The sequence below is a fragment of the Prunus mume genome, linkage group LG6 (genome assembly GCF_029339155.1).
Source record: "Prunus mume cultivar Tortuosa linkage group LG6, ASM2933915v1, whole genome shotgun sequence".
Lineage (NCBI taxonomy): Eukaryota > Viridiplantae > Streptophyta > Magnoliopsida > Rosales > Rosaceae > Prunus > Prunus mume.
In genome coordinates, this window is record NC_142703.1 from 547,737 (window position 1) to 619,825 (window position 72,089).

At 38.6% G+C, this 72,089-nt stretch overlaps 4 protein-coding genes and 2 pseudogenes across 4 annotated transcripts; 1 reads left to right on the plus strand and 5 right to left on the minus strand.

The window, feature by feature from the left end:
• Positions 1-416: 416 nt before the first annotated feature.
• On the minus strand, positions 417-13,949 carry LOC103336089 (alpha/beta-Hydrolases superfamily protein). The gene is made up of 14 exons (XM_008239124.2): positions 13,585-13,949; positions 13,386-13,475; positions 12,798-12,859; positions 10,468-10,568; positions 8,346-8,435; positions 6,322-6,444; positions 5,819-5,896; positions 2,895-2,980; positions 2,631-2,679; positions 2,130-2,186; positions 1,912-2,042; positions 1,740-1,823; positions 1,246-1,312; positions 417-1,038 (listed from the first exon to the last, which is right to left on the minus strand). The coding sequence occupies exons 1-14, from the start codon at positions 13,839-13,841 to the stop codon at positions 592-594; spliced, it is 1,722 nt and encodes a 573-aa protein (XP_008237346.2). The 5' UTR covers positions 13,842-13,949; the 3' UTR covers positions 417-591.
• A 21,430-nt stretch (positions 13,950-35,379) lies between these two features.
• Positions 35,380-42,586, minus strand: LOC103336107 (TMV resistance protein N). The gene is given in 7 exon segments (XM_089054512.1): positions 35,380-37,339; positions 37,446-38,480; positions 38,609-38,884; positions 40,162-40,646; positions 40,649-41,222; positions 41,224-41,254; positions 41,348-42,586. Coding segments are annotated over 7 exon segments (3,477 nt in total). The 5' UTR covers positions 41,857-42,586; the 3' UTR covers positions 35,380-36,772.
• A 13,580-nt stretch (positions 42,587-56,166) lies between these two features.
• LOC103343860 (egg cell-secreted protein 1.3 pseudogene) lies at positions 56,167-56,627 on the minus strand (annotated as a pseudogene).
• A 956-nt stretch (positions 56,628-57,583) lies between these two features.
• Positions 57,584-58,500, minus strand: LOC148915745 (putative fasciclin-like arabinogalactan protein 20; annotated as a pseudogene).
• Positions 58,501-65,867: 7,367 nt separating this feature from the next.
• LOC148915746 (uncharacterized) lies at positions 65,868-67,860 on the plus strand. Its single transcript, XM_089054177.1, has 2 exons — positions 65,868-66,597; positions 66,851-67,860. Exons 1-2 carry the CDS (start codon positions 65,868-65,870, stop codon positions 67,858-67,860), a joined length of 1,740 nt encoding a protein of 579 aa, XP_088910303.1.
• A 2,722-nt stretch (positions 67,861-70,582) lies between these two features.
• LOC148915747 (uncharacterized) lies at positions 70,583-72,031 on the minus strand. Its single transcript, XM_089054178.1, has 4 exons — positions 71,372-72,031; positions 71,154-71,285; positions 70,966-71,079; positions 70,583-70,765 (listed from the first exon to the last, which is right to left on the minus strand). Exons 1-4 carry the CDS (start codon positions 72,029-72,031, stop codon positions 70,583-70,585), a joined length of 1,089 nt encoding a protein of 362 aa, XP_088910304.1.
• Between the last annotated feature and the right edge of the window lie 58 nt (positions 72,032-72,089).

Sequence of the window (72,089 nt, forward strand, 5' to 3'; positions counted from 1 at the left end):
CTAAAAAGGCGTCTTGGTCCTATTCAATAAGTCCAACGCCACCGACGAGGGGTGGGTTTAGGGAGGAGGGCTGTGGGCAATGGACCAGATTTTGGCATCGGGTCAGGTGTAGACAAATTTTGGGGGGAAGGAGTTGGTGGGGTGGTGGTCATGTGGTAATGGGGGGAGAAGAAAATCGTGGTGGTGGGAGGGAACTGCTTTTGGGATGATTTTTATTTTTTTCCTTTGTTTAATTTTATTGCAAAAAATAATATTTTTATCAACTAAAAAAAAAGAGTAAAAAGTAAATGTTTTGCATAAGCAACTACGAAGAGATCTAACAGAAACTTTAACAACAGAATCACATTGTAACAAATTTAAAAGACCGGGATATCTAATTGTAAAAATTAAAAAGACAGGAACTAACATGTCTCAATGATGAAACTAAACAGTAATTAACCCTCATTAAATTACTGTATACTTTTGGTGAAACTGGTTTCATATTCAGCTGCTTACTTTTATCCCCATACCTCCAAAAAAAAAAAAAACTACTGGGAATGAAAACCAAGATTTAGCATACAACTGCTAATTTCAACAGCACGGGATCATCTTCTAAGCAGCAGGGAAGACATTTCTGAGCTTCTTTCGGAAGACAATTTGAAGGGCAGAACCAACCAATGGCCAACTTGTGACAATGGAAACATAAACAAGCAACCAGAATGACCATCTACTCTGTTGGGATAGCAGATCTAAGCATCTTCTAACAGGAGTAATTACATCAAGGGGCTTAGAATCCTGCCTTCTAGTAGCTTGTTCAGAGGATTGTACGATTTCCGCCAAGCATGGTTCTGGCTTTATCATATGGTCATCTTGTTCTCCTGAGACCATTTCAATAGTTTTTCTCTGATGAGTCTTTTGTTGTTCAAGTACATCTTCTCTCCTATTTTCTTTCGCCTGTTCATTGCCCACTGCTGCTACCATTCCATCTTCTGCAATGTTTACGTAGGGACCTTGATCTATTGAAGAGTCCAATGACGACTGTGCGCCAGAACTCACCATCTGAAAGATACATGAAAATCAACAATATTAACTCACATAAATGGCCTGTATTCTGCAGCATGTTAACAAATACAAAACAACGTTATAATGCATTTTAAACAACAATTTGCATGGACTCCTGGACAGCATCAGAGATTAAACTTCATCCAACCCAATAACTAAATTACTTCATTAAGCACTCGAAGAATAATGTAAACAAAATTATACCTTCTGTACATGCATATATTGGCTAGAGTGTAAAATCTTAAGAAATTCATCGGTAGCCCTAACCCACCTGCAAGGGAAACAAAATTAATCACCCACGTCAGAAAGAAATTGTTGATATGGCTGCTCAAAATGCACACAAAAATTGCCAAAGCTATGATATGTCTTAAAGCATCATATTAAGACAAGGTTAAAAAGCCAAATCTATATGAAACAAATAAGCGAAATAGGCTAAAATAGCCCCTTTGTAAAACAATTATTCTAAGCAAATAGGAGATGGTGCATGTTCATTTTGGGATGACATATTGGGAAGTGGCTATTACATGTGTGTGTTACAAAAGGGCTATTTTAGCACAAAACCCAATAAATCATGTAATATTATACAGGTTGCTACTAGGCGTAGCTACATAGAATCACATAAAGTTAGTGGAAAAAAAATACATGACCAATGCAAAGATATGAGAAGCGTATCCTAATAACATGGAAGCATTAAGTACCAGATACCAGCAGCAGTTAATCCTTCAAAGAAAGCCAAGTGTCCTCCATGCTTTGTTGTAGCCAGAACAATATTTACATTTGCCCTATTGAAGACAAATACCAAGCATGTGCTTAAATGATGCGAAAGGAGAAAGTGATGAATGAAACAAAACACTCCAAGAGGAGGTCCACCTGCATTCCTCCCAAGGAATGGCTTCCCTAGTGCAGACTGGATCATCTAAAGCACTGATACAGAGTAGCGGCACCGATACATTTCCCACATAATTAGCACTGGTACAGCGCCTGTAATATGTGTCAACAGTCTGAAAAAAAAAAAAATAAGGCGATTAATAAATAAAATAAAATAGAGGTCAAGTGAGAGAAATCATTCAGATCTCGAACATTAATACCTCAAATTTCCCAACAATGCAGGTAGCATGCTGATCAAAATCACGAATAGAACGTGACTTTTGAAGCACAAGATAAGAACAAAACAAACATTAGTAGAAGGCGGGTGACCATTCAATGATAGCATATGTATATGAGAGAGAGAGAGAGAGAGAGAGAGAGAGAGAGAGAGAGAGAGAGAGCTAATGCCGACAGTTTCACTTGGATGTTTTCCTGGAATATGAAATTTGGCATGAGTGATATAAAACCACAACTAATTTATTATGGTCCATCTTGGCTTCAAAACATGAACCTACGAGAAGAAAATTACTTGTAGGTCCAAAAATGTGACAAACTATAAATTTAGTATTTCATTTCCAAAGCAGAAAGGAATGAGAACAATATTGTTTATTCTAATCAATTGCTTCTAGCAGGGTGCAAAGATTTAGTATCAACTTTATTTGCTGCTCTTACAATGATGCTGAAGCTCATCAGAAAAATCTTAAACGTGAGAAAACACCAACCTTTTTTATGCCTTCCCAATTAGCGAGGCGAAAAAAGCGAGGCTGGTGTCTGCATTGAACATTTATGAATTTCCATAAATATTCAAACAAAAAGAGGACAGAAACTATTGTTTAAACAAAAAAAATCATACCTTCTAGATATTTCACAAAATGAAATGAATGTGGTCCGCACACATGCAGCAAAATATATGCATACAAAGTAGGACATCACATGATGTTTTATGAGCTATTTACTACCCTATTGAAAGGGAGGCACAGACATACAATTGTGCATAGCCTAGAAGGCCAGTTGTTAGTGCTTTGTCATAAAACTTTTGCAACAGCCTACGGCCTATAAATCTGTCACCAATCTGCATAACAAACAAACAAAAAATGATAAGTAACTTCACTCGGTCAGTAAGAAACTACTGCTGATGCCAAGTGAATAATTACAATTCCATGATACACATGAAACAAGCAAACAACCTTTTTTTTTCCCCACAATAGCATCACGTGCAGAAAATTCTTTTATCTAGGTATGGCGTATTTGGTAACTTACAGACAGGTCTCAGAGAGGGGAACGCAACAGAGAAATGGTTTGTTTGCCTAAATATGTATGGTATGACCAAAGATGAAAATATTGGCATGTCAGTCAGATATTTCGAAAGATATGTTGGGGTGAAAAGATTTTAGAGTCGCTGATACAGCTAATGGGCTAATAGAATGTGTTTCCAAAATGTGAGAAGGCCTACGTGACCAGAACTAGCTAGGCCCAAAATAATAATGATGCCCATGCAAGCCCAATCAACAAAAAATATTAAGTAAAATTAAGAGCTTCCAAAGACACCTAAAGGCTCATTGACACACTTATGACCCCTGTTATAATCCGTGCTTGGCCAACCCATGCGATGTCAAGCCACGCCATGCAACCAAACATGTGCCATGCTATTCTGCCGTGGCAGCACTTAGTTATGTCCCACTTTATAATCTGGGTCATAAGGATCATCCACGCTTAAAATATACACCAAGTCCATGCCTCATTCCATGCCCAAGCCCAGAGAAATCAACAGGTGTGGTGTGTAGATTTTCTTCTCATGGAATTTAATTTAACTAGCTAAATAATGAATGCTGAAGTCCAACATGTTAAGACCCAATTTAATGGGCCAAAATAATAACGATGCCCATGCAAGTGCGAAAGAATAAAAAATATTAAGTCATGTCCTGCCCCAAACAAAATCAAGAGTTTCCAAAAGACGACCCAAAGGTCCATAGAGTCTCTCTTGGGTCATAAATATCATGCACACTTGGAATGTGGAGACGCCCAACCCGGCATAAATCACGAGGTGGATAAGCCAACTCCAAGCTCACTTGTACGATGTGATTTGGAAGGTACAAATAAAAAGAAGGCCTGAATTACTTATAATAGTTGGAGCAGGCCCAAGCCTAGTTGGAGGAATGTGGGGCCCATAGTCGAGCATAACAATACTACGGGCCAGAGAACATCTATTCTATCCAATCCCATGCCAATTATCTGTACAATGCCCAACGGCCTGTTAAATTTCTCTCAAAGCCAAGCACCCAAGAGCCCTCCAAGAAGGAAAAAGGCTCCTCCAATGGGAAGGGTAGGCATTTAATACCACAATCGGAATTATGCATATAAATGGGGCCTCCCTTCTCCTATAAAGGGGGTTAGAAACCTGAAGGACAGAAGGAAACCCACGCCAATATCCAAACTTCAGCTTTGGATTTGCTAAAGACTTCAGACCAAAATACTTGACTCCATACAACACATGCAATGTTTCTCACTACTTAACTACAATTCTTGCTCCTACATCACATGCTCACTAGTGATTCCATTTTGCGGAGATTAATGCTTGATTTCCTTGTCTTTCTCATGATTAGCACCACTGCAGGACCACAATGGGGCCTCACCTGAGCCATCTATCATCAAAACATCTCAGGCCAAACTCCCTAATCTTCGAACCCAAGGGTGGTATTCTGCTCTATTTCTCTGCGTCACTAAAGAGCAGACAGAATAACCCAGCAATGGGGTTCAAAAAGACAGACATACCCCTGTAAACATAGAATCTAGTAAGAATGTCAAGGGCATTTAGGTCATTTTCAGAATAAGTTGTCATGTAAAAAGATAAAATCAATTTACACACTAGAATGCTAATGCTTAAGCATACTCTTAAGGGTTAGGGATCTAAGTTTCTATGTTCTAAGGTTCAAACCACATTAGATAATTACTTAGTTTCCTGAACAAGAGAATCAAAATTAAGACATTTTCACACATTATCATTCAAGTTGGACAAGAGGTTGTACAATAACAAAGATGGACAAGAGCTCAAACAATAACAAAGCAAAAACGAGGAAATACAGACGAGCTACCCAACACCAAAAGGAGATCAAATGCCAAACAGCAGATTTCAACTTTTATATGTGTCAGGCTGTCAGCTACAAGCCTACAACATATACTGTTTTCACACTATATGTGATATGTTACCATGGACAAACTATCTAAGAATTTTATATGTTAAACTGATGCTAAAGTTTCACTGAAAATACAAAAACATATCCCCAAACATTTATAAAGGATTTTTTGTTACAAAAGAGCACCCCAAGTGAAACACGTATGGGATGCAAGTCAACTTGCTAGACCCAAAGTGCAATTTTGTAAGGTTTCTTGGATTTGGCAAATATGTTTGAACACCTTATGAAAATGCACCATGATGGCATGATGGCATAGGCTATAGCAGTAACTACATCAAATGCATGGTGCCTTATTATGCACAAAAACGATGTACTACTATGTGCAATAAGGTATTACAAATTGCAGTTCTTTACATATAGTTCCAATAAAAATATGGGTAGAGCTGCAATTTGTGATATACAATGGCTTTTGTGAAATGTACTCTACTTGGGTTTAAAACTAACATATTTAGCAATAACGTTCAGACAAAACAAAACAATGTCCAAAAGTTAGAACACTGAATGCGGAACCCTTCACAACATTATCCTCAACTGGCCCTTTCATTCATGATCACAGACACAGGTGAGGGCAACTAGTATAGCCTAAGCACAGGCAAGAGTAGAAAAGAAAAAATTGAGAGAGCCATAAATAGAGAATTGTGCACACATGCTGCCAATGCATTTAATCACAAACCAGAAACATTGCCTTCACATAACCATTAAGTTGAAGCACTAACCAAAAGGTCCCAAGGAGAACAGATAGCTACAGCCCCAGCAACAGGAACCTTGTCGCCATCCTCCCCAAGATATTTTACCTGCAATCAATAAAGTAAACATGAATGTTAACATCACAAGTTATTAAAAGAAAGTAAGAAATAGAGGATGTTAAAAATTAATACTATTTTCGAATTATTTTAAAAGCTAATTAAGTCTTAAGGGCAATAAATATAGCTTGGTGATTTGCAGATTCAAAAATTCATAATTACTAGAAAATAAGAATAAAGAGAGATAATGAATTTGACTTCTATGTCATATCAAACATACTACAAGATTCTGTTTCATCTCAAAGATTAGAATACGACTAGAAATTGCAAGGTTGAGTGCCTCTATAACGAAAACAAAGTGTTGGCACCTACACTCATTCCAACAAGAATAGTCAAATGCAACAATAAAAGATAAAATCTAGCTTTATAATTACAACAGGCTTAAAATAATAATCTGACATGGTCAAATAACATACCAAAATGTTGGCACCTATACTCAATCCAACAAGAAATAAAGGAGCGTTGGGGTATTCATCATGGAGGTTACTAACAACTGTCCGTAAATCCTCTGTCCATCCAGCATTATAAAAAAAATCGGACTGAAATATTAACAAGAAAACAAACAGGAATTACCAATATATTTCATTGACTTGATGAGAAAACTGATTATTGAAAGACAAATTGACTATAGCTTGAAAATTACACAAGGGAGAAGCATCATACAACCTACCAAATGTCAGCCTTAGAAGTTAAAACACAATACTAATGACGAACATAGTCGGTAAATTTTTTCAAACACTTCCATTACAAGGGAAATTGATACTGATTTTATTGATTTTAGATCCCAAGAGGAATAAATAAATAAACAATATAGGCCGACAAAACAGTAAGGTACAGAATCAGCAGTCAATTCACTAGAATTTGATAATACTCTTCCATCACTCACTCAATATTCCTATACAAAGTCTCTTTAGAGACAAATGTATCCACAAGAACAGAATTTAGCTATAAAAGTCCAATTTCAAAAATGGCCAAAGCCAAGAATATGTATGAATATTTTCTAACCCATTTCTTTCATTTTCTTTTTTGCTTTCTAGAAAATAGCTTATTCCTCTTCTTGTTGAAGAATTCTTTCGCAAAATAGCTTGTTCCCTAGAAGATAATTTTTTATTTTTTTTCTTATTTTCTTGGTGCTCTTCTCCATCGAATTAGTTCATTGCCACTCTCCATGCTTCAAAAGAATTGTATACTCCGATCCACCAAAATACAAATAGCTTCCATATACCAAAGGATTCATTTATTTTTTAATTTTGCTTCTTTTCATTTATACAGCTTTTTAATTTTGCTTCAGAATTTTCATATTATCCCCGAATTACTAACGACCATGCTAAATTTAAATAGGCCTGATAAGAGTTTGGAGAATTCATAATTTCAGAATTCTGTTGTAAATCATTTTTCCACCCTTGGGTGGAAAGTCCTCATGATTCAATTTTCAAACCGTGAAAGATGATTTGAAAGGCTAGTGTACCAACTATTCAATTTTCAAACCGTGAAAGATGATTTGAAAGGCTAGTGTACCAACTATGGTGCACATTTTTGTTTGGTTGATGGTCCATGATAAAATTAATATTTGTGACCCCCAAAATTACCTCTGAGTCTGCCTGTTTGTCTCAAGGTTTGGTGTTTTCATTAAGGTTACAGTATGATGTTCTTTCACTACACAAATTTGGATTTGGTTTTTTTTTCCTTATTGTAGAAGAAACAAAGATTTTATTACACAAATTTAAACTAAGTTATTCCCTTACAAATTTATATTCTGTGTTAGTTGAGGATTTTCTGGAAGTAGCTTATAAAAGAGAATTACTATATGGTGTCGATTCTTTGGATTGTTTTGGTTGGAAAGGAAAAACACAATCTTCGAAGAAAAATAGGTGAATTTAGTTAGGGAACAAAGATCTTTAAGGCATCATCACATATTCCTAGTACTTTACAAAATCTATGTATAAAAGTAAAGAATTTTTAGCCTATACATGGCGTGGATTGTAGTGCCATCCCAATCTAGCCACTATACCTTCAAAACTTTTTTTTTTTTGGATGCCCCAGTCTGCTTTGCAGACACAACTTTGAAACTAGGGCACCCCGCCGAGGGAAGCAGGAAACGCTAACAAATAGCTAGAGTAGGTAACCTTTGGAGGTTTCAAACCTTGGACCACATGGGAGCAAACCATGGGCCTGACCATTCCAACTAACCCAACGTTGGTACACCTTCAATACTTACTCATGAAACATGATATAACAATTTTCTCTAATTTCCATGGTGGCTACCAATTTTTTCCAGTGGGTCAAATCACTTGACAGAATCATCAGCAAAGAAAGTTAACCACACCAAAGTCAATCATTATAAGGACTCAAAAAAAGGTACGAAAAGGTTATAAGAAAAGATTCTGTTATAAGGACTAAAAAGCAAGTACAAAATGGTTATATTGAATGAGCTTCTTACAGTGACTGAAATGCCACCCAATCCTCTATGATTGCTAACCACAACATTCCATCCCTTTTTGGCTGTATTGAAAGCAAGATGCTTTATATACTGCAGCAACAACATCAAGTAACATCAGCTAATCAGCATGTATGCAGACAAAACATCCTACACATGGCAAAAGCTTATTAAGGAATGAGTTTAAAGAAGATTATCAAAAGTTGAAGCCCTTGTATAAAATAGGCTGTGATTTATATCGTAGACTATTTATTGAAGAGTTAAATTGATGAACATGATTCATTCATGAGAGTCCTACATAAGGGAGATATAAACCATTAAAGCTCTTTGTTATAAACTTATCACAATCCCTTTGGTATTAAATCTTTGTAGCTTTAATTTGATAAGATTGTGGTTCAATTGATCTATATAAAGAGTGGTGAACCTCAACCATTAGAATAGAGTCATGAATTGCATTGATAGATCATAAGAGGCATATTAATGAAAACATTGTAAACATCGAACTGGCACAAGGACATAAACGGTGAATATGGGCAATCAGAAATAACTGTCTACATCAATGTGCATCTCATATTCACTAAGGTCAAGAGGCTCTTGATCCAAAGAGGAGTGTAGAAGCGTGTTTTATCTCTAGTCACTTTGACTTACCAACGGATGAGATATTAATAAATCAGTATTTATCTTGGTAAAGAGGCAGCATTGCTGAATCTTACTCATAATCATTAAGTTTCCTATAGAAAAAGAAAAAATTTAAGGGTTGCGAAGTGTTTCCTAGTGTCACTGCAATGAAAAAATACATGTGAAGCATAAAACAACGAAGATAAAATGGCTTTGAACCTAGGAGCTAGGTCCTCTCCTTATTACTGTCCTCCTTTTTATGTAGGACAATAATAAGAGCAGGGAATAAAAGAGAGATCTGAACTCACTCCAACCTTTGCAATCACACCAAATGTATAAAACTTTTACTAAACACAACATAGGTTCATCATTATTGAACACGGAATCCGCTTCTAAAACAACACTAATCATGGAACCTAAAAGCCAACTCCACAATAACAGAGATACAGTAGCACAGTAAACAAGAAAATTTGACAAAAAATTCTACCATACAGCTGCTTCCCAATCTGCAGCAATAGATGCCCAAGGACGAACCCTTTTCCATAAGTGCTCCACCTCACCAATTATATTCTCAAACACCCTCATATTCCTCTCCACCCATACAACCCAGAAAATTGCCAACATGTAACCCCCTCACATTACAGCATATTACACGAAACAGGAATAAACCAACTTAAGCCTGCCTCCTTGAGTAATCATGAACATAAAGGCTCTCACTCACTTCCTGGTGTGATTGATTAATGCCAGCGTATATGGAATGGTGTGGGGCAGTGCAGAGCGTAACTTTGCTGTAGATGGGATGGCCTGGCACATCTTGAATTTAAGATTGGGCCTACTTCTGTTTGAAGAACCCCAGAGAATTTAATTCATATTTTGGCTGAGGATAGGAATCGTTTCCGGGCCCAGGTTTGTTTGTAAGTAGTTTTGTGTTTTGGCCCCCATTGTAACCAAAACAAAGAGTAAAGTCCTTGCAAAGATCTTAAAGTTCCCCCTAATGAGCTATTTAGTAATAAGTTTTTAACAGCCCATTTTCTGTAGCTCAAATTACATTGGAAAAATGTCAAAATTGGAAGGTTCTATCTTAAAGTTTTTTTGAAGAAAAAACAAAAGAAAATGACCCAGCCGAGACTCCAAGTTTCAACATTTCTACTTTAAAGTTTCTAGAGGCATTTAAATGCTATTTTAACTTCTTACTTAGCTTAAATAAAAAAAATTACTTAGAATCAACTATGTTAACACAAAGATTCTATTCCTAGAGACACCAGAACTACAACTGGAAGCATTTACAGACACATTTAAGAATCTGAGTACCAATGAGGGTTTAGTCGTAAGGTTTGCTCCAACATGGTGCTAGAGTTTTCTACCTTCCAAAGATTGACCCAGTTTTAAACCCAAGCCCGTGATGTGGATTTTGGGGATTCTGTTTATAAAAAATTAAAAATTAAAAAGCAAATACAGAACAAAGATGAGTGAAAAAAAAAACACACAAATTAAAGATGAAGCTTACAGCAGCATCAGAATCGCTGGTTAATCCAGGAATCACCAGCACGATAGGGGTGGTGTCACCTTTCGGAATAGTATTGTTCGTGCTAAAAACACCTCCCGAAACTGCAGTATAGCACATACATGGATCAAAAAATAGAGAGGATTCACAATAATTAATACCACAAAATCAAAAGTGACATAACACTTTAGTCAAGATCTTGATATATAAGTATATGATGCAGTAAACAGATAATCGAGAGTTATCTAGCAAGTTTACTAAGTACAAAGTAGTAATTAAGTTTGGGATGATCAAATGGATCTGTCTGGTAGTTATTAATGATGTAAGGGGAGTCTGTCCAGTTGGGGAGTTTAAAGAGTCTGTTTGTCTAGTTGGTATTAATGCTTTCTGGGGATTAGTTACTACAAAGGATGTCCATCTAAAGCCAACTGCAACCCCAGTTCAACCAGCTGAATTGACTTTCAGTACCCTTCAGTGAAGAAGGAAAGATGAAACAGATGTTTAAGAGAAATAAGTTGAGGGTATGATAACCAGCCATCTTCATGTAACCAACAAAGGAAATTACAAGAACGACCCTAGTAAGTCTAGCATAAAATAACAGAACAACATGGAATAATTAATCTAACACAAACTAAAATTGATAATGGAGAAATTTTAAAACCCAACCTGCCAAAGTGAAAAAGCAGGTAAGGAAGGAATCTTTCGAAACCAAACAAGTTCCCTTCTTCTCTCTCTCTCTCTCCCTCAACCTCTCCACCAACCCTCACCACATCACAACTCCTCTCTTCTTCTGACACGCACTTTCCTTTCTATTTTAATTTAGTTTCATTTCTGTCGGATAAAAAATGCTCATTTTGTTTTCCCGAGATTTTCTGAAAATTTCAGCAATGTTGGAAAATATATTGTCAAAGTTTCAGTTTGATATCTCAAAATTTCCATAAAAGTCCATTTCCCCTGTTTCAAGCCAATGCCGACATGGGAAAGATAAGTTGACGACATTCTGTAAAGAAAACAATTTACCATCTTTTCCATAGCACTTCAACTCTTCAGTTCAAAAGGTTTGCTTATATTGCAAGTTCAGAAAAATATTTCTACGTTAAAGATGTTCATGCCCTTATTGTAAGAAAATTGCACACATCCTTTCTAGGGCTACCCAACATGTATTCAACAATCAAAACGATCTCTGTTTTAGGTTATACTTCCAGCGTTATCCTTCAATAAATTGTCCAGATTTGAAGATGTTTGGCCAACTAAAATGTGAAGGAAAAAAAAAAAGCAGTTTGTTCGATAAAACTGAAGCAAAAATATGGATAATTTTAGCTGATTTTTTGCAAGTATAACCCTTGAAGAGAATCTAAAAACTGAACGGTTCCGATCATTAGTTTACAGCACAGAAATAAGATGTCCTTAATTTAAGAAAAATAAGGACATCCTTTCTATAGAAAGCCTCAAGGTCAAACTATGGAACAAATGAAGTCATCAATTTCTATATCAGTGTACAATCTAAAAATAAAATAGATGATCCCAAGTAATGAACCAATTACAATACAACTTACAACTGCTTTCTATGACAACATTGTGATGCAGGAGCATCTAATGGACTTTCCTAGTCTAAGGGGGCTTGTTAGCCAATACGGCTAAGTATTAGTTATTTTAAATTATTAAGTTACTTTGATATTTGTTTTCCTATTCCAATTAGGATTTGGTTTACTTTCCAGTTTGGTTTAATTTCCTTTGTCGTTAGGTTTCCCTTTATGCTAGGGTTTGATGGCTATATAAGCCTAGTTATCATTGTAATAAGAGTCTTTTATCAACTTTATTCAGAAATTACACATTATAGAGCTTATCTTAGGTCTCTATACCAAGAACTCAACAAAATTTGTTCCAACTTCTATCCTATTGCTTTATCCGCCTATTCTGTGTTCCCTATTCTACCCAGTGGACACATTGTCACTGGGGAATTAGCAATTAATATTTGAACATGAAAGGCTGTATTTTACAAACTAAGAAGCACTATAAAATCTAAATGCCAGCCTACATTACACATACTATCAACAGAAGCCAATCTGGGTGCTAAATAGTACATTATATGAGAACACTATACAAGACTGAAGAAAAAATAAGATACCAAGAAGTTTACACTTTAAATAGTAAGAAGGTAAAAATGTAAGAAACAAAGATAACAACCAAATGGAACGTATGTTTGTATTTTTACTCAATTCAGAAACATATAAGTAAAATGATAACGAATATAAATTATCAGACATTCATTAATGTCTATAAATTGATATATGTATATGGTCATTACTTTCAGGTAAACAAAGAATAGTTACCATCAGAACTCAGTAGCCAATCCAAAGCAACAGTTCCGCCATCAGATAGATTAAAAAGTTCTCTGAGACGGAATATACATGACTATCTGTTAGAGGAAAGCATGAACCAAAATTCTAGAGAAAAAAGAATCTCTGTGACAGTTGTATAACCTGTGTACAAAAAAAAAAACATAGTTAGAAGAAACATACAAAATTGTAGTATAAATTAAATAGGCTATTAAGAGACTCTTGTATTCAGTTATTTTTTTATGGATATAATTCCAGGACTCCAGAATTTGGACTCAACAAACTATAAGAATTTACTAGTCTTTTAATATTTTTTTAAAATGAAGCCACATCCGAAGAAATTTAGCATTAAAAACACAGCAGCATTGGGTTTTTTTTCTCCAGTGGCACAGTTGATAAAATAGTACTCAAAATATTCCACTGAAAACGCATGCGCACAAATGCAGCAGACCCGCCACACAAAAGTAACCATAAATTCCAAATCCTGAACTGACCCAGATGGTGGAATACTGAAATATAAAACAAGGACAATTGCTCACAAAGTACTAGAAACAAAGCCTTCACTTTTTAGTGATTTTGTACCTTCGGTAGCTGAAAGCAGGAGGCCGCCCAAAGAAGCTGAGGAAAACAGTCTGAAAATGAGGGCTTGAGAGCCATGGCGTCGCCAAATACCTGCAAACCAATCCATATATCCAAAAAAATAAAGTGAATTAAAATCAATTGAAAAGGAAAAATAATTCAACAAAAATGGAAACTAGTTGGTTATTGTTAGTATCGGGACCTGGCATGGAGAATCCGGCACTTGGAAACGACGCCATGGTAGATAGGGGAGGAGGGATTGTAGGTCAAGCTGACGGGGCTGCCTCTGAAGCCATTGAAGAGGTCTTGGAGGAAATGGAATTCGAGGAAATGGTAGAGAAATGCGAAGGAGAATGAGAGAAAGGCGAAGAAGTAGTGAGAAATGGGAATTAGAGAGAGATCGTTGAGCAAAAGTACGTAGGGGTTTTCTGAAACCTCGCCTAGGACCCTGCAATCCATGACCGGAGTTTCTCTCTTCTTTTTTCTTTTTTTTTTTTTTTTGCCAGAGAGTTTCTCTCTCTTCTGGTGATGATGGTTTTGGAGTGAGGAGCAAGATCGAGTTTTGTAGCGTGAGCAAGAAAACGTGTCGTTCGATCCAAAATAAAAAAGAAAACGTGTCGTTTCTAACAGCAGTCATATATTTCTGTCCAGAAATCGTGTCGTTTCTAAAAGCAGCCATTTTTTTTAAATAGAAATTTTAAATAAAGAAAAAAGAAGCATTATATGGGTGGGAAAGTCTTTGCATATGGCCTCCCTCTGACGTGGGTTTTCTTTATAATTTTCTTTTTTCGCATAAAAAAATATATATGACCGCAGCCTCCCACCCTCAAACGTCTTTCGTGTAAATAAATGAGAAATGCTAAACCGAATTTGTTCAAAAGAGAGCCTCTACATAAATTTTTGGGTTAAATACTTTTTTGGTTATTGGATTTTACAAGAAAATTTAATTTGGTCAGTGAGAAAAAATTTAGTCAAATTGACCATTGTATTTACTAAAATTTACAATTTATAAACTTTATATTATCTTCTGTTAAGTGCAGTTTTTATTTTTATCTTTTTAGAAAGTACCTTCAATCTTCTTCCTGAGGAAAATCAAAAAGCTAAACCAAATTAAAATGAAATCAACAACTTATCAATATATTTTGGTGCTCTATCACCTTAATTACATCTCTTTGCCATCTAAAGTCACAATATAGTTCTCAGTTAATCGATTCAGGCTTTAATATAGAGCACCAAAATATAGAAATTTGATTGCACCACAATATAATACAAGATTGAACGTGCTTCCTAGAAAACTAAAAATAAAAGTTGCACTTAATGAAAGTGTAGGGGATTTTTTCTTCTAGTAACTACAAATGGGCTAGGCTGTCGTAAAGAGCAAACTGATGAAATTACCCTCTATGCCTGAGTTCATAAATCAAGCCCCAAAAATGCTTTGAAATGACAGTAAGACCTTAGGAAACACCTTGGTTACCTTCACCGACAAAAATAATAGCTTCTTACAGATGAATTCTTTTACAAGTAGAATTTTAGCTTGGCATGAGAGGCTTGTGGTATTGGAGCAAAGTTGTCGTGAGTTTAGCTTCAAAGGGAAAGAGCTGTAAGTTTCTATGAAAAACAAGGGTTCTAAGGAAAAGGAGGAAAGGATTATCAGAGGTTTTGGCTGAGAAAAGGAGAGAGGCTAGGCAATGGGTGTCTTAAGTATTTTTCTGGCAACTCGACAGAGGTTCTGTCAAACATCAGAATGATCTGCCAAGAGGAAAAACAAGGAGGAGAAGGATGAACTGAGCTCAAAATTGCTGGGTTTTGGAGGTAAGAGAAGAAGCTTGCTCTCTGGATGTGGTTTGAGTGAATTTCCAGTTGCTTGACAAAGCTTGGTCGCACTCTGGATGATGGATTTTGCTGGGTAGAGGAAGTTCCCTTTTATGGGCACTTAGAACCCTAATCTTATCGATCCTCCATTCCCACTTTTCCCTTGCTTCTTTCCATTCACTCCTTTTTGGTGAAATTTAACCAGAGTGCATAGGTAACAGGCTCTTTGGGGTTCCAAGGTTTTTGTATGGCTGGACCTCCCCCCATAGGGGTGAGGCGCCACTTGCTTTCTTCCTTGATTTTCAAAATAGAGCTCACAGAGGAAAAGAGAATAGGTAGAGTCATTTTTCCAATGGGTACTCTTCCTACACATATGGATTTCCTTTGGTTTTTCTGATGGCTTGCGTTTGTCTTTGGCCATGTGCTGGAGTCTCCCAAAGCCTGAGCGTACAAACATCTCCTAGTTTTCTATCGTGGTTTCATTTCGAACCATGTGTTGGAGATTTTTGGATATTTTCTAAGCCACTTGGGCTATTTGGGCCTTTCTAAGGTGATGAGTTAGTGTATTAAGGGAATGGGCCAACCTCCTAAGTGATGGACCATTTTTCTTGAGATGATGAGCTAATTTTTCCTAAATTATCGGGCTATTTTTATCGGGCTATTTTTTCTATAACCCAACCAAAAAACCCAAGCAAAATGGCCCACTAAAATTAACCCATATAGCCCAATATTTGATGAGATTAACCCATTTGTTTGGTAGGTTGAAAGCCCATACAAATTAGAAGTAAGAGGGCAGCAAAGGCTCCAACATTTGACTGAAAGGCAAAGCCTTGGAAGGAGCTGGGAAGACCATGTAGGCTGCTGGGAGGGAAGGAACAAGCTTTCAAGCAAAACATCCAAAGAAACAAAAGATATTGGCACGCAAGGAGCCACCCTTCAAACCAGCAAGTATACTAAAGCTCATTCCTTTATCAGATCTAACTATGAAGGAGGAAAAGAAAGGGAGAAAAGAAGATATCTGAAAATAGGAATTCATCACTAGGGAGGTTGCGGGAAAAAAGGCCTTGAGCTCCCAAATCTCCTGATTTTGTGCGAAAGAGCAGAGTAGATTTCACCAAAATAGGATGATTGAAGGGATGATAGGAGAAAGGAAGGGAAAAACTTGGCAAAATGGGATGGAAGCCATTAGGGTTTCTTGGGAAAAGATGGCTTCCAGCGGCTATAAATAGGGCCTCTTCTACCCAACAAAAATCATCCACAATCAGAGAGCAAGCTTCCTCTCTTACTTGCAAAATCCAGCCATTTCGTGCACTATTCACCCTTCTTCCCCATTTTCCCTCTTTTGGCAATTGTTCTAACAAAGGATGAGTCAACATTAAGTCACAAAGAAGCACCCAAGCCACCATTTCCTTTTGCCCCTTTCTCTCTCAGCCAAACCTACTTAAAAACCCTTCCACTCTTACCTGACACCCTCTCTACTCTCCAAAAACACATAATTCTTTCTTTAGTGCTAAACTCATGTCAATTTTGCTCCCATGGCATGATTTCCTCATGCCAAGCTAATAACTCATCTGTAAGCATTAAGAAATCATCTGTAAGATGCTGTTGTTTTGGCTGGTGAAGGTAACCAAGATGCTTCCTAAGGCTCTACTGCCCTTTCAAGCATTTTAGGGCTTGATTTTTGAACTCAGACAAAGGGGGACAATTTCATCAATCGCCCTTTACAACCCACCCATTCACAACTGCAAGTAAAAGCCCCTACATAAATTGGCGACTTTGCTGTGGTTCAAGCTGTTATCTTCACCAATGCCTCCAAAGAAGAAGGCCATAAGCAATAAACCAGAGAAAATAAAGAGATAAGAATATTTCCTCTTTTCTTTTCTTTTTTCCTTTTGTTGGCTATCTACTTTGCAAAACAAACATGATATAGATTGCTCACATGCTCCCTTTGTTTGTGCCTTAGATCTCCATTCTCAAGCAAAAAAAATTCTTGTAAGAGGGCTGGGGGCTTTGGCAAATCCATCATTCATGCCTTTGGGTAAACTACACATGCACCAAAATACTGGGGGGCTTCGTGCCAAACAAATTTTTTCAAAACGAAGAACAAGCCAAACACAAGCCAAGCAGTTGATACGGAGAGGTCATCTTCTCTGGCCAATAGAGGAGACTTGACTAACTCAAGAACAATATAGCCATATCTTGCACAAAACTACGCATGTGCTTCAACTAAAAATTGAACAAGTCCTCTCCGGAACACTGCTTGCGTCGCCTCCATCTTTGGCACTACCCACGGGATGTCCTGACTTTCTATGCCAATGTCGGTTCCACAATCCACATGCTCTCTACTGGAGGCCAAAGATAAGAAATTTTTTTTTTTTTCCTTTCCTACCTTTTTAGATTTCACAATAAAATATATATTATCATACTATATGCCATACTTGTAAAAGCAGCACGAGCATGTCATCTATTCAAATTTAAACATATACTGATAAATTTTCTTTCTTTTATGTATATAAATCATGTTTTAGGCCAATACCAACAGAGTGAAGTTGGACTATTCAGTTTCCTTTATTTCTTGTCTTTCACTTTGAAAGGAATACAAATACTAGGCATTTATACACTACCAAAAGCACAAGTATCATCACATGCTTTAATAATTGCCAAAGCATCACATGCTTGCATATTACTAAAAGCTACCTATGTTGGTTTTAATATTGATGTATGATTTATTCGTTAGTTAATGTTGTTGGATGACATCCATTTAAAATCGACAAATATTAATTATATTTGTTTACAAGCTGCAACACATGTATTATTTTAACCACCATCTGTTTTGGTCATGCAGAAATTATATATCTGTCAAGCACTCTGTTCTTCTAAAGACGATGAGTACATTCCTCTACACCTTAAGCCTCAAGGAGCATGAGACCTTATGTTCCTGTACTGATCAGCATCTTAACACGCTCAGTGGCGCCAAGCCAAGCCAACAACAAAATTGTGCCATAGGAGGTGGTCTCAAGAGGAATCGTGCCAAGAAGAAACAACCCATCTCCAAAATCATGCAACTCAAGCATTTCACTTGATGCAATCATTTCAAGCAAGCTAAACCAGATATCACAAGATCAAGCTTTTCAAGCAGCACAGTCAATATAAAAATGAGAACTTGGAATCTGCTTCTGCCGGAATGAACAAAAGAAGCCATCTTTTGTCACTCACGAGGATGTCATTGCCATGCTGGAGAAGAAACTAAGTCAAAGCCAAGAGGATTGGAGGTATGTTCCTTAGAAGCCGTATCCATCAAGCTTACTCTAGCAGCCATATCCTAAAGGCTGCGAAGCACCAAGTGTGGTCCTTTTCGACGGAAGGAAAGGGAGCTCGAAGGAGCACGTCAACCGTTTCATTGATGTCTTGGGACCACATGCTGGTGATTATAATCTCCGGCTTCGAGAATTTTTGAAAAGCCTTACCGACTATGCCTATACGTGGTATACAACTTTGGCACCGGCTCTGTCCGCTCTTGGAGGATTTGGCAAGTAGGTTATGTAAATAATCCAAAGCATGAGGAAAGAGTTACTACCACTCAACTTAACAACACTGGCCAAAATCATGGAGAGGATCCAGTGGACTTTGTGCGTGGGTTCCGGGACCTAGTGTTGAATTGCTACAATGAGAAAGATAAGGAGGCACTTGTTGAAATTTGCATCAGCAATATCGTGGCAGATTATAGAGTTTATTTGGAGAATATTGGCATCAGTCAATTTTCTCGGCTGCTGGAAGCAGAAGGAAAACGAGCATGTCCACAAACTAAACGGGCAAGAAGCTTGGAAGAGTAAAGAACAGAAGCACACCAGACATTGGATGAGGATGCTAAATCATCCAGTAATTGCAATTCATTGTGAAAGAAAGGGCAGGGAGATGTACCTGCCACTGCCATGCAAAGATGGAGAATTCCATGCCATTCTTGATACAATGTTTGTCCATGGTGCAATCGAACCCCTCAAGCCCTACAAAATTCCTACCAGAGAAGAAAAGTGTGATCCTAGGTACTGCCGTTATCATCAATTTGTGGGTCATTCAACCACTGCTTGTCAAACTTTGAGGAAAATCTTGCACGCCGAGATACATGACGGAACTCTTGAGCTGCCCTCTAGGAAGCAAGCTCTTGACAAAGACCCCTTGCCAAAACAAAGGGGAAAGGCGATGGTTGCTATCATTACATGCTCTAATGACTTGCTCGGTGACGATGTATTGTGCCACCCATGGAAGAGTGACCCAAAGCCATTGGAGGCTATTTGGGAGCCCTGTGGAAACATGGAGAAAGCTTATTGGTGTAAATATTCGAAACTTTCAAGTTATCGCACCATGTGGCCACTTGCTGATATATGGGAGGATAGTTCCAGCAGCGAAGTATTCACATTGGAACATGCTAGAAGAACACCACTTGGGGGCTTCATTTGGTCAGCAAGATTATCAAGAGATAGCTGCCGTAACCTCTGATAACCTCACAGAAGTTAGAAGAAAGTGCAATGGGTTATGAGCTGCAAATCACTCCTTGATTAGTTGGGTTATGAGCCGCATGCAAGTAAAGCAGCAGCTGTGGCACTGTTAAATTTCTCAACAGAGCATGGCAGCCTAGTATAACACATGCCAAATACATGCCAACCTAAGCTACAAGCTTTCATGCTATTGCAAGTCATGCACACTCCTTGGCCATTTCATACTTGGGGGCTTGATTTGATTGGAGTATTCATCAATGCAAAGTGGCTCAAGCTTTACTATTGCTAAGTTAATCTTATGTCAAGCACTTTTTATTATTGCATTTCCTTTTATTTTAGACATGAACTCCTTCTGTCTTACCTTCAAAGACTCTTTTGCATGGTGCACCATCATGTAGCAGGGGCTTTGCAATGAGATTGAAGGATTATTTTGAATATATATATATATATATACACATATATATGTCACTGGAATTTTATTTTTATACATTTTAAACCTCCTTTACATAAAAACAAAAAAAAAAAAGCACGCCACTTAGTAGTAAGACATGCCAAGCAAAGTCACTTGGATGGGGTCCGGGGCCATCAACAAGCAGCATGCCTAAGCAAAATAATATGGGGCATGCATTCTTGAGCTGCTAAAACAACGAAACCATTGTCCCCTCTTTGATAAGCAACCAGAATATGCAAAACATTTGGGAATTTGGCAAAAACCATGCACATACTAGTCTGACCCTTTTTAGGTATGACAAGAGGGTGTTTTTCAGGCCTAGTGGTCAGACAAAATTTTGGCAGCATATACATTGTTTTTAAGGATATCCTACCTCAGAGAATCTAGTTCATAAAAAATAAATTTTGCCAACCAAGCAATATATATATAAGACATGCATATTACAACATGCCTCAAGCATTCAGAAATTAATACAAGCTCCAGATTCAACACTGCATTACAAAGTCATAACAACATGGTCGTTAGAGTGTCCAAAAGAAAAGAAAAAACTACAGTCAAAGCAAGATAAAACTACACATGCTAAAGACCCATGCAATGGTCTCTCCACGCGCCAAGATAATCGATCACCAAGCCAAGAAGAGACAACCTGCAAGAAGAAAGAAGGGCATGTAATTCTCGGTGTTTGTCCTCTAATCAATGTTCAAGGTGTTGGCAAGATCATGTGATAATTCCATACTATGAACTAAAGACGGCACGTGCTAGGTCCTTCACGAGGTTAAGGAGGAAGTCCACATGAAAGCCCAGAGTTATGGCCTCAAATATCGCGTCCCGCCAACAAAATAGTCTGTGATCAGTGATATCAAGGAGATGCATGGTGTCTATCCCATGAAGCACTAAGCCAATGGCTCAAAAGGAAACGCAATAATAAGGGCGCCTTGGAATTCCACATAACCATTGAATCTGGCAAGCTCATCGATAGATCAGAGGATCTTAGCACGACCATCAAAGAAGGCTTTGAACGCCATGAAGGAATTCTCCCAATCTTCATGCTTTTCTCCGTATTAATCCATCAACTTGTGAGATGCTCTCAAAAAATAAAATAAAAATGGAAGGTCATGCTATGAAGGAAAATCATCCCAGCCCTTGCAATATTTGAAGAGAGTGTATGTGTTTGGGTGCTGTGAAAGAAAAAATCAGATCACATAAGGAAGGCCTTGTGGAAGTCGAAAACAAAATGCAGAGGCAATGGAGCAAACACTTTTGTGATCCTGTAAAAAAAATTGGCAGCATGTACCTTACACCTACCACAACCCAACCTGTTAAAATCTCAAGCAACTCATGCATTTCAACCAAGCAAAGTGTACATAATAAGCTGGAAATCATTATCTCAATGCATTCCAAACCTCAACAATTCATGCATTTCATTCTTTCCAACCAAGCAAAGTGTACAAAACATGCCGAAGCTTAATATCTCAAGCATTCTACATCAAAAGTTCTAACAGAAAGTATGCAACAAAGCTTTGTTTCAAGTTTCCAACAACATGAGCTTTAAGCTCTCCAAAAAAAAGGGGGTACAACTCAAGCTCAAATGCAGTCAACTATGCTAAAAATCGATGCACCCTGCAGTTTCAAAAGGAAAAGCTACTACGCACTGAGCCAGCTAGCCTCTACAACAAAGAAATGCAACCTGCAAAGTGAAATAAGGACAAGTGTTAAAGAAAGATGATGCTGGAAGATATGCCTTTTCTATTAAAAGATATATATATATATTACAGTGCGAAGAAGGAGAATCGGGTACCTCAACTAGATCACGGTGCATGACTAAAACAGAATAAAAGAAGTGCCATGAGATGATCCTTTCAATGTTTCCACCATGCATCAAGGGCCATTCTCAATCGGTCATTTGTCAAGGAGAAGGTCTCGTAGCTTACGGCACTAGCTCTCCAATTCGTGTTCTTGAAGGCTTAACAACTCTTGCTTAAGGGGATCATGCATATATCTTCATGCTAAAAGCAGCTCGTGCTCTAAAAACAGTATGTGCTATAACTTCTTTTAAGTATCCAGCAGGAAGTCCACGCAAGGTCCTAATAAGACACATGCTCAAGCACTTCCAGCACGTTGTTGTAAGGTAAAAAAACTATGTTTCCTTTGCGACCTTTAATCATCCGCAAAACATCTTTGGTAGTTGGGTCCGTTAACTCGCGTTCGAACCACTCTGGCCAGCCCTTAGTGATCTGTAAGGGTAGTCGGAAACATGCATTTTCTCTATACAGCACCTGGAAATGAGAGTAGCCTTCAAAGTTTACCCAGTATCTATGACCAAGTTTTGGCAAGTGTTTCTAAGCTATGAAGGTAGTCGTCCATGCTTCAACCCATCGTGCAAGGAGAAATAAGCCACCACTGATCATAGAAATCATTGTGACTTATTACATGAATTCCTGCAAGAATTACCAACAAAGAATATGCTACAAAAGGGCAAAGCATCTCTGTGTTAAAAGCCAAGAAATCTCCACACTAGCATGCAAGCCATATGAACTTTACAGGCCAAGCAAACCAAGCTATCTCATGCCATGCGAAATGCATAAACAACAAAATTTTTGAAGCATCATGCAATCTATTACTCGACCTTATGACAAGCAAGGTTCCCATTCCATGCTCAATCAATCATTCCAGCAGACCATTTTACAAAGAAAGTGTTACAAACTGAACACCACTTACCTCCTAGTAACCTTTTTCACAAAAACAAGAAAAATCCCTATGAGTTACACAGCATTCTTGCAGACCCATCATACACATGTTTATATCTATCCCTATAAAGCCAAAAAAATAAATAGTTATCCATGTTCAAGCTCTAAGCTCATAAAAGGAAACAAATGGTGATTTCCTCCAGCTTTCAACAGCCTCTAACCCTATGTATTAATCATGCGGTTACAAGCATACGCTCGTGATGCATATAGTTCAATCAAAAAAAGGAGTTTAAGCAAATATGCAATTTATGACCCAAGTTTGGGACAAACAAAGTTCTCATCTTGTGAATCAATAAGCATGCCAAGCAAATTCTCTCTCAAAACAAAAATCAAGCATTGCAAGACATGCATCCTGTCAACTTCTACTATTCACGGCCAAGAAAAAACTCTACAATTAATCAAGCATATGTCCACAAGGGGAGTAAGCCTAGGCCAAACATTCTATCTGTGCAGCAGGTCAGATCCTTCATCAGCTGGTTAATGGCTTCCTTATCCTCATCTAACTCCAGTTCATTAGACTGCCAGATCTTTAGCCTCTCCATAGCCTCCTTCACTGCCTTGGATTTTGCCTTATCTATAGGAAAGCTAAGCATCTCCAATCTATCTAGTTGGGCATCTAAGTCCGTGGCTTCAAACTCGCCAGTTCTGGATCAGAAAGGAGGCCGTGGCGAATGAACCTGGAAGGAATGAATAGGCATATGCAAAAGGAAGCATAAGTCAAAACCAGGCGTAAACAGAAAAGAAAAACTCAAAAATATAATGAACACTTACAGCAACAATTAGGGCTTCAAGGGCTAGTCACCACGACAGGCACCAACAGATATGGGCACTTCTACCTAGAAAGACTATAGCGATTGAAGAAGCAAAACATAATAGAATTGCAGAAAATGTGAGCAGAATTGGAAGAAAAATTACCATAACTTCGGAGCAGAGGCATCCACTTTGCTCCACTGAACCATCACACCTGGTCCATGTGTTACGTCTGATTGTCCCGCCTGCTCTCCCAATGGAGCAGAGAGTGTTTTGCCTCGATCCTCAAAGCAGGCCAGCTGAGCTAGTCACCGCCTTGTATCTTCTTATTGTTTCGAGCAACAATACTCTGCTATCACCTCAGAGAATTTCCTCCAACATATGGACAAGTCGGATGAAGGAATAAAAAAGCAGAAACGATACAACTAGAAAAACAAGACTCACCTCTTCTTCCATTATCTTGGCCTTCTCCTAAGGCCCCTCTCCTACTTCTTCCAACTCTTCCAACTCCTTCTCTTGCTCCACAGCCTCAAAAGCCTCTCTCGGCTCTTCATCCGTGTAAGTGGTGTTGGGAGCTGCTGCAGTTCCTTCTGTGGCCACATATTCCACCACCGTCCTCTTTCTAAGCCTTTTTGACTTAGAATGAGGAGGAGAAGGACCTTCAGCTGGAATAAGAAGAAAATAGGCCTATTAGAACATAAGCGAATAGAACAGAACAAAGAAAATTGTCAAAATTCACCAAGTCGCAGTTGAGCAGTTTCCTTTCTTTTCCTTCCGATGTAAGGAGTGGCCTCAACGGAGTCTGCTCGCTTCATCTTCTTCTTCTTCTTCTTCTTCCTCTCTAGAAGGAAGCTCGAGTCCCCAGCTATATGTATAATCGCACAAGAAATGACAATTTTAGAAATCAATCCAAGAGAAAAGGTAGAAGGAAGAAGGATAGAAAATTTACAAACACTTCTCGGCTGGCAGATTGACCACCAACATTCGTGTCAAAGAAGGATCATTGCACATAACAAAGTGTTAGATATCACCATTACGAAAAGAATAAATGTAATGTAATGCATATAATTGAGACACTACCTTCTAGAACTTGGGCATTAATGTCCTTTATGGTCCGCACCATAAACTTGTGAGTCTCCTCTCCTGCATTTAACGGCCCGAATTATCAAAAGCACCGCCAAAGATGCACTAGGCGACTTCAAATCGAGCCTTTCACTAGGCGCTTCAAAATCGCAAAAGCAGGAATTAGGTTCCCAAAGACGGATATAGGCGCCTACACTATTGTTTATCTTGTTCACTGCACACCTTGGCATTCTTATGCACCTCCAGTCATCCAGTCCTTCAAGAAGAAGCCCGATTGCAGCTCCTATAGGATTTGAGGAATAAGTCAGGCAACCAAGCCCTTGCACTAAAGTTGGGGTGATACTTCGCCCCAGATGATAATTGGGAGGCTTCCCACCTCTATGGGCAGGTCTCTTGGGAGGGTCACACTCAAACTTCTTCCAAAATTCGCCGCTTCTTCCTTTGTCAAACAAGAGGTATCCAGCCGAACCAAGGATAGGTTCTCCGATCACCACTTGCCACCGAGCCGATCTTTGTGGAAGAACATCGTACTCTTCAATAGAACGCCGGGCAGCCGACATCAATGGTCGAGCCGTACCTCGAGAAATAAACTGATCATCCAAAATGCACCAGAATGGAGATGGCGATGCGTGTTCTTGAATAGATAAGCTGGTAGGCCCAAGTCCAACATTAGTATGGTTGTGCAAGGATGCGTACTCAAGCATAATAAGAGCTAAACTGAATACATAAGGAACAACATGTCGTTGGTCCTTGTCCTTCTCAACAGAATTTTCTCGTAATTGAGAATGACGGTTGATGAGGGCTAGAGAGATGGTGAATGGCTGGTTCTTCCTCGTGATAATCACCAATAGCATCAGTCTTCCAAGGCCTAACAAAAACTGAGCCATGTGTTGGAGTCATGGGGCCTATGCGAAGTCAAAAGAAACACAAGGCGCAGCAAGCGTGTTTTCATCTCTGATGATCGCTTGGAAGTATGGCATCGTAGATACCAGCCCGCTTCTAATGAGGTCCATATCTTGAAGAAGCTGTCAATCCGGTCTACCCATTTCAATCAAGCTACTTCGCTAGACGGAAGGACCGCTTAGATTCTTGCTAACCCAGAATGAGAAGCCATAGCGTATGCTCTCAAAACATAAGGGAGCCTCAGATCCTTCTTCATCAATTCGCCATCTCGGGAGGAACATGACCAAACCAGTGAGGCCCAGCACCAAGGTATTCTCGAACAGATGAAAGACATTCTCGTCTAAGTTCTTCTGGGCAAAAGGATGGAGCTTGCTCCTAACCTCTATCGCATGTTTGTCAATCCCAATCCCAGTAATGTAATCGTGAGGAACTCAAAGCAGAGGAAGACTGAGCACGGATTTTGGGGAAGACATTTCTCAGGCTTGTTTTGTTAAGAAACAAAAGAAGTTGACAGGAAAGGCAGTTTCTAGCAAGGAAGGGATGGAGTTTCAAAGAGAAGCTCAGAGGAGCAAGGTCTGAAATACTAGGTTTTCGGATGAACAGGAATAGTGGGTTTCGAATTTCTTTTAGGAAGCTCAAAACGTGGGATGTAGAAAAGACAAGGCGTCATCGATAAATGTCTAGCTAGTAAAGAGCTAGTAATCGAATAGTTTCTACGAACTCTAGCTCGGTGGGAAGACGTGGCGACGGGATAACGGAAGAAATCGCACGCGCCAATTTAATGGCAATTCATTTAAGTCTCAAAGCTCCAAAACAATTCAGACTTAGGGCATTGTTTGGGCCTAAATTAAACGCGCCACCAACACGGAGAAAGCCCAAAATAAAAGCTACAGGACTCAAGCTTTGGGCTTTTGCAAAACGAAGGCAAAGCCCAAAGTCCAGAGAGGCCCACCAAGACTCATCAAAATGTGGCAAGCAAATTTGGGCCCCAAAAGAAAAAAGCTACCTTTGGGCTGCACAAACTGAATGGGCCCAAGATGATTAAAAGAAAAAGAAAAAGACCCGTTTTCAGAACCCACGTGACTACCAAAATGGAAAAGTCAACAAACTCAACTGAGTTGATTGAGAATTAATTAAAGCAGGTCAGTGGCAAAAGGATTTCTCTGAATTTCTGCCACCAGAAGATCAAAATCCTTCTTATATATTCAAATATATTGATTTCACTCCAAGGAGGCACCATCCTTTCAAGAGATACACATGCCATATTTTCAAAAAGAAGATAAGCAGGAGGAAAGAGAGTTGTTCATCTGGGAAATCAAACTAACCATCACGGTTGAAAAATCACAAGGGGAAGTTAAAGTGGCTTCTTTTAAAAAAAATAGGGAAATGATCTCAAAGATTGATTGATAAAAGCCTATCTGACATAATTAAATTAAATCCTTCCCTCTCTTATATCTCTTTGCAGATCTTTGAAAGGATTTGCCGCCCATTATTAAAAGAATCACCCTACTCCAAAAAACATTTCTTATAAATACAAGAAGGAGTGAACAGGGCAGATGACAAAAAATCCTACATTCAAATCATCAACCAAACAAACAACTCAAAACCAACCAGAAGCTCACTTGAATTCCAAGTGAAAAACCAGCTTTAGATCAGAATTCTCAAGGTTCATACTTAAAAATAAGTTATTTAAAATGAGATTTCTCTCATTACAAATTTGGTTCAGGAAAAAACCAAGACAGGTAGAGCTTGAGCTTTTCCCAAACATGAAAACCTCAACAAATTTCACAGTGCAGTCTCTAGCCCATCAAGTCCTCAAGAACACCACTTATGCCCTCTCAGATCAAGAAGCCGTAGTTCTGCCCACTCAAAAGCCTCACAAAAGCTTGAAGTATATTAAAGCTCTGCCAAAATTGACCTTTGGTATCGATTTACAGCTGAAGCTTAGCTTGAAGTTGTTAATAGTTCAGTCCCGGATCGAGCCTCCCATCTAGACCAAATGGAGTTCCAAATTGTCTTTTTATCTTTCTAGCGTGGGTATTTATTTTTATAGTTTTGTAAAAGGCGTTATGCCTAAGACTTAAATTCCATCAATCATTCGCCGAACAACCTCTTTTTACTGAGATAAATTGTTAAAGTCCTAACCACCTGAGGCAAGAAAAGAACTTACTTGGGAGATATTCCTCACCCAAATTCACAATCGTTTGTTTATAAAAATCAGTGACTTGAGGCACAAGTTATCTACTCTAGAATAAGTCTGCTAGGATCTTCATTGCTAACAATGGCACGCTCATACACCAAAGAAAGCTGACTTGTTGACCAGTCAATGGTTTTCAAGGCAAGGGGGAACTTTGCCCTTCCATATCAGAGAAATCACAAAACAGGTGAATGTAGTAACCAAGATGCTTCCTAAGGCTCTACGCCTTTTCAAGCATTTTGGGGCTTGATTTTCGAACTCAAATAAAGGGGGACAATTTCATCAATCGCCTTTACGATAGCCCAGCCCATTAACACCGCTGAAGAAAAGGCCCATACACCATCCATACCACAAACCACTCAAGCAAGCCCAGGCATTTGCGTGGCTTGGGCCCAGTTAAGCTTGTAGCATGACTAGGTGTAATAATAATGATTTTTCACTTGGCATTGCATGTCGCTTGTGCTTGAATTTTGTTGCTTTGAAGAGGGATATGACGCATGCCGGGATAATTAGCTTGGGCATGAGCCAGTGCTTATTTCACCTCTTAGCATGACAGATTGTATATTTATTTGGCATGGCACGTGGGTCATGACTTGTGCGAGCGTGAATGACGAACTTTCACATGCTCCAAATCGGGTCTTTTCTTAATAAGGCATTGCACTGGGGCGAGAATTCCTTTGAGCTGAACCGTGGATTTTTTTGGGCCTCAACATAAAGATAATTGGCTAATTTTTTTTCTCAATGACCAAATTGAATTTTCATATAAAACATAGTGACCAGAAAGGTATTTAACCCTAAAATTTTTGTTTTTTTGTAGGGAGAAAAATCATTTCATTAATCAATCAACCAAATACAATAGATTCGGCATGCAATAGGGTGGCCTTGTTAAAACCTTCCCAAAGAAAACCACCAAGGATAAAACTCTGGGGTAAGAAAGAGTATCACACATGCCGTTACATCAATCACTAAGGAACATTCAACACAGAATTATTAGACTTAAGACAATCCATAAGCCACGGAGAGCCCACCTCCATCCAGAAGGATAGCCCTGGGTTTTGAAGACTATACTGAGCCACTTGATGAGCGACACCGTTAGCTTTCCAAGAAACATGTTGGATAATAACATTGGAAGACGTCTTAAGAATCCAGTGAATCTCATCCACAAACATACCTTTAAGAGCAAAACAATCCTCATATGAATTAACAAACTCAACTGCTTGCAAGAAATCCGATTCAACAATTAACATAACCAAACTAGCATCAAGAACAAAGGACAAGCCAACCTTGATCGCATAGAGCTCTGTGGCCAAGACAGGGACCATGTTAGGGACACGCATGGTGACAGCCCCAACTAAGGAGCCACTCGAGTCACGAACAAGCACGCCAACACCCTTGTGCCCATCTCGTAGATCAATTACATGATCCACATTAAGTTAGAAATAACAAGTTAGTGGGGGTGTCCACCGAGATACACTAGTCGGCAAAGAAGGTCTCCTATGATTCAAAGGCATAGATTGTTTAAACTCATCATCATAGTTCTTGGCATAAGAAATCATAATCGTTGGTGGTATCGATTCTTAACCCAGAAGAATCCGATTTCTTTCATTCCCTAATAGCCAGGCACTAAAAGCAAATAATGACAGCTACTCCTTAGAAAGGATATTCCATGTAGCATCTAACCAAATTCCAGGATTAAGACATCAAAGATTAAGGAAGGCATCAGGAAAATCCAAACCCTCCCAAACTTGTCGACAAACTCCATAATAATAATGGTATGTAGAATATTTTCAATTCATAGACTACCTGACATCGAAAACACCCAGGTCCATCTATATTATGTACCACACACCAATGAAAATGCTCAATTTTTGGAGGGACCTTCAGCTTCCAAAGATGTTTCCAGAGTCTATATGAGGAAGACGAAGTTGACCCAGAGACATCAACATTGGTTGCCAACCGATGATACTTCAAAGCCGCCCAATAGCCGCTCATTACAGTGTACCGGCCATTTGTAGTAAAATGCTAGAGACGACGATTTGAATTTTGAGATAACAACGGAATAGAGAGAATCATCTTAGCCTCCAGAAAATTAAAAGTACCGTAAATTTTTGGAACATCCCAAGCACCACTAGCCGATATCAATTCACTAACACAAGAATTAATAGAAAGCTTAGGAATAGATTGAACTGTAAAGTATCGAGCATACGAGATCCAAGGCTGACCATAAATATGAACCAGCCTGCCATCACCTAATGCGCCATCTCAATCCATGCTCTAAAAGTTCTCGATCCCAAAAAATTGATTGCCAAGTGAACGAGGGAATATAACCCATATCAGCCTCTAAGAACTTATGATTAGGATAGTAACTGTTGACGTGAGTCTCCTAATTAATCAGAGAGATTTATTTCCTTGATTAATTAAGGGATTTACTTTCCTATTCTATATAGTTGACAAATCATTGTATAATTATGAGATACTATCCTAATTGGTTACTGTATCTATTTCCTTGTAAAGTACTTATGTAAACTCCTATATATATCTCATTATGAAGAAGAATAAAACCTAACCCAAATTATTCAAACCATATTCATATTTTAGTATGGTATCAGAGCAATTGATCATAGGTGTCTCTAAACCCTTATCTCAAATTTCTCATATTCAAATCCAAAACCCTAAATCAAATTCCTCATATTTTTCCCCAAATCCAAATCCCTCAAATCTAAAGTCCTCAAATTCCCTTATCAAAATCCCTAAACACGTACCCTCAAATCTTATACACATACCTCTTAAATCCAATTCCTACCTAAAATTCATACATCAAATTCCTCAAATCAAATTCCTCCAATCACAATTCCTCACATTCTCATATCACATCTTACTTCCGCTGCGATGTTAGGAACCCCTACGATTCTCCTCCTTATTGCAGACTCACGAAGCATGCGGTCAATCCTGCGACCCGCTACCCAGACTCATGCTTCTATCGCCACCACCAAAGGTTCTACTTTTCATTCGTCCTCTCAAAAATCCGCATGGATTATCAACTTGGGTGCTACGAATCACATAACATTTTATCTTGGCCAACTTATTAGGCGCAAATCATCCACTTCGTTGGTATGGTGTCTAATGCTAATGGTACCCTCCCCCTGTGGTTAGGGAGAGCTCTCTATATCTCTATACTTCCCTACATCTAGATTCTGTATTACTTGTTCCATCTTTGGACCACAACTTGTTATTGGTTGCACAACTACTACTTTGGGGTGTACTGTAAGATTTTGGCTGAATTATTATGTTTTTCAGGATATCCTCACAGGAAAGACAATTGGTTGTGGTACTCGACGGGCCAAACTATACTACTTGGATTGGGCACCGGATAGTAAGGTCAAGGTTGGTCAAGCTTTCACAACTAGTGGAACTCGTTCTGAGGGAAAGAGAGACAAAATTTGGTTATGGCATAAACATCTTGGGCATGCCTCGTTCGGTTATATTAAGAAGTTGTTTCCATCATTATTTTTCAATCTTGATGTTTCAAGCTTCCAGTGTGATACGTGTGAATTGGCTAAGAGCCATCACGTCCCGTTCCCATTAAGTTCAAATAAGTGTTTGGTTCTGTTTTCGCTTATTCCTTCTGATGTTTGGGGACCAGTTAAAATTGCCACTTCGGCAGGGGCGCGATGCTTTGTCACGTTTATAGATGATTGCACACGCATAACTTGGGTTTCCTTCTCAAAACTAAAGGGGAAGTCAATTCCTGTGTTTCAACAGCTTTATCAAATGGTGGAGACTCGGTTTCATGCCAGAATTCAAGTTCTTTGTTCTGACAATGGTGGAGAATTTCTCAACCATGATCTTAACCCGTTCTTACAAGATCATAGCATCATACATCAACGCTCATGCCCTTACACTCCCCAACAGAATGGGGTGGTTGAAAGAAAGAATAGACACTTATTGAAAGTCGTCTGCCTCTTTCTTTGGTGCCAATATGCCACGATCTTTTTGGGGCGGCAATGCCTCGCAAAGATACCTTATCAATCGGATTCCCTCTAGTATCCTAAATTTCCAAACACCACTTCAAACACTTCACCATCATATCCAAACACCTCCCACCCTAAACCTGGAACCCATGATTTTTGGCTGTGTTGTATTTGTCCCCTTGCATGATCACCAAAGAAGCAAATTGGATCCCAAAGCCGAAAAGTGTGTTTTCATTGGCTTTGCACCTCATCAGAAAGGATACAGGTGTTATAATCCTCCTAGTCAGAAGGTCTTTACCTCCATAGATGTTGTGTTTCAGGACATGACTTATAATTTTCAACAGCTCAGGAGGAGAATTGAGAATCCACCACTGCTCCAATTCTCAATTTTTTCCCTAGGACGCCACTCTACATCAAAATAACCGCGCCAAAGTGAAAAGCAACCGCTGCCCCATTAGTTCTTCAACTACAGAGAACTCCGCTTAAAACGACAGTGTCGCCAACAAACAATGACCTCACCAGAGGAAAACGATCGCTTGTCTCCATGTCAAAATTAGGATAAGGAAATTGAACTATTTTACGAGATTTTGCCCACTTCAAGCTCTAGTACCGCACCAATCACCTGCTGAGGAAGTCATTCAGGTAACATTTTTTCTGAAACTGATAACACTAATGAAATATCCCATGATAATTTGATTTCAGAAGACACAAAGCCTACATATCAACTTCTAGAAAGGAAGAACCGTGGCAAACCTTGAGTACAATATGAAGCAGATCTTAAAGCCAAAGGGAAATATCTCATCAATAACTATACATCTCTCAGCAGATTATCAAAGTCACGTGTGCATTATGTGAAGTAGTTGGCTGACATATTTGTCCCTAATAGTGTAACTGAAGCACTAGAAGACCCAAAATGGAAAGAAGCTATGAATAAAGAAATGCGAGCTCTCCAAAAAAATGTCACATGGGAGCTCGTGCCCTTACCTCATGGAAAGAAGACAGTAGGATGCAGGTAGATTTATACTGTGAAACTCAAAGAAGATGGATCCATTGAAAGATATAAAGTTAGACTAGTGTTGAAGGGGTACACACAGAGATATGAGATAGACTACGAGGAGACCTTTGCCCAGTAGCCAAGATTAACATTATTAGAGTCCTATTGTCTCTAGCAGCAAATCTCTATTGGCCACTACATCAGTTTGATGTCAAAAATACATTCTTACATTGGAGACTTGGAAGAAGAAGTATATATGGACTTACCCCCAAGATGTAATTCAGCTCCTGACAAGAAAAATCAAGTTTGCAAGCTTAGAAAGTCATTATATGGGTTAAAACAATCTCCCAGGGCATGGTTTGGCAGATTTACTAAATCTATGAAATTTTTTGGATATACACAAAGTAATTCAGATCACACCCTATTCTTGAAGCGTGATGAAGGAACACTTACTGCATTGATTGTTTATGTAGATGACATAATCATGACTGGAAACGACGCAGAAGAGCAATTGAAGTTGCAAAAGTATTTGTCTCAGGAATTTGAGATGAATGATTTAGGTGATCCAAGTACTTTCTCAGAATCGAAGTAGCAAGGTCAAAATCGTATATTTCTGTCTTAAAGGAAGTATGTAATGGATCTACTCACTGAAACAGGAATGCTTGGATGTTAGCCTGCTGACACACTCATTGAGATGAATCACAAATTGTGTGAAGACATGGACCAAGAACCAACCAATAAGGAACAGTACCAACGCCTTGTTGGAAGGTTGATATACGTGGCACACACAAGACCTAGATATTGCATATGATGTGAGTGTGGTTAGTCAGTTTATGCATTCGCCTAGTGTTTCTCATAGGAATGCAGTTGATCGGATCTTAAGATACTTAAAGTCAACCCCTGGGAAAGGATTAATGTTCTCAGAAAATGGAGATCTTGAAGTTGTTGGATATACAGATGCTGAATGGGCTGGTTCCATTACAGATAGATGCTCTACTTCTGGTTACTTTACATTCGTGGGAGGTAACCTAGTCACTTGGCAGAGTAAAAAGCAAAATGTGGTTTCTCGGTCTAGTGCAGAACAGAGTATCGAGGAATGACTCACAGAGTTTGTGAATTATTACGGATCGAAGACTCTTGATGTAATTGGGCTTCAAGCCAGAAAAGCCAATTGAGTTGCATTGTGACAACAAGTCAGCTATCGATATTGCCCATAATCCAGTTCAACATGATCGAACCAAACATGTTGAGGTGGATAGACATTTTATCAAAGAAAAAATTGAGAAGAAGATCATTCGCCTACCTTTCGTAAAATCAGAAGATTAACTGGCAGATATCTTAACAAAATTTATTTGTTGTAGAGTATTTCATGACTCACTTACCAAGTTGGGCATTGGTGACATATATGCACCAACTTGAGGAGGAGTGTTGACTTGAGTCTCCTAATTAATCAAGGAGATTTATTTCCTTGATTAATTAAGGGATTTACTTTCCTATTCTATATAGTTGACAAATCATTGTATAATGAGGAGATACTATCCTAATTGATTACTGAATTTTATTTTCTTGTAAAGTACTCATGTAAACTCCTTATATACCTCCTTATAGAGAAGAATAAAACCTAATCCAAAGTATTCAAACCATATTCATATTTTAGCAGTAACAGCCTTAAGCATGTTGACTCTACAAAGAATTCGGGAATTCTAACAATGGCCAACCTTGTTTACAAAGCAACGCCTTATTAAAACTTACCAACTCCCTAAAACTCAAACCCCGATCACTTTTTAGTTTACACAAATCTTTCAAGTTTTCCAATGAATTCATTTTCCTATATCTTTGGACCACCAAAATCAAGACATAATACTTTCAAGTTCCTTACACAGTGTGATAGGCAAACAAAAAACATTCACAGGATATGAGGGAATAGCTTGACAAATAGCCTTTAGTAAGACTTCCTTCCCTGCTTTTGACAACAGTCTACTTTCCCAACCATGAACTTTAGACACTATCTTCTAACACTTGAAAAGTTTTGCGCTTATCTTTCCCAACCATGGTAGGAAGCCCCAAATACCTCTCATGACAAGGGACAATAGGAGCCCCCAGCGTAGCCTAAATTTGAAATTGGACCTCAACTGGAGTGGAGGGACTAAAACATACTGCAAATTTGTCTTGATTGATTTGTTGTCCAGAAGCAACTTCATAAATACCAAATAAGCTTTGCAATTCTACAATTTCTACAACATCAGCATCACAAACAACAGACTATCATCGACAAAAAATAAATGATTAATAGAGGGGGCAGAAGCGGCAATAGACAGCCCATGAATTTTGGAGTCACGTGGGCATTATTTGGTGCCATTCGGCCTTCGGTTGCTATATCTTGAGCTTCTACTTGATGGCCCTTGGATGTTTGTTCGGCTCTGTTTGTTTGAACATATCTATAGCTTACAATACATCTTAATTTTTAGAACCTATGTAGTAATTAATGTCAATCTAATTATAGCTCCAAAATGTCTCAAAATAAAAATAAAAGGAAAACAATAGCTACAAAATTATTGCCTCTCAATCTCAAATGATTTCCCTCGCGTGAAAATGTTGTTATCAAGACAGATTACTGTGTGAATATTAATATAAAGACTATATCCTCTGTTTTTTGTGGAAATGTGAGTACATTCTGACTAGACTGACACCTCATTCATACATCAACAATCTCCAAATAAAAAGTTACTGTAGTTTTATTAAAAATAGAACTAGCTATCCTAAATTCTGTTCAACATATTCTGATGTTAATGAACCTCTTAGAACTCCAGTATGTTGAAGAATTTAAAACTGAGAGATGCTAAATAAGAGAAGCTGCGTAATTGAAAGAGATTGCACAAACTATCAAAAAGATGATCAATGAAGCAGGCAGGGGAGGAGTTCCGCCAACACAATTGGTCGGTTTTAAATCGATTCAATGCAAATGTTTACGCGTCTGATTTAGAATTCTTGTTGGCTTATTCCATCCTGCACAAAACAGAACAGAGCAGTTTAAATAGTCACATAAGTTGTGTCAATAGGAACTAGGTAGGTGAACTTGAGGTGCAAATTTCATGCGAACCTAGCCAATATGCACACGACTACTTTCGATAAGTTCAAGTTGCATATTAGCAATGTGCCCAGTACCGGCCATGGCATCAGGCCCCCAAATTTCAGTTGACTATAGGATACAATTGGCTGGCTTCAACAGTAGTCTCGTTATTTTGTACTTGAATGCAGAAACAAAAAAAAAAGTTACAGTATGTCCTGTTTATATTTGCATCGTACATCCTGCATATATGTACTTTTGCAATGGAAACAAAAAATGTAGCAAGAGAATTGTTCTCTTCTCCTACCTAATATCAAAATGAAACAAAACAAAACAAAATGGAAGACCTATAATTGATTGCTGAATGTAACTACCTCAAGATTTGCAGTATGTTAATAGATACTTTGCTCAAATGCAGTACCATGAGTTAATTAATGCTCTGCAGTAGTTAACAAAGAAATGTTCTTTTTCAGATGCATATAATATCCAGATGATGTTATCGACCAAGATGACAAAAAGTACATGAGAGAGAGAGAGAGAGAGAGAGAGAGAGAGAGAGAGAGAGAGAGGAGAGGAGAGGAATTATCATCAAAGAAACAATAAGTGATGAATCTAATGATAAATGTATGGCAAGAAAAGAAAATGCAGGGAGATAGATGGAGGTGACTTACTAACAATATCAATTGTGAGAGCAAAAGTTTGAGGTGCAGATATTTGAGGAGGTGGCAAATATCAATTCTAATGAAGTTAGCAAAAATTTAGCTCCTCTTTTACAAATAACAGTTTTTATTAAACTTTTCAACAATAGCAAAAAATAAGAGGGGGCAAGACCTAAGGAGCAAATCATCATCATCATCATCATCATTTAATTCATCTTGGTCTGCCTCTTCGGAAAGAGCATAGGATTGCAGAAGAGAGATTATTGGTGAGAGCTACCACTTCCACTAGCCTCCTCGTCATCGTGGCATTGTTGACCTTGTGCATCAGCTGATTTGGTAGGACAAGTAGTAGTGCTCTTGATGATGGATTTGTTCATCATGATCTGGTTGAGTTGTTCCACATCTTGCTCGTGCACCAAACGAAACCCAAACTTCGTCACACACGTGCCATATTTTTTGTATAGCCACCGTATAGCAGCTGTTAACAAAACCTTTCTCAGACCGCATTTCGTCTCAAATTGTTCACGAGATACATAAATTACCCAAATGTGATCTGACACAACATCACCTATTTTAAAATATCTTGAAAATCCAAATGGCCGCATTCCTTGTTGGGAAAAGCTAAGTTTAAAATAATGAAATTCAGAAAGATCATCCTGAACTTCAAACACAGCACATAAAGCAATTCCCATCCACGTGGTACATGAATCCAGAGGTAGCTCCACAGTTAGGGAATCTCCCAAACTTTGATTACTGAACCACTCTGGAATTTTACTTCCAGGAGTTACAATTTCGAATTGGTATTGGAAATAAGGCCTAGGGATTAGCTGTAACCATGTACACAGATATATATGAGGTTAGTAAGTTGTAATTAATATTATAGCAAACAACGAGAGAGAGAGAGAGAGAGAGAGAGAGAGAGAGAGAGAGAACCTGAAGGTATCGCTGTAGCATTTTCAGTAGTATACTATCACAGCCTTCATTGTCCACCAATACAAAGCAATTGGCACAACTAATAAAACCACGAAAATGTATTTTGTTGTTTATATCCACTAATGAGCAATTTGACGAAAGGTGTGGTAACGTTTTTAAGGAAGTGCAATCGGTTATGTCTATATCCACTAATGAGATAAGCTTAGAAAGATCTGGCAAGTGTTGAAGCTTTTGGCACCCATTCACCCAAAATAACTTAAGCTTAGAAAGACATCCAATGCTTGTAGGAAGGCTAACAAAATTGTTTCCACTAAGTTTTAATTCTTCTAAATAGGACAAGCAGCCAATATCATTGGGAAGATCCCCTTCACAAAGTCCACAATCACTCAGATCCAATTTCCCCAAAGAGCATAAACCATCAAGTGAACCCAACACAATAGCATTTCTTTGATATAAGCGGGTAAGGCCCCACCAAAACCTTGATTTATTAGGCTGTGATCCACTTCCACATAAGGATAGACAGTAAAGTTTTTTCAAACTATAAACGGAGTGTGGCAGCTGTCTTATAGAAGTTCCACACAATTGAAGCTCTCTAAGAGACTCCATCTCCCCCATGTTCTCTGGGAGTTCGTCAATTTTTGAGCATCCATCCACATTCAGTCCTTTAAGAAACTTCAAATTACAAATTTCATTCGGAAGACTCGCGAGATTTTTGCAATCCTCTAAAAACAGACTAGTAAGGCCAACCAGACATCCTATTGATGAAGGTAATTTCTCAATGGACGTCTTACTTAAACTAAGCAATACCACATTTTTCATTTGCCCTGAAAATTCTGGAATCTTTTTCAATTTTGAGGACAAATCAAGATGCAACCCTTTAAGACATTTGAGATCTGCAAGTGACGGGTGAATCTCAACCAAATTCTTACATAATCGAAAACACAACACCTGAAGATTCGGAATACCAGAGAAATCTGGGGTTGTGGTCAAGTTTTCAGAGCCAAAAAGGTCCATTATTTTCAAGTTGGGCAAGTCCTGTACAATTCACAACAATGGTAGAATAGATAATTAGCTCAGATTTATTTTATTTATTTTAAACAAAATATTTATTTATAATAAATAAAAAACTAATTTCTAGAATGGCATATGGTCCCTACTCTTACCTTTCTTCCATCCCAAAACCGAACAAGTTTGCTATGACGCATCTCAAGTGCAATTAGGAAATTCGGTTGAAAACCTGATGGGAGAAATTTGAAAGGATACCGACTCCATTTGATTCTTCTTAAGGAATTAGGAAGAATTTTGGGGCTTGAAGAAATCATCACATTATCAAATTCAAGAAATTTCAGGTTGAGCATCTTAGAAAGGGCTTCACAATTCCAATATGCCTTTTCAAGTGTCGCCATGTGTAATCTAATGCCTTTAATTTTGTCTGTTGCCTGTAATTAAGAATAGTAAAAGAAAAGTTAATTCCACATTTAAGTCTAATAATAATGTGTTAAAGAGAAATCATATATCTTCCAAAATTATCTTTATATAACTTCTTATCATATTGTTTAGGGTTAATTCTTGATTTGCCCCCTAAACTTATATATAAATTTCAATTTACCTCATATTCTTTTTTTTTATATAGAAAATTAAGGACCTCAATTATTTTTTTAGTCAATTTTCCCCCTACTGTTAGATTCACTCACATTTCATCCAATTAGTGTTAAGAATGGTCACATGCAAGACTTAAATAAATATAAAAAATGTTATAAAACAATAAATAAATAAAAAACGAAACAAAAACATTTCCCAGCCCCATCTTGCTCCCACAATCCCTAGCCTCCCCCACCATCATCCCCTAGCTACCCCACCATAGTCTCCCAACTCCAGCACCCCTTTTCTCCCAAAAAACCACCTTAACCCCTTGAATTCCTTAGTCCACCCAACACCCAAGCCGTGTAATATCTGTCATGCTACTCAACCAACAACCCCCACCCGATATGCCCGAGAGAGAGAGAGAGAGAGAGAGAGAGAGAGAGAGATAAACAGAGATGTTGTGCTTGTGGGTTATGGAATGCTTGTATTTTTCTGAATCTATGTTGTGATTTCTGGTTTGGTATGCTTTGTATTGAGTTTAATTACAAGTTGGGGGTTTGATTTTGGTGGTGGGGGTAACAATGAGGAAGAGGTGGCTGGGAGGGTGGTCTCAGTTTGGGGTGTTGAGAAGTTCTGGGAGGAAGGATAGGTGCAGGAAAGGGGAGGTAAAGGGAAGGGCAAGGGCAAAGGGATGGAGATGGCTGAGGGGTGGGGGTAACAGTAGTGGGGAAAGGGGAAAGAGGTGGCTGAAGGGTTTTTAATTATTATAATTTTTTATTTTTTGCTTTAATTTTGTTCTCAAAATTTTAATTATTGTTAAGGTGCAAAAATAACCAAATTGCCCTTATATAGCCTCACATGCTTGGCACATGATATTTTCAAAGGTAAATTGGATAGAATGTGAGGAAAATTAATGTCAGGGGGGAAATTGGCTAAAAATATAACAATTTTCTTCAATAAAAAGAAAAAGATTATGGGAAAATTGAAAGTTAGGTACAAGTTCAGGGGACAAATCAACCTTTAGCCCTATTGTTTATGAATACATCAAAGATATCATTTATTAAGTCTAATACTGTGTTAAAGACAATTCATAAATCTTCCAAAACTTAGTATCTTTTATATAAATTCTTACCGTATTGTTTATGAATACATGAGAGATATCATCATGATTGCACAATCGACTTCGTCTACCAGGCTCGTCAGGACACTCTCGACGAACAATTTCCAATGCCATTTCTTGTATCAAATCATGCATCTCAACATTCCTATTTGATATAATTAAGAGTGACTTCTGAATGAGATCATTTATCCCAACACAACCACATAGGCCACAACTGTCTAGTATTTCAATTACTTCCTTCTTGTCCTTCCCCTTATGGAAAAATGCAACATCAAGAAATATATCCTTGTTCATCTCATCTAGTCCATCATAACTTATTTTGAGCAAATCAATAATTTCTGACTTAGGAATTTTCCGCAGCTTATCCAATTCACTTTTCCATTCATCTTGATCTCTTTTATACACTAAGCATCCCAAAAGTTTAAGAGCTAGTGGAAGGCCTCTGGCATAATTTGCAAAACCCTTGGACAATTCCAAGAAACCTTCCTCAGGCTCTTTTTTTTAAATGCATTCCGACTAAAGAGCTCAAGAGCATCATCATCACCTAATCCCTCTACCTTATATGATACCTGCGTATCATGCTTGACTAGCAACCGTTCATCTCTAGTTGTAATTATGATTATACTCCCCTTACCAAACCAATCCTTTTTTCCAGCAATTTTTTCTAGTTGGCTTGATTCATTCACGTCATCAACAATAAGAAGAACCTTTTTGTTAGATAAACAATTCTTAATGAAATAGGTCCCCCACTGTTCATCCCAAACTTGAGTAATTTGTTCCTTCAAGATCGGGAAAAGAAGCTGTCTTTGTAGATTAACAAGATTCCCATGTTCGGAAACCTCTCTAACATTAGAAAGAAAGCAGCTAACTTCAAAATGAATAGAAATGCTCTCATAAACTAGCTTAGCAATGGTCGTCTTGCCAATGCCTCCCATTCCCCATATCCCTATAAAGCGAACATCATCCGTAGGAGCTAATAGCCAATCTATGTGCTCAAGTATAAACTTACTTCCCACTAACTCTGCGGAATCTAACAATTTGAATGTGCGATGCATTTTACTCCACACCCATTGCAACAATCTTTTCAATAAGCTTTCTTTCACACCTACAAGGAGGAAAAGTAAAAGGATCATGAAGTCTAAAATATACGTCATGGGTTTTGTTAAGACATATAGAGAAGTTGTTCATTCATGCTTACTCATTCTTCGAATCTATCCCAGATAAATTGGCTACTTCTGTTAAAGCATCTCTCCAGCGCTTTACCTTATCGATGTCTTCCCTAAACCTTTTCTCATGCTCAGCGAAGGCGTCCGCAAAACTGCCGCTTTGTTTTTTCACATCGGAGGGATCCACATTATAAAACACTGGCAGAATTGTGCCTACGGATTTCATGCATTGGAGAATCTTTGTAAGTTCATCCAAGCACCAGGAAGAAGATGCATAATTTGGCGAGAGAACAACGATTGCAAGCCTTGATTCTTCGATTACATTGCAGAGCTCTGAAGAAATAGGTGTCCCTCTTTCAAGCTTAGGATCGTCCTTGAATGTTTTAATGCCCCTGAGCTGCAATTCGTGGTATAAATGGGATACAAAGCTAAGTCGAGTGTCCTCACCCCTGAAACTCAAAAACACATCGTGGTTTGGTTGAGGAGCAGACTGATGAGGTGAAGGAAGAAAGGCAGAGTCTCTTTGGGTGCTCAATGCCATTTAGCAATCTGCTGCTGTTATAAACACTCAACGAATATAAGCCTTTCGCTAATTAAATCTTTAAAATCCAAACACTCAACTAATAAATAGAAGATGATGATAAATGGGTTGCATAAAGAAAAGGATTAAAATTTAGAGCAGTTTTTTTGGGTAAATGAAACTTTAGTAAGCCAGAGGAAAAATATGGAGTTGAGGAAACAAGTTTTAGAGCAAAGAAAAGGAAACAAAAAGTCAGACAAGCAGGGAAATCATATTATACACGTTGAGGAAAATGTCGATAGTCGAACATGTTATGTTGTTATCTTTTGGGGGTTTTTTTTTTATCCACTTCAACAGAGAGAAACAGAGGAATTCAACATATAAACATTAGAAGGAACAAAAATACGAATTTCAACATTTAAAACAAAAATATAAGCCTCATGACTACACAAGTGAACTAAAAATTGCATATGCTTTAGTCAACGTTACCTGAACAAAACAGATATGGAAATGTAGTCGAAGCAGGCCAACAAGTTTAGCTTAGTGTTACCTGAACACCGAAAAAATTACAGAGCCAGAGAATTTGTAAGACAACAACCACACGACCAGCAAACCAACCAGAAGTTCACAATAAACACAACTTCTCAAGATCAGCCAAAAAACCAGGAACAAAAGCAAACCTAACAGTCAGAGAGAGAGAGAGAGAGAGAGAGAGAGTTTTGCAAAACTGTGTAGTGGGGAGCACACGTTTTCTCTTGTCAGCTATCTCCAAGTCCAACGTCTCCAATGAAAGTCCAAGTCTTCGGTCAATGAGTGATTTATTTTGAAGAGGAAGGAGGGCATTTCATTTTCGGAAAATTTCGTTTGCTTTTTATTTTATTTTACTGTCGTGTCAATTATTTGAGTGGTTGCATAATTTTCTTTGGTCAAGTTTAACGGTTAAATTGAACATGTCCTAAAGAGATAAAATTTAAATTGATTGATCAAACCATCAAAACTACTGAGAATGAATGAAGCTAGAAATTTAGTTTAGATAGTAGCTTTGATCTAAATAAATTAAACCAACAATGAATGATTAAATATTGAACCCCACTCTTGAATCAAAGACAAGTAAAAGAATATCGTTTGGCTCTTTCCGTAAAACGAGTTACTCTTGACATATTTCTGTATACGTATATACATACTTATTTGAAAGTTGTTTGGACACATTTCAAATAAAGTAAAAGGAAATGGATCTTTCCATGAAGAGCCCATTTTGCCAAGAATCCTCGTAGCAAAAGTCATAAAATAATAAATTGTCAAGAAAAAAAAAATTGTTTATATGCAATTCCAAACCAATCTCCCCACACAAAAAGACAAAATAGGGGAAAAGAAAATGAAGCAGCGTGGAAGAATACCAAAGGAAGACTTGAAGGCACCCGCACACAAGTTTGAGATAAGGACCACAATTTCCATACAAAAATAAGGTAAAGGGACAAACTAAATTTCATGGAAGTTGGGCAACAAAAGATTACATATTTTGGGTTATAGGGTTATATGAGAGAGATCTAGACCTGTGCCAAACAAATAAAAATAGAGAGAGAGAGAGAGAGAGAGAGAGAGTTGCCACTAGGCTGTGGGTGGACTGCTTGACACGAGTTGGGCAAAGCCGGCTTAACCATCAGGTTGGACCAAACTTTGGCCCATTAAGCTTCAAGCTACCTACTTTGGTTCGTAAGCCATGGGCCAAAACCCTCTCTAACCGTCGACCCCAAAACACTCCCTAACCGCTTGTCTTCGTTTTTTATCAATTCTAGCTAGAATTACTTTGTGCTGTGAAAATTGTTAAGTCCTCACCAGTCTAAGGCAAGAAAAGAACTTACTTGGGAGATATTCCTCACCCAAATTCACAATTGTTTCTTTAAGAATCAGTAACTTGGGGCCCAAGTTATCAATTTTTTAGAAGTCTGCTAGGGTTTTAAACTGCTAGCAGTGGAATGCTCACGCACAAAAGAAAGTTGACTTGTTGACCACCAATGGTTGTCAAGCCAATGAGGAACTTTACCTTACCATCACAGGACTAAATCAAAACAGGTGAACAATTTGGCACGCCCAGTGGGACCTCTTAGTATACGTACTCCTAGAAGATATCTTTTGGTGTATGAATATTGGAAATACTAGCCAGAATCCATGCTTTGCCATGGAAAGAAATCAAGCAGCTCTCTAGGAAGGACATGAATTAGAGGAGAGTGACGCTAGACATTAAGCCCATGGCAGCACCAAGAGTAGATGTTCCAGGTCCGTTTCTAGAAGGATAAACCAGATACAAGATGTCAGGTTCACAAGAGGCTGCAGCACAAAGGAATCGTGGATACTCTAAATAACATGACAACCGTGATGTAGTGGCAAGTCAACAGGCAGTTCAGGAAGGATCGTGAGGCTGCTATTGCAAGAATTCCAAACCCATATGTTGTGGTCCAGCAGCTAGAACTCCATTTTGGACCTCCACTAGGACTGGCATGGTCATACCAAGAGAATCCTCTCATTGCACAGATAGTTGAAGTACCAGGACAGGGAGAAATCTAGGCTGGACAAAGAAGAGGAGCCTTCCCGTCCAAGAACATGAAGCCCCAGTTCCTCCGTAAGGCCCTGCACCACCCAGTCCCCATAACTAGCTGTAACCTCCACCTATTCCACAACCAAGTGGTCCCACGCGATCACCTAGTAGTACTTCGCTTAAGCAACCAGCCTTGTTGCCCTACAGACCTAGAAGAATGGACCCCAATCCATTTCCTCTACTAGCAAGAGGCAAAGGCGGAATCAACCTTTTTGTCAATAATGACAGGAACAAGGCAGGAGCAAACTGGAGAAATCATCCAGATTTCGAAGAGGAAGAGGAACATAGGGAGGAAGTCATACCCAGACCATACAAAATGGAACAGAGGGCTGAACACAATAAGCCAGAACTAGGTCGGTACCTAACCATGTCAACGCCTTAAATGACATGGGAGCACCACAGAGAATGATCAAAGAGATGATGGAGCCTGAAGCCAGAAGAGGAGAAAGGCCCACCTATAGAAAGCCATATCCAACTTATATTGATCAGATGCCTCTATCCCCAGGATTTAAAGTACCAAACTTCACTTTGTTCAACAGAGAGGACACCCATGCGTCATCAGTTAAACATATAGGCAGATTCTCTGTCTAGTGCCTAGTCATAGAGAATAATCCTCTGCTAAAACTTAGGCTTGTTGAAAATTCTCTCTTTGGACAAGCCTTTATCTGGTACACTAACCTACCAGCCAATTTCATTCAAACATGGGAACAGATGGAAAACACTTTCCATGACTACTACTTCAGAATTTAGCTAGAAGTCACCATAAGTGATTTTGTTGCCCTCAAACAGAGTGAAGACGAGCCTGCCGAAGACTTCATAACCAGGTTTAGAAAGCTCAAAATGAAATGCCGGATCCCTATGGAAGAAAGACACTTCATTCAAATGGCTCAAACTGGCCTTAAGAGATTTGATGAGATGCTATTTGGAGACCTCGCAGAATTGGCAGACAATGCTTCTAAATATGAGGAGTTGCTCAGGGAAGAACAACATAAGAGAAACTCCTCAAAAGGCACATATTACAAGACACCATCTTCCTCAGTACATTTGGTTGAAGTCGAGACAGAAGAAGGTACAGAAAGCTCATAAGAAAGGGAAGTTGCAGTGGCAGAAATGGTAAAATTAAAACATCCTATTAGCTGCAAGGCTCTAACAAAACCACAAAAGGATCAGAAGCCACCACCATTTACAATAGGATTTGTTCCAAACAAACCAGCACTCCAAAAAGCAATAGAGAAACCTCACAGGTTGCCCAAGCCAAAGGAACTCAAAGGTAAACAATATTGCAAATGACACAATTCTTGGAACTACTCCACTAGTAGTTGTGTTGTTTTCAGAGACGTCGTATAAGAAGGCATAACGGCAGGAAGTCTAAAACTAGCTGAGAAGCCCCCCATAGTGACCACAGTCCCTTTTCCCCAACCTCAAGTTAACATGGTCAACTTAAATTGGCAAAAATAGGAGATAGGCAAGCTGGTAGCAGTAAGTCACCGCAAGATAAACAAAAGAGTCACAAATGAGGCAAGTCAAATCAAAGGCAACCATCTCACTGGGGTAGTTCTGCGCAGTAGATGCAAATGCGAAAGTGAGTTGGAGATAACTCTGCATGAGCAAAGGCAGCCTACAACCAGTGTTTTTGACAAAATTGGAACGTCATACCAATAGTGCTTGGTTCCGACCCCATCCAGAGACATAGCCGACATAAAACCTATCAAAAGCCCGCCAACGATCGTAAAGGTGACTCGAGCAACCAAAGAAGGAAATACCAATTAAAATGCTCGAAATGGCAGACCAACTTTGGAGCCAACCGAACACGTAAGAGGAGAATCTAGAGGCACATCTGCACCTTCCTCAAGAGTAGGGATACACACAGATGCTTCCGGATGTTAGTTCACGGAATGAGAAAATGCCGTAAGGTGTTTTCAAGCCAAATGCAGACAACATACCAACCATAGGAGTTGACAGAAACAAAAGTTCCAAATAAGTCCCCTATCCACCAACCTCTATCCTCTAAAAAACAGGAACCTTCACAATCACAAGATCAATATAGATTTATTCCGGCAAAAGATCAAGAAGTTTGGACTGAAGAATACGAAGAGGAATAGTTGGATTAAGAACCATTTGCAGACGATCAAACTAAATTCCTCGAAACAGTTGAGCATGAAGATTGGACAGAGGAATATGGAGAAGAGCAGATGGAATACAATGGAGAACTAGATGATGAAACTCAGGCTTTCGGTGCATAACTAGAAAACTTATTAGAAGGTGATTTGGGCATCAATATGGTGTTTATCCTGCCAAAAGAAGTTTAGAGCAGCTGAAGGGCAAGAAAACACCACGGAAGGAAATGTGTTATCCCAAAAAACTTACAAGTGCAAAGGTTGGCAGAATGGAAGAAGGACCAGAATAGCAAAAGCCTGTTATTAAGACAGGCGAAACTGCCATGAAATTAGCCGCAGAACAACTGTGCTTTTCCAAACTTACCAAGGAAATGGCCAATCATCTTAGGCATTTGTTCATTACTGCAAACTTCGGAGGTGTTCATATCCCTAAAGTAATGGTAGATGGAGGTGCATCCATCAATCTTCTGCCTCACAGGTTGTTGGTCAAGATGGGCAAAACAAAGAAAGATCTAATCCCAACACGCTTAACGGTCACCAATTTCGCTGGGGGCATCACCAAGACTCATGGAATACTATATGTAGATGTCATAGTAGGAACCAAAAAGCTAAAGATTGCCTTTTTCGTGGTAGACACCGCTTCTATCACTAACAATGCATTGCTTGGTAGAGACTGGATCCACCAGAGTCTATGTGTTCCTTCTACCCTACACTAACAGTTGGCCCTCTGACATGAAGAGGGATTCATGGAAATAATGGAGGCCGAACCACAACCATTTCAGCCATCAGCGTTATGTTTTGAGGCCAGGTATTATCATGATGACCTTGGTTCTTTTACTTTCTTTGGAGTCGACCAGAATGGCCGCTCCCATGATGTCACAGCCCAGAAACTCATTAAAGAAGGCTTGGCTAGTTCTCTAGAGGACTGGAATAGGCCTTGCATTCTCAACCTCCAGAGTTCTAATGTTTAGCTCAAACTAGCAAGAAATGGATCGAGCTGCAACAATCTGATCCATTACAAATAGATTGTTGGTATATTGGGAAGAAAGGAAGCTTTCTATGCATAATTCAGCCATTAACATGGCAGAATTCATGCATGAGAGTATAAGAGAACATGAAGGAAATTTCCAAGAGAAAGAATTGGAATTTGCACCAGCAGCACTGGATGATTCTCTATCAGAAGTGGAGGATCCTTTGCAAGAAATAAACTTGGGAACAGAAGAAGATCCTAGACCTACTTTCATCAGCACATTACTAGAAGAGCCATTAAAGGATGAAATCATTGCACTTATGCATGATTTTAAAGACTGTTTCGCATGGCATTATCATGAAATGCCTAGAGTGGACAAAGGATTGGTAGAGCACAAATTGTCAATAAAAAAAGGATACCTACCGGTCAAGCAGGCCTGAAGAAGAATGTCCATGAAGACAGAACTGAAAGTTAATGAGGAAATAGAAAGACTAGTCAAAGCAGGTTTTGTCAGGCTAGCCATTTATGTTGACTGGCTATCCAACATTGTACCAGTTCTTAAAAGAAAGACATGAGCAGTCAAAATCATGCGTGGATTACAGTAAATCTAAACGAAGCATCTCCCAAAAACGAATATCCTATGTCAATGGTAGACATGTTGGTAGATGGAGCTGCTCATAACCAAATGCTATCATTCATGGATGGTAATGCAGGGTACAATAAGATAATTGTGGTAGAAGAAGATATCCACAGGACTTCCTTCATATGTCCAGGACATATATGCATTTTTGAGTACATTGTAATGCCTTTTGGATTAAGAAATGCAGGGGCTACTTATCAAAGAGCAATGAATTATGTTTTCCATGACCTGATAGCCCATTATCTAGAGGTATATATAGATGATGTGGTGATTAAATCTCCCGAAAAGGAGATCATGAATCAAATTTAAAGAAACCATTCCTAAGAATGAGACAACACAAGTTAAAAATGAATCCCAAGAAATGCGCTTTTGGGGTTCAAGCTGGCAATTTCTTAGGTTTCTTGGTCCACCAAAGATGAATAGAAATCGACAAGAACAAAGCAAAATCTATCATGGAAGCTTTGCCACCTCGAAACAAGAAAGAATTACAAAGTCTCCTCGGGAAGATTAACTTTCTAAGAAGATTCATATCCAATTATGCATGAAAAATCCAGCATTTCTCCTCTTTGTTAAGATTAAAACAAGAACATACATTTAAATAGGAAGAGTAGCACCAGCAGGCTTTTGAGGAAACCAAGCATTACCTCTCAAATCCGCCAGTTCTGTCCCCACCAAAGAGAGGCAGACCACTCAAATTATATGTTTCTACATCAGAAGAATCCATTGGGAGTCTTTTATTTCAAGATAACAAAGAATGAAAGGAACAAGCTGTCTACTACCCGAGTAAAACTCTGACAGAAGTAGAAAGGAAATATTCTGGAATTGAAAGGCTTTGTTTGGCTTTATACTTTATTGCTATAAAGCTCAGACATTAATTAAGTACATGCTGACAAGACCAATTTTGAGGGGGAGAATTGGTAAATGGACTTTGGCCCTATCAGAATTTGCCTTCAGATATGTTCCACAGAAGTCCATCAAGGGACAGGTTGTTGCAGATTTTTTGGCAGATCATCCAGGAGAAGAAATTGAGAATATGGATTCCATGGATATAGCCAATGCAGATCTGCTGACCAGAGCTCACACCTGTCTCAATAATCCCATTTATTCAATCCATCTCACCTCCTAGAAGCTGTACTTCAGTGGGTCTAAAACTGATTTAGCCTCTAAAGGAGGAATTGTTTTAGAAGATCCACTAGGAATCAGACACTATTATTCATTCCAACTAGATTTCCAGTGCACCAATAACAGAGCAGAATACGAAGCTTTGATCATAAGTTTCGAAATACCGTGGAGCCAGAAACCAACTGAGGAAATCCTGGGAGATTCCATGCTTGTACCTGAAATAGAATGCTGAAGAGTAAAAGTGTTTGAGTCCCTCCTTAGCTATTTATTTAGTGGCAGCCAGAAATCTCCTGGCCGAATTCAGGGAAGCCACTTAGGAACATATTTCAAGGGAAGAAAACCTTGCAGCTAATTGGATGGCCCAGATAGCAACAGGAGTACAGATGTCTGATGATTGTGTACAGAGAATCATCAAGGTAGGAAAGAAAAGTCTGCCATCGTTCTAACTAGAGGGAAGGAGATAGATGTCAATTCTGCCATGATGAGTGAGGAGGACTGGACATTGCCCCTAATTAATTATCTACAATATCCAACCCTCCCATATGAGAAAAGGGTAAGAATCATGGCTTTAAATTATGTCATGTGGAATGAAGAGTTGGTCCGGAAAACCAAAGATGAGTTGCTTTTGAGATGCTTGGGAAAAGAAGAATATGAAAGCCATGGGAGAAGTCCATAAGGGAATTTGTGGAGCACATTAAGGCGGAAGGAAGATGTGTTGGTTAATTAGAAGATATGGTTACTTCTGGCATACCATGATGAAGGATTGCACAGAGTATTCCAAGGGATATGAAGCTTGTCAAAGACATGGTCCAATCCAGCAAGCCTACTCAATTCTCATGAATCCAGTCGTTAAGCCATGGCCATTCAAAAGATGAGCGATGGACCACATTGGCAAAATCTATCCAGCCAGTAGCAAACAACATTGTTTTATCATAGTAGCTACGAATTATTTCACCAAATGGATGAAAGCCAAGACAGTCAAGTCCACCACATCTCAAGAGATCATTATTTTCATAGAAGAACAGATTGTGCACAGGTTTGGCATACCCGAATCAATCACCATTGATACGGGAACTTCCTTCATATCCAGAGAAATGCAAGATATGGCAGAAGGGCTCAAAATCAAGCTACTTCAATCCACTCCTTACCATGCGCAGGAAAATGGACAAGCAGAGTCAAGCAACAATGTTATCATCAATATCATCAGGAAAATGCTTGAGGAAAATCCAAGGCAATGACATGAAAAGCTGTCAGAAACCTTGTGGGTCTAGTGAACTTCAAAAAGAGAAGCAACTGGCATGACTCCATATACTCTAACATATGGACATGATGCAATTCTGCCCATGGAAATCGCAATTCAGTCCATCAGAATTGCCCAGCAACATAATTTAGTCAAAGAAGACTACTCGCAAGCAATGTTGCTAGAATTTGAAGGACTGGATTCAAGTAGAATTGATACCCTCAACAAACTCTTAGCAGGAAAACAGGCTATGGCAAGAGCCTATAACAAGAGAGTTATAAACAAGAGTTTTGAAGAAGGAGAAGTTGTCTGGAAGGTAGTTCTACCCCTTGGAACACATGTGGCTGGTTATGGAAAATGGTCACCCATATAGGAAGGTCCTTTCATAATTAAGCAAGTCCTTGGATTGGGGGCATACATGTTACAAGACCAAGATGGAGACATCCATGCTACACCAATCAATGGAAAATGGTTGAAGAAATTCTATCCAACTATGTGGGATTCACATGCAGTACGAATAGATCCTGGAATCAAAGAAGAGAGGGATGGAACTTTTTGATTGACTGTTTCAATCAAGTTTTGTAAATATTTATTTCTTGTTGTTTGGACTCTGGGTTTTCTTTGTTGTTAAAAAAAAACAATGAAGTTTCAAAGAATGAATAGGACTTTTTATTTAAATATAGTCATTAATACATGACTAAGTTTTATTACAAGAGAAATAGAAGCTAAAGTCCTAATTTCCTGAGAGTCTCCTGCAATCCAGCCTTCTTGGTAGACATCTCTTTTGAAAGGAGCACTCCCTGGTGGATGGAGGCCTCTGCAATCTCCTAAGCAGGTTTTAAAGCTGAGACCTTACTTTGCACAATGAAAGTGGCCTTAGTTTTTGCTCCCAGTCCAGCCCAAGATTCTTCTCGCCTCTCTCCCTCAATGTAGCCAACTGTTTCTGGAGATCTTCAATATGCTTCTCCAGCTTGTCAACAGCAGTCTTGGTCTCTTTATAATCAACAACTAGAACATCCAGTTCAGCCTTTTGTTTTTTATAATCAGCCGAGTTGGCTTCATGAGTAGTCTTACAGAACTCAGAAGCAAAGGAGTTTGTGGCATATGCAGAAACGAATTTCAATTAGCTCCGTGCAAAACTAGGATAAAGAAAGAAGGAAGCTGAAGCATGATGACACTTACAGCCATAATTGGAGGTTTGAGAGGACTGGTCACCACAGCCAACTCTCCAGCAGTTCTATCTTCCTCCACCTAGAAAGGCAGAAACATTGTTCAGAAGAAACAAGACTAGACAGAATTAAAGAAACCAAGACAGGTTTGGGACAATAAAAGCTACCTCAAGTTCTAGAATAGCAACAGAGTGTTCTGCATCCACTTCATCAAATAGGGCCAATTCTGAACTTGTAGGCTCTATCCTTTGAACCTCTTGCTATTTTTTGGCCAGCTCGATCCTTTCTGCTATCACTTTTGCAAGGATCTCCTCCTAATAGATGGACAGAAGTCAAGTCAAAAGAAATACAATACAAGATGGACCAATTCTGTGCTAAACAAACTAAAAAGGAATCTTACCCCTTCTTCTCCTTCTTTGAATTTCTCCTTGTCTCCTTTTGAGACATTTGTCTCTTACTCCACAGCCTCAAAAGCCTCTCGCAGCTCTTCATGAGTCTCGTGAGGTTGCTCAGTAGGAACTACCGCAGGCTCTTCTGTCTCCTTAGACTTCACTATAGCTCTTTTTCTAAGCCTTTTTATCTTAGTAGTAGGAGGATAGGACTTTCAACTGTAAAATACAGAGAACAAGGTTGAAATTTCAAAAAAAATGGACTGAAAAAAAGCCGCAAGAGTTTATTTCTCCGAAGTTTACCTAGAAGATTAGGCTGGATAGTACTACCCTAAGCTTGGGTAGTCTCTTTTCTCTTGTTCTTTATGGTAGAAGGAGTCACCTCTGGAGCCTTCTCTGCCAAAGATTCATACTGATCCTCTTTATCCCTAAAAGGAGCTCCAGATCTCCAGGCAATGATGTATGCACAATAAAGGGAAGTGAGCAAGCCACCCAAAGAGAAAAAGCATAAAGACGGAATTTAGGAACTTACCAACCACTTCCTCAGCTTGGACAGCTTGTCCCCAAGATTGCTTGTCATAGATGGATCTGAAACAACCGATGTACAGAGTTAAGACATATCTCAGAATACAGAAATCCAAACCAAAATTAGCAATACTGGCAATTTTACCTTCAATCACTTGAGCATTTATGCCCTTGACCATCTGCACTATGAATTTCTTGGCTTCTGGCTTTGCATAGACAGTTCCAACATCCCAATTGGCAAAAAGCACCTTCACAACAGTGCTAGCATATGTCAGATCAACAAACCGAGCCTTCCACCAAGCATCAAACTCTCCATAACTGAAGGAATTAGGCTCCCAGGATGGATAGAGGGCATCCACACTATTATTAATCTTGTTCACCGAGCATCTGCAGTTCTTGTGCACATCCAGGTCATCCGAATCCCTTCATGAGGTAGCACGATTACACTGTAAGATTTGAGAGGAATGAGCTGAGGACAGCCAAGCTACCTGGCATGTGAAGTTGGGATGATAGACTTCTGCTCCCAAATGGTAATTAGAAGGCTTTCCCCCACCAAAAGGCATATCCCGGGGCAGCATCACACTCAAGAACTTCTTCCTTATCTTAATTTTGGCTTCTTCTTTTTCTGCTCCTTCTTAAAGAGCCTGTATCCAGCTAAAACCAAGGATAGGTCCTTCTGAGCACTACTAGCCACTGAGCAGTAGACCTCTTAGTACAATGCCTAAAGAACATCAAATATTGTTCAATTGAGCACTTGGGCACTTCTGCTGACATCAAGCGATGAGCCATGACTTGGTCTTCAGGTAGAACAATGTCCTGGAAACCTCAATTCTGGGAAGTAGACATGCAGCCAAACCTGGATCATCCAGAATGCGCCAGGAGCAGAGATATTCAATGGATTCTCCAAGGTGGCGCTATGGAGGTTCTTGTACAGATGAGTCAGAACTGTGGGACCAAGCCCCACATCGGTGTGGTTGTGCAGAGCTTCGCAGATGCTTGTATTCAAGCAGTAACTATCAAGAGCGGTTGGGAAAAAACGAACATACTCAAAAAATACAGGAGGAACATCATATGTTGCTGATCTCTATCTCTCTCAGTTCTAAACTTCTTCAAATAATTGGAGAATGAGCAGTTCTGGTTGATCGTGGCAGGGGAGATGGTGAATGGCTTTGCCAGCTTCTCTTGATTCTTCCTTCTGTGGTAATCACCAACTGCATCAGCAAGTCTTCCATGAGGTATGAACCCAAAAAATTTGGGCCATATCCAGCAGAGTTGGAGTCATTGAGCCGACACGAAAATAAAAGTGTTGCCTGGCAGAATTCCAGAAGCACAAGGCAGCAACTAGCAGATTCTCATCCCTATTCACAAATTGCTTGGACAGAAGGATGGCATTGTATATACCAGCCCTCCTTCAGTGATCTTCATACCTCAGGAGGAGTCTATCAATCCAGTCTGGCCACTTCACTGCACTATTCCTCACTTCACCGGAAGGATAGGATCGACTCAAACTCTAGCTGACCTGTATGAGAGGCCGCACTGTAGTGCTTTGGAAACACAGAGGAGCCTCATCTTCTTTGAATAGTTTTGCCATTTCCTCAGAAATAGTGCCAAACCAGTGAGTGGCACTGTTGCATAGAGCTCACTCTCATGAGTTCGTAGACATGTAGTGGGCTCAAATTGGAGTTTTAATGAAGAAGTTATGGTCAACGGAAGTGCAGTGGCATAACCGTAAATTTTTTGAAGTCAGATTTTAAAAACAGATTAGCTCTCTCTCTCCTTCTCTCAGGTGGCAATTTTGTCACTGTCCGACATCCGTTTTAGGTGAAATAGGTTGCAAAAGTTTCGTATCAACATCCTCTATCTAACCCACCCATTTTCCCAGCTCAAAAACCCAAGGAAATTAAACTAGAACGACTGGAAGTTCGGGTATTTTTGAAGTTATCGACATCATTTCCGGTGACTCCGGTTGCCATTTTCATCTAGTGAGGTATGAAATTTCATCTATTCTTCCTGATTTATTTGTTTATGTAGGTATTATAGATCGATTTTGAGGTTTTACATATCATTCAATATACACATATTAGGCCGGCGGTTTAGCGGTGATTTCATCTAGCTCTGGTCATGTTTTGGCCATGGTCGAACAACAAAAAGTGTTCCCCTTGTTAGTCTAAATGTATAGGTATAGGTATTGTTGGGTGATTTGAGAAATTTTCGTTGCCGAAAATTTTTTAAGCTACCCACGCTGTCGGCATGTGTGGCGGTGCATGCATGACAGTATGCTCGGATTCGAATTTGGTTGTTGTATGACAGTCGAACTGATATTATGCTTAATAGGCGATATTCGGGTTCAATAGGTTCGAACTATTGGATTGGTTCCAACTTCAAATATGTCGTTCCTCATGCCTCTGGGATAGTGTAGGAATTCACGGATCAAGAATCGGAGTCCCGGATACTCCAAATCTTTGAGTCTAGGGTTAGGCGAAACAATCGCAGTCCGATCGTACGATTAGTTCAAATCCAACAGCCGGATCTTGACCAAACTTTCAGGACGTGTTCAGTAGACGTTGTTGGACCTCTAGGAACTTTAGGATTTGGCCCAATTGACTAAGGGCAACTTTGACCCTTAAGTTGTTTTTTTTTTTTTAGCTGTATGAGAAGCATGAGGCAAAGAAAGACCTAGAGCATGCTCGTAGGCACATGATAGAGGAGGAGATTGGTGCAACATGGGCAGTTGGTTTGGCTGGGTATGCTTTCCACGAGCATCATGAGGAGAGAGAGTCACAGAGAGAAGAGGAAGAGTCTCATGGAAAGAAGCACCACCACCTCTTCTAAATAATCTCAATTAATTAATATCGATCTTCATTGATTACCTATTTAAGTGGTTAATTATGCAGTGTCATCCCTTTAATTATTTGTGTGATGTTTAATTATGATGAATACTTAGTATTTTGTGTTTGAGAATTGATGCATGTTGAGTGTACAAGTAAGACTCTTTGTTTAAAGGATACTGTATATAGCCGGTTTTCTTTTAGCATGTCATGTATTTCATTGTTAATCGTTTACTCGGTATATAACTTTTATATAATTTTCTAGTGGTATTAATTTTTTTTATACGAGCGATATTGAGCGAGGAGGGAATCGAACCTAGGACCTATGCAGGGTAAATGCTCTAAACTACATAAGCTATAAACCCCTTGCTCTAGTAGTATAAATCTTAGCCAGACTTAATTAACAGCTCAATATATGGATACGCATATAGCGTTGAGAAAATAATCATATTGTTCATTTTTTTTTTGTTGAATCCCCTTTCCCTTGCTGTAACTAAGTGAAAAAATATGGTGCTTTGCATATAGAATTCGATAGCAACTGATTATCCAAATCATTTAGTCTTAAATAATAATACACTCATAAAGGTGAGACCAATTAAGCCATTAAAACATTGCGATTGATTCATACTAAAACATAATTAAGATCATGCACAAAATAGACCCTACTAGTTAAGTACCTAACGTGGCTAGAGACCCCATATGCGTTACTATTATTGATTGAAGATCCCAAATTCTTCAAGGGACCAACTTCTCCAAACCAAGAACAACTTTTACATTAGTAGGATCATGACTTGATGGCGGTGATGGTGGATTTGACGGCGGGGATTTAACATGATCAACTTCATCACAGTAGCCCTTGACTACATCAGTCTCTTCTGCAGTAAATCCCAGTGTGCCAAGCAAGACAGGCCATAACTGATGCTCAATGATCCGAATAGCTTCAAAACAGCTATGACCCAAGTAAGTCTCACCAATCAGAAAAAAAACATGACAACCTCACCAGAACATGCCTAGAGCTGAAACAAAGAGTCCCAAAAGTTGGAAGATTCTTCATCCAAATTCAACCTGGCCGTGAGGTTCAGGTTCGACCGAATTAGGTTAGGATTCAAAGGTCGAGCACTTGGGGCTAAGAATGGCATAGTCAATGCTAGAAGAGATGTGAGAAGGAAGATCTTGAAAGTTGTGTAAGCTGCCATTTTGATTTTGATTGTGGATGACTAAGGGATTGATACGAATGAAGGGTTCTATATAGATGGTGAGGTGATTGTGTTATTAAATGAAAAATAAAAAAAAAACCATTATGTGCATTGGGTGTTGAAGAGGCCGTTGAAAATAACTCATAATGACAACGATCATGTGTTACTTAACAGCAGGAGAAGTTGATGGGACTCAACTCATCAACTGATGATGCATATAACAAAATTTGTGGGAACTAAAATAATTAAACATAATTCCCAACTAATGATATATCAGACGAATTAATCGATAAATTATGGTCTTTGTGATGGTTGGTTTGCTTGCTAGTGCTGGTTTTGTTTGCTGATGTTCAAACAAGTTGACCATTCGTTTACTTCCCGAAAGTTGGTCAGTGTATTCACTATTCGTGCGCATTCCAAAAGATTGATTGAGACCCATAATTAGATTATTAAATTTATGTTTGCTTTACATTTTAATTTCTTTTTTTTCTTTCTCAAATTGACAAAGGTGATGTTCAACCTATTGTAATGTACGGTACAGGGAGGGGGTTTGAACTCGGGTGCAAAGAGCAAGCACACTACCTTGACCAACTCGCCTAACCCACATTTGCAATTTTAATTTCTATTAGATTTGTAGTTATTGGACTCCAAACTAGGGAGAAATTATACAATACTATTGTAGTACCAGCTGGCATTGCTAATTGGTACTACGGTCCAATAAAATTCGGACAAGTGTACAACTTATACACATCAACAAAACCATCGTTAGCATCAACGTTAACCAAACAGAGGTTATCACACCGGAAAAAAAGAGAGGCTAAATTATTGAAATGCCCCCCGTAACTCAATTTTAGTGTCAATTTCCCCCTTGAAACTCTAAGTGTCTCAGTTTCCCCCTTGAAACTCCATATATTGTCTCACTTTGCCTAGATTCCATCCGGCCCTAACAGAAGTCGTCAAATTTGCACACGTGAGGCCCATGTGCGGTTTTTCTGGGTTCTTATGTCCCTGGTAAAACGGAGCCACAATCTCTCTGTTCTATGTGGCACCTCAAGAACCTCATTGATTCCATGAACCAAAAACCAACCATTGTGATACACTTCCGGAAAAATGACCTACACACCATTGAGCATCAACACGTCTTGGGATCGAGTGATATTGTTTGTAAACCCCATCATATTAGTCCTCAACACCGTCCCATCATTGAAACTCACCAAATCGCTCCACAAAAGCCCAAAGAGCACCACATGGCGATGAAAGATAGAGGATTGCTCACTGAAGTTCCCAACTCGGTTCATCAAGACTTGGTCAAATAAAGCAAACACAGTCATCTCTTGCTTTGGTACTTGAAGGAAAACCCAGGAAATTGCATTTCAAGAAGATAAGCCATAACAGAGCACTTTTTTGACCTCAGCGCATTCCCAGAACCTCGCAATTCCAAAATTATCAACGACCCATCATCGAAAATTAGGGAAACAATGATGGGGATGTTGTTGAGTGAGACTCGTAGGCTAAAGTGGTGATGGGGAGAGAGTGGTCAGAGAGTAAAGTTGAGATCTTGGCGCCGAAAGGTAGGGACTTGAGGGATCGGAGAGAGAAATAAATGAGGATGATGTGGAATTGCAGGAGGTTCAGCGATGGCTGACTAGAGTGAGAGAAGGTGGCTTCGGTGAGGGCGAAGATGGTGAGAGAAGGAGACTGGGAGAGGAGGAGGGTTTGAGAGGCGAGGTTGAGGGTTAGAGCCATGAAGGTGTAGCCAAAATCTGAAAGGATTTCGGCAGCATTGACGAAGGTTTGGGTGGGGAGAAGGAGAGAGAGAGAGAGAGAGAACTGAGAGGACGATGAGAGAGAGAAGGAGTTGGGTTATTGCCATTGTTGGAGGTTGTTCTTCATTTCTTGGAGTTTGGAGAGGGGTTTGGTTTTGCAAATGAGTCTAGGTGTAGTTGCAGATTCAGAGAGTATCTGAATTTGTAAGGGAAGGTTGTTTTTGACGGGTTAAGATTTGACGACTGTTAGAGCACTTCTAGCTTGCCCCTTGCCATGGCAAGGGGGGGCTAGAGAAGCTACTATTCACGTGAATAGTGGCTGCCCTTGCAAAAAACAATGTGTGTTTCCAGTAGTTGCCTTTTGCCATAGCAAATACTATTCATTTTTTTGTTTTTTTCACAATTTTTTTCCTTAAACAATTAATTTGGATAATATTTTCGGATAAGATTTTTGGGTTCCTCCGTGTCAATACTATTCATATCGGATAAGATTTTCGGTTTCAAATTTCAGATACATTTCAAAATTCAAATTTCAGATGAATTTCAAATTTCAGATAAGATTTTCACCATCTAAAATTGCGCCACGTGTCATCTCTGTCTGCCTAAATTTGTCTATAAAACCAGAGGCTCAGCTCATACCCCCCACACCAAATCTTATCTACATTTCCATTTCTCAGATTTTAGATGTCATTTTCCATTCTTAATGACAGACATGCAAGAGGTTTTGCAGAGGCAAGAGCCAGAAACAAGAGAAAAAATGCGTAGACGAGCTGCAAGCAAAAGGGCGCATAGAGAACTAGATGAGCAACTTGGCATAACAGTGGCTTTGCTTGATGAAGAAAACCAGAGCCGCCGTGGTTCAAGAGAAGGCCGTGGCCCGAATGTGGACAGACATAGACATTCTCAGGGTAAGAATCTTCTGGAAGATTATTTTATCTCACATTCTCTATACTCTGATGTTCATTTTCGAGCGAGATATAGAATGCAACCTCATTTGTTCAATAAAGTCATGCATGATATTTGCAATTATGATGAATATTTTGTTCAAAAGAAAATTTGTGCTGGAAATTTGGGACTTCTTCCCGAGCAAAAGTTCACAACTGTGATACGAATGTTGGCGTATGGGTCATCTGCTGATCAGGTGGATGAGGTTGCCCGGATGGAGAAGTCCACTATTTTGGAGACTTTGGTGCGATTTTGTGATGCAGTGGAAACTTTGTACACCAGTGGACTACTCGCAGACCTACGCCTGTGGACCCGCAACGACTTCTACAAAAAGCTGAGTCTCGTGGATTTCCTGGAATGATTGGTAGCATTGATTGCATGCACTGGCAAGGGGATTACGGAAATAGGAAATGACAGAAAAGTATCATCCTTGAAACAGTTGCTGGATTTGATACATGGGTTTGGCACGCCTTCTTTGGAGTTGCCGGATCTCAAAACGATTTGAACGTCCTGGGTCAATCCCCGGTGTTCAATGTTGTTTTGATAGATGAAGCCCCAACTATCACCTATGAAATCAACAATACCGTTTACCATAATGGGTATTATCTAGCTGACGGCATCTACCCGAGGTGGACCACATTTATGAAATCAATTCCACATCCCCAATCCCATAAGCAAAAATTATTTGTTGCCTATCAAGAAGGGTTACAGAAAAGATGTGGAAAGGTGCTTTGGTATCCTCTAAGCCCGGTGGGCTATTATTAGGGGAGCAGCGTGTATGTTTGATGAGGAGGTACTTAGGAGCATAATGATGACCTGTATCATCCTCCATAATATGATTGTGGAGGATGAGTATGATTACAATGTTGATGAAGTGTATGAACCAGATCCCATGAACACGGCCTTGACACGAATTTATGAAAAACTCATGGGGCCAAATGGAGAACCAGTGCAGCATGAACCGTTGGTTAGGGACGGTAGTTTCATGCCCCATATGATTGATCGCTACACGGAGATGCAATCGTCGTATATTCATGAACGACATCAAGTTGACTTGATGGAGCATTTATGGGTGGTGAAAGGCAATGAAGGTGAATGAAGTGAAGTGAAGATGTTTTTCTAATTTATTATGTTTATGTTGTATTTTTAGTTATGCTTTGTTTTTGTAATGCTTTGGTTGTAGTTTGTTTATTTTTTATGCTTTGGTTGTGGTTTGCTTATTTTTTATGCTTTGGTTGTGGTTTGCTTTTTATGTATGGAATGTTTTGAATAAGAAGGAATTTTGTTGAATATTTTCTTTATTCACTAAAAGAAAATCAATACAACTAATAAAATAAAAGACATGAATTACCATTAATTTATTAAACAAAACAAAAAATACAATGAAATGAAATGCAAGCAAACTAACTTAATGGTTTTGATCATTTAACCAATCCGTATTGCTAGGTCCATTGTCACGAAAAAGTCTTCGTCTCATAACATCCCTTCGTTCTAGCTTCCAAAATTGTTTTGTTTTGGGGGACATATGGCTTGTATCCATGGCCATTGTTTCCCGATCCTTTTTTTCAATGTTTTGTTGGCGTACATACTCCCTTTCTTGGCATACATACTCCCTTTCTTTTGCATATTCTAGTTGAATTACCCTATCGTGCTCTTGGGTTTTCATGTCCATTTCAAGTCTCATGGCTTGTTGCCTTGAAATTTCCTCCAAAAATTTAGATGCATTATTGGTAGAATTACTCCCTCTCTTCGCCTTCGCCGCCTTCCTCCCAATTGGCCTCGGCTCCTTTTCGATAGGTCAATCTTGACTCATCAGGGAATCCATAGGTGAATCCGATGCCGATGAATCATGGAGTGGCGTCTCGTTCAACACCACCGTTTGACCCGTTGGAATAATTCAGAATCTCTTACAATTCTTCACCGCCTCCCAACATTGGGTATCGTTGAATACTTTTTTGCCTTGCCTAGTAGCACCATACCACATTTGTGCTTGGATAATCTATATAAAAAATAAATAAATAATTGGAAATGCAAGAAACTTTAAAAAATATTGGCAATGCAACAAATATTAAAAAAATAATGAAAATGCAAGAAATTTTAACAATTTATTGGAAATGTAAGAAATATTTTAAAAAAATATAGATATTGCAAGAAACATTTAAATAAATATTGGAAATACAAGAAATATTAACAAAATATAGAGATTGCAAGAAACATTTAAATAAAAATTAATATGACATTAAAATTAATAAAACAAAAATTACAAATAATTTACCTCATTGCTACGATTTTCCCCGCTTCTATGGTTATCCATCACTTTTGCCAAGGCATCTCTCCATTTTGCCAACTCTTTATTGAGAATTTTCCACCTACTAGATAATGTCATTTCCATACAGGTTGAACCCCCGATCTTTCACAAAATTTGGTATGAATTTTTCTCCACATATGACAGAATTTTATCTCATTGCCCATTATGGGACAATGACTAGTTTGGACCCAACACTCACCAACAAAACATCTTTCATCATGCTCCATGTCCCTCTGGTTTCAATAGAAGAAGCTATAATATGATAGAGAAAAAGAAAACTTGAAAGTGAAAAAAATATTGACTAGAAAGTGAATAATAGTAGAAGGAGAAGAAAATGTATGAGGATTTGATGTTAAAAGTACAGAGTATTGGTTGGTATTTATAGAAAAAAAATTCAGTAATTTTTTGGTATTTTTCAAAAAAACATTCGATTTTTTTTCATTTTTTATTGCACAAAATTGGCTGCCGTTGGATTGAAGGAAAAATCAGATCGGAGAGCCCAGACGGTGACACGGAAGCTAGCCATTGGCGGTTATCAGAAGGCTGAGTGTGCAATTTTTTGTAACGCAGCGTGCAATGCACGCGCAACGGTAAAAATTCAAAGTGAAGGGTTGACGCCAAAGCTAGCGTTAACGATGACATCACCCAACTCGGGCTCGCGCCGGCTGAACTCCACCGAGAGCCACCACCGTGGCCCCACCTCCCGCCAGCTGCCTTTTGTTGATGGAAACCACTTTTAGCCCAAACCACACCCCCACCCCTCCTCACCGAGTCCAGCCTTAGCTACTGGACTTGCTCTTAGGGCTAGATGGAATATAGGCAAAGTGAGACAATATATGGAGTTTCAGGGGGGGAAAGTGAGACACTTTGAGTTTCAGAGGGGAAACTAAGACTGAAATTGAGTTACAGGGGGCATTTCAATAATTGAACCCCAAAAAACCCACATATATTATATGTATATATCTATTAGCCAAAAGCTTGAAGTCATCCGACGGTGGCTTTAGATCATAATTGCTTTAGTGCTTTAGTCTTAGATCGACAAATTTGTGTGCAATTTTATTATTTGACTTTGGGTCATAACCCTAAATAAATAAGCTTCAGGCACTTATTCATGGCCAGTGAGAGGCACAAGGGGTTGGTTGGGTATCTCACCACCAACAAGCCATCAATTTTCATGGGAAATATGCAATCACAAGAAATAATTGTAGCCAGCACCACTGTTGTTTTTTAATTTGTCAGCCACCGCTCATGGGAGTATATGGAAAAAAATTAGTGAGAGCTTATCGAAGATGATGGTGGAGGCCGATGGAACCTATCCTAACCTTTTGAATTGAGTATGGGCAACGACGAGTTTGGGCATCGATTAAAGCCACCATAGGGACGTCGCCACTCTCAAGTGGCGCTGCCTGCAGAAAGTAGTAGTGTCGAGTATTTTCGCTTGCAACAATGGTGGTTAACAGGTGTTTTTACTTTCCAGTGGTTACAGGATGTTAACGGCAGTACATTAAGTTGGTTGCTGATGTGTATAAGTTGTACACATGTCCGAATTTTATTGGACCGTAGTACCAATTAGCAATGCTAGCTGGTACAACAATAGTATTGTATAATTTCTCCAAACTATGCTTCAATTCTCATTGGAATTTGCTTAGAGCTAGACAAATTAATAATTTTGTGATTGGTTGATTAGCTAGAGACTGTAGTTGGCTTCATTTTGGGCATTATTTGGTGCCATTCGGCCTTCGGTTGCTATATCTTGAGCTTCTACTTGATGGCCCTTGGATGTTTATTCGGTTGCTATATCTTGAGCTTCTATTTGTTGAAATGTTACCTGAACTTATACTTTAGTTTCAATTTGTCACCTGAAAAAATAATTTAAGTGAAATGTCACCTGAATTTTTCAAAATCCATGATTTGTCACCTGAGTTTAACATCATCTGATTTTCCATCTATTTTCAAGGGTATTTTAGTCTTTCCATTTTCAAGGATATTTTAAAAATGGAAAAAATTATTGTTAAAAAAATAAAGCTTAAATGTAAAAATGGCTGGGGATTAAATGTGAAAAGATATATAATTTTTATAATTTTCAAGGGTCTTTTCATTATTTTTTTTATAATGATTTTTCCATTTTTAAAATACTCTTGAAAATAAAAAGACTAAAATAGTTGGAAAATTGGATAATGTTAAAGTGAGGTGACAAATCATGGATTTTGAAAAATTCATGTGACATTTCACTTAAATTTTTTTTTTCATGTGACAAATTGAAACTAAGGTATAAGTTCAGGTGACATTTCAATGAATATCCCTTAAATAAATATAAAATAATGTTATAAAACAATAAAGAAAAATAAAAGAAAGCAAAAACATTTCCTAGCCCCATCTTGCTCCCAACTCCAGCACCCCTCTTCTCCCAAAAAACCATCTTAACCCCTTGAATTCCTTAGTCCACACAACACCCAAGCCGTGTAATATCTGAGTCATGCTACTCAACCAACAACCCCCACCCGATATGCCCATGAGAGAGAGAGAGAGAGAGAGAGAGAGAGAGAGAGAGATGAACAGAGATGTTGTGCTTGTGGGTTATGGAATGCTTGTATTTTTCTAAATCTTGGTTGTGATTTCTGGTTGGGTATGCTTTGTATTGAGTTTAATTACAAAGTTGATGGTTTGATTTTGGTGGTGGGGGTAACAATGAGGAAGAGATGGCTGGGTGGGTGGTCTCAGTTTGGGGTGTTGAGAAGTTCTGGGAGAGAGGGAGCAACAGGGAGGGTAGGTGCAGGAAAGGGGAGGTAAGGGGAAGGGCAAGGGCAAAGGGATGGAGATGGCTGAGGGGAAAGAGGTGGCTGAAGGGTTTTTAATATAGAAAATGAGTGAAACACCCAATTCTAGACATTAAACTATAATAAAACCCTAGACTATTTAAAACATATAAACACACCCAAAATAAACCCAAAAACCAACAGCTGTCAATTTTGGATTTATTTTCTATGTTAGATTACTGTTTTGACCTTTTGGTCCAATTTTTGAAACAGCCCAAAATTCGCCACCTAGGATAGGAATTTCTGAAAATTTACGTTGGTGACCTCATAATGTAAACCTGTTTGGCAGCAGATCGAATATTCCAAACGAGCTTCAGTTCTTCGAACGGCGAGCTTCGTTCACCTCTTCGAACGAAGCTCAGATGATGTGGTTTCGCATCTTCTTTTTGGATTCTTCCGAGCTCAGTATGGTGTAGATTGGAGTTCTATTGCTTCAATTTTTTTGTTCTTTGTTGTTTGATTTGGTAATTTTTGGATAGATATTGCACTGCAAGAGACTCGATTGGAGCTTGGTGCGATCTGTGATCTTCGATTTTGAGGTATTTTGATTTTTTCTTGTGAATTCATATTCGTTTTTTGAGGATTCGATTATATTGTAGTCTGATTTTTGGTGATTTCATGTTCGATTAATTAAGTTGCTGAATAGGTTTTCGTTTCTTTTTGTTTATAATTTGGATTGATTTCAGATTCGTTTTGATTGTGGATTTGCTCTTGTGTTTTGATTTGAGGTGTGGTAAAACTTTTGTGATATTCGATTTGGTTTTCATATTAATTGAGGTTTTTTCAGTTGAATCTGAGTATATTCGTGTTTTTTCTGTTTATGCACTATTGGTTTTTGAGTCGACTATAATTCACTGTTAATACTCGGCATCCACTGTTATTGCTAGTAGTCATTTTTGTTTTGTTTGTTGTTTTTTTGTATAGATATGGATGATTCGAGAGTGGCAAAGTGCACCTATGGTGGTGGAACTTTAATGCTTATTTTGTCTTCAACTACTACTTTTGATTGGCTGTCCAACCAGTTGTGTAGTAGGTTCAAGCTGAAGTTAGGTCATTTTGAGTTGATGTACTCTTATACGGATTGCTCCAATTGTTTATTGGAATTGGATGATGATTTGAAAATCATGTTTATGGTATGTGGACTGACGAAGGATCAATTAATTCACATTGCTGTTAGGGATAAGGCTGTAGTGAATTATGTTCAAACTGCTAATACGAACATAATTGCTTCTCCTTTTGTTGGAGGTCGTTCCTAACAATTACAGCTTTGCACAAGATGAGGATACATGTAAATATTCAATTCAAACTGGTAGTATTGTTGATTCAAGTGCAGCTTCTCCTTCTTGTTTGAGTATGGATTTTGATGGTATTAGCAGTGAGTATGGAAGTGAATATTTAGGCAAATATGGTAGTTGTGGAGGTTCGTAAGTATTTGTCTACTGATTGGGAGGGTTATATTACTCATGAGGGTCAGAAGTTTGAGGGTGGAGTTTGTGAATTCCGTGATAAGTTGGCTAAGTACTCGATTGAGAATGGTTTTAAGATGAAATATTTGAAAAATGAGCCTCGTCGTGTTACTGCTGTGTGTGCTAAGAAGGAATCAAATGGCTGTGAGTGGCATGTGCATGCTGTTAAGTCGAATGTAAATGGATTTTTTTATATTAAGAACTTAAATAATGTACACAGTTGCAGTGGTTTGATCCGTGAGAAGAGAAATAAGGCAATGGGGTCTCGTTTGGTGTCTTCAATTGTCAAAGATAAGGTTCGTAGCAATCCTTTGGTAAGGCCTATTGAGCTGATTACTGATTTGAAGGAGAATTATGGATTGGATATCCCTTATCATGTTGCGTGGTATGGGAAGGAGTCGGCTACTAAGGATTTGCATGGTGATGAGGAGTTGTCTTATGCTCACCTGCCTTGGTATGTGAATGTTTTGAAGGCCAGCAATGTCGGATCTCATTGTGTGCTTGACTGTGGCGAGGATGGTTCTCGTTTCCAGCGGATCTTTATATGTTTTAAGGCCTCCATTGATGGTTTTCGGTGGTGTAGGCCTATGCTGTTCATTGATGGTACTTTCGTCACAAACAAGTACAAGGGTACTCTTCTAGGAGCTACTGCAAAGAATGGAAATAAAGGTATGTAATGTAAATGCTGTAGTTGTTGACTTCCATTGAGTGGTATGAACAGTGTAGTTATGCAAATGTAAATGCTGTAGTTGTTGACTTCCATTGAGTGGTATGAACAGTTTCTATACTGCTCATACCCTGCATCCGAGTATTTTTATGCATTGTAGTTTTACTCTGCTTTATGTGGTAACACTGCTCAAACTAACTAATATAGTTCTGTTTCTTGTAGAAGTATTCCCTTTTACCTTTACGATTGTATCAGGTGAAACTGTGGATAATTGGAGGTGGTTTCTGCAAAGGATATCTGAAGTCTTGGTTGATGAAGGTAGGCAACTTACATTCATTTCTAATAGGCATGGTGCTATTATCGATGCTGTTAGGACTGTTTTTCCTGCTTCTCCCCATGGTTTTTGTCTATATCATTTGAAAGAGAACTTGAAAAAGAAGTATCCGCATGCTGTTGGTTCCTCTTTCAAGGATCATATTTTATGGCTTTTTTGTAAGTTGTTGTATGCACCGACTGTTGAGGAATATCAAGATACGTTGAAAAAATTAAGAGATGATGGCGGTTCAAAAATAATTGATAAGTTTTTGGCTGATCTCCCTGTCCAAAATTTTGCTAATGCATTTTTTCCGGGAAAGAGGTATGGGGAGGTTAGTAATGCCTTGTCCGAGTCGTTTAATTCATGGGTTAAGGATGTGCGTAGGCTTCCAATTTATGAGATGATTGACACTGTTAGGATCAAAATGATGGAGATGATTTCTAGGAGGAAGCTTGCATCCGAGAAATGGAGTAGTGTTTTGTGTCCTGTTATTGAGGATGAGTTGAAGAATTTAGCTGCAAAGGGTCGTCATTGGAGGATATGTCGCGCGAGTGAATCTGTTTTTGAAGTTCATACTGATTTGAGTGTTATGGTCAATTTGGACGAGAGGTTTTGCTCCTGTTATCAATGGCAATTGCTTGGGTTTCCTTGTCAGCATGCGATTCAAGTTATCCAACATCCCGGGTTATGTTTGTACAACTTTGTGGATGAGTATTACAAGGCAGACTTTTATAAGGCTACTTATCCAACCCCTATATTTCCCATACCTGATATTGAGAAGCCTCCTCCTGGAGATGTTTTTCTTCTACCTCCTCATACAAGAAAGCCTCCGGGACGACCTCCGACAAAGCGCTTCAAGTCAAGCAGTGAAACTAAAAGGCAGGTGAAGTGCAAGAGATGCGGTTCTTGTGATCGTCATAATAGGAGGACTTGCAAGGTTCCTATTTGATGTAAAGGTTCTGAGTATAAAGACTTGAATGAGAGTAGTTAGTTTTTAACTAGTTAAAGTGCTATGTGATTGATTAATGACAATCATAGTTGAAAGGAATAGAAATTGATATGCAAGTTGTTAATACGGTGAAATAGCAGTCACTGCATATGAATACACTTTGAATTTTTGGTATTAATACATAATATTTACCATTTTTGGTATTTTGCAAATTTCGGTTTTGAAGTTTGATATGAATTAAGCATTACTGCTGTTTGAATAATCTATAAATAAACGAATGCTCACTGTTCATGCCATTGTTGAAATTGAAAGATAGTTCTATGACATGGTATTAACAATTTATTTCTATCAAATAGTATTAACATTGTATTGAGAGTGCGTTGTTATTTGTTGCAGTTCACTTTTTTAGTTGTTTTAGTGCTATGGAGACCATTATTTCAGGTTACATACACTGTTAATTCACGTAAATAAACTGGTTTTTGAATAAGTACATAACTTGAATTTGAAAATCACTTTACTTCAATGTTCTAAACCTACACAAGTCCTAAGAAACTACAATATAAGCAAGAATTTTGGCAAAATATTTTATTACAACTTCATTATTTTGCATTTCTCTCTTCTCTTTCTTTGATGGAAATCCAACTTCTTTCATTGCTCATAATTTTCATGAGGACTTCTTTTCTCATTTGCCAGACCTTTTCTTTGTTGAAATCTGATTCTATTTGTTGGTCTTTGGAAAGCTGCTTCATGAAGTGCATGACAAAGACGCCACAATCATTGTTGCATAATATAGATACGCATGCAGGAGTTATTTCAGTATTTTTTTAGTTGAATAGGATGAAAGTTTCACTGTTATTGTAACTTACGAATTGTTTGCTTGTTGGGGACATTCTCTGTTCTCACCAGCTTGAAGTTAGTAGTATCATGACAAATCAGATACTTCATTGTCTGAGCATATTCTGGTGTAAGTTCGTTGCTGGCAAGTATTTTTGATATCATTCTAGCTGAAGCTTCATTAAGCCCTCTCGGCATCTTGGCATCAAAATCAGGAATTTGGACGAGTTTTGTTTTCAGTGATACTGAGCACATTCCTTAAGAAGACAAAGGAATATATTTGTTGTCTCAACCTGCATCATAGTCAAGTATGTGCTTAGTTTCCTTTAAATTTAGTGTCCTATGTATTAACAGTGTTAATCACCAGTCTTACTTACCAAAACAATTGCCTTCTTGTGATAATATTGGAGAGTTCGTTCTGATGTCCCCCTGAATGAGTTGAAGTGTGTCCATTTTGCTGCACCGGTGTCAAAGACAAGCAGCGTATGGTGGTTCTCATCTGTAATTGGTATGAACACTCTATCAACTCTTCCAATATTTTCTAGGAGTGGCATATAGAAAGCATGATATGTCAGCTTGTGTGAGGCACCTCGCAAAAACATCTGCAAAAGTCATGTGTTGGTGATTAGTGAGCATGTTGATGATATAAAATTGATGTATTAGATGTGATCTTACATAGTTATTGGCGGACAAATATGCATTTTTCTGTTTCTGAGGGTTCTGCTTCGCATCATCATTAAGTGCCTCTCCATAAGCATTGATGATTAGTGCAGAAATTGGACCATCTCCCATCAGCTTTTCAATGTTATGTTTGTACAATATTGTCCTATTTTGTAGGTAAAAAGCGTCCCTGCGACAATAATGTTGTTTAAAAATGATAATCTCATAATAGTTTAATAACAAGACAGTTCTATGACATAGTATTAACAGTGTAATTTTATGACAGTTCTAAGGCATAGTATTAAAGTGTAATTCGTGATGATTGGCTTACTAATCAGAATCGATGCAGATTTAAGAATTTTCCAACTTCTTCTTTGATATTTCATCCAGCCTGTTGTAGACCTCATACATGTGCAATCAAGGTATGTATCTTTGTCCTCCTTTTTTTTGTTGGCTCGCTTCATCTTCGCTTTGGCTTGCTCTTTTTCGGCATTTCTTATGTGCTTCGGGTATGTGTAACTGGTTTCTTTGCGTGCTTTCTGTCTTTTCTGTTTTGATTATTTTGATGCCGTAACGCAACTGCCGTGTTCCTACTTCTTTTGCTTGCTTGATAACTAACTTTTCAGAGTTTTTCCATCGGCGTTCTCATCTTCATCATTAGGAGATTCTTGCATCTCCAATTCACTTTCTTCTGCTATTCTCTCATCTTTTTTCTCCTTATCAGCTTGTTCTTTCATCGGAATTTCTCCTTGTTCACCTTGTTTGATTTTTTTTCCCATCACATGTTGCAAAGAGGCAATAACAGTGTCTTTTTCTTTCATGCTCTCAATGCAGGACAACTTTTCCCCTTCAAGTAGTTCATGTTGTTCCTATAGCTGTCTCCTATTTGATTTGAGTGCATGAAGTTCCCCTTGTAATTTTGCACCTTCTTTTTTCTCTTGCTGCCTGCTTTTTCAGTATTTCAATTTGTTGCTCCAACTCTTCTTTTTCAGTCCATATTTGTTGAATGAATGAATTTTTCTTTATGCAGGATTCTATAGCAGTCTGCATCATATCCCTTCGAGTATCTGCCTTTTCAATCCAATAGTCGACGCTTCTTTCATTTGTTGGATTTTCTCATGGGTAGGGGCTATTTCATGCTTGTAGTACTGGGATTGACCCCACTATGTCCACAAAAATGGAGTCGAAGTCTTCTTCTTGGTTTGTCAAGTTCGGGTTCATGTCGACATTAAGTGTCCTCCTCCACACCGAAGTCCGCACTAAGGTCAATCGCTTGTTCTTCAATTTCATCATCTGCTTCGCATTCCAATGATTGTGCTGGTGGTTCTTCAATTTCATCATCTGCTTTGCATCCCAATGATTGTGCATTGTCTTCATTTTGCTCTGTTGTGGAGTTTTTGTCTGGGTTGCACTTTGGTCCACATTTTCATGGAAGCTGAAGTTCTTTCTGTAATAACACCGCTTTTTCCTTTTTGTGTTTGACTCTTTAACTGTCACAAATATTAGAAAGGAAAAAAAAAGTATTAGCAAATTTATATACATGTATATGTGTTTGTACACTATCAATTCAGTTTTGAAATATAAATGTTGGATCATTGTAGGTTATCTTACCCAATCTTTAAGTGTGATAACAAAGTCATCATCCTCTTCATTTTCTTCTTGTTCTTCATGGTCTGCATGATCAGTCTTTGTTGCTTCTTCTTTTTCATTGTCAGCAGCTTTTATCTGTTGAATTATTGGAGTCAGTAGTAATTATGGTGTACTAACATTATATATGTTTATGGAAGTAAGAAAAATGCCTTAATGTTTTCATATGTTGCAATATTCAGCTTGATATTGAGCTCCGGAAGGCTCCATTTGACAGCCGCTGGTTTGTGATCTTCTCTTCCAGGAATTAGACTGATCAGGTTAGTTCTTTCACACAGCCAATACTGCAAACATGTTTTTCAATATAAAGTGTTAATGCACATGAAAACAAATAATATAACAGGATTAACAAATGGATGTAGTTTCTTACCAGGATTAGCACAAGGCAACCACTGACGCTTGGTTGATTTGTCTTGTCCTTTTTATTTTTTATGGCTTGGTCCAGTCCATAATGCATGTAATCTAAGACTCCTTGTGCCCAGTTGTAGCTGTTCATAGCTTCTAATGTGTCGATCATAGTCAAAAAGGTCCAAGCCATTGTCGCCCCAGAGTTGCAAAAGAGATTTGTGATGAAGAGCTCTAGGATTAACAACCTGACAACATCCATTGCATTCTTCTTTCTGTCATCTGCTATTGCTGTGTTCAGACACCTATCAATCTCAGTTTTTGTGATTTTTTTTGACTTCTCGAAGTACTTCTTTTCGAAGGCCAAATTTGTTCTTGTGGAAGTTGTTGTGCTTGGCAACTTGTTTCCTTTGTTTGGCAATCCAAAGATGTCAGACACATCATTGCTTGTAATTTCATGCTTGTTGCCTTCACTGAATTTGAATTTTTTGGTTGCGGGGTTGTAGAGTCTGATTAGTTTAATTATTTGATAATTAGACTTCTGGCATTCTACCTTGGTTAACTGACCTTCCATGTAAGCTTTGATGATGCTCCAGAATGGCATTTTTTGTAGGATCTTGAGGACATCCTTTCTTGCTGCAAGCTTGTCTTTTACCGTTTGCAATGTGTTGTCAAATGTGAGCATGTTGCTCTTGATCTGCACATAATCTAGGTTATTGCGTCTGTTTGGTTGAGGTTTTTGT

Coding starts and splice junctions, on each gene's coding strand:
- LOC103336089 (XM_008239124.2), bottom strand. CDS start 13,841: ATGGATTGCAGGGTCCTAGGCGAGGTTTCAGAAAACCCCTACGTACTT. Junction 2,680..2,894: donor CTTCTAGGCTATGCACAATT/GTATGTCTGTGC, acceptor TGTTCAATGCAG/ACACCAGCCTCGCTTTTTTC. Junction 2,187..2,630: donor ATTGGGAAGGCATAAAAAAG/GTTGGTGTTTTC, acceptor GTGCTTCAAAAG/TCACGTTCTATTCGTGATTT.
- LOC148915746 (XM_089054177.1), top strand. CDS start 65,868: ATGGTAGTTGTGGAGGTTCGTAAGTATTTGTCTACTGATTGGGAGGGT. Junction 66,598..66,850: donor TGCAAAGAATGGAAATAAAG/GTATGTAATGTA, acceptor CGATTGTATCAG/GTGAAACTGTGGATAATTGG.
- LOC148915747 (XM_089054178.1), bottom strand. CDS start 72,031: ATGCTCACATTTGACAACACATTGCAAACGGTAAAAGACAAGCTTGCA. Junction 71,286..71,371: donor GTTGCCTTGTGCTAATCCTG/GTAAGAAACTAC, acceptor ACATGTTTGCAG/TATTGGCTGTGTGAAAGAAC. Junction 71,080..71,153: donor CAACATATGAAAACATTAAG/GCATTTTTCTTA, acceptor ATAATTCAACAG/ATAAAAGCTGCTGACAATGA.